This window comes from Mauremys reevesii, linkage group 13 (assembly GCF_016161935.1).
Source record: "Mauremys reevesii isolate NIE-2019 linkage group 13, ASM1616193v1, whole genome shotgun sequence".
NCBI lineage: Eukaryota > Metazoa > Chordata > Testudines > Geoemydidae > Mauremys > Mauremys reevesii.
This window is the reverse complement of record NC_052635.1, coordinates 15,110,151-15,162,639: the sequence shown is the minus strand read 5'-3', so window position 1 is coordinate 15,162,639 and position 52,489 is coordinate 15,110,151. Positions and strand designations below refer to the sequence as shown.

The 52,489-nt window shown below is 43.9% G+C and overlaps 1 protein-coding gene across 1 annotated transcript; it reads right to left on the bottom strand.

The window, feature by feature from the left end:
- Positions 1-15,210: 15,210 nt before the first annotated feature.
- On the bottom strand, positions 15,211-52,049 carry LOC120380092 (cytosolic phospholipase A2 gamma-like). Its single transcript, XM_039497588.1, has 16 exons — positions 51,999-52,049; positions 51,437-51,529; positions 49,535-49,677; positions 47,687-47,882; positions 46,150-46,267; positions 45,340-45,480; positions 41,120-41,173; positions 38,779-38,838; positions 34,579-34,698; positions 34,034-34,159; positions 26,393-26,515; positions 25,874-25,999; positions 22,245-22,340; positions 19,798-19,952; positions 18,604-18,772; positions 15,211-16,127 (listed from the first exon to the last, which is right to left on the bottom strand). Exons 1-16 carry the CDS (start codon positions 52,047-52,049, stop codon positions 15,961-15,963), a joined length of 1,938 nt encoding a protein of 645 aa, XP_039353522.1. The 3' UTR covers positions 15,211-15,960.
- Positions 52,050-52,489: the final 440 nt, after the last annotated feature.

Below are 52,489 nucleotides of genomic sequence, written 5' to 3'. Positions count from 1 at the left end.
CTTTGTTAGATCCCTTTGAAACTCTTCACAGTCTGCTTTGGAATTAACTATCTTAAGTTGTTTTGTATCAGGTGCAAATTTTGCCACCTCACTACTTACCCCTCTTTCCAGATCATTCATAAATATGTTTAATAGTACTGGTCCCAATACAGACCCCTGGAAACAGATTTGTTACCAGGTTGGGAAATCTCCCTCACACCCTCAGCTGTAAAGATGGATGTAAACAAATTATTTAGTTTTTCCGCAATGGCCTAATCCTCCTTGACTGTTCCAAGGTGCTAGCATGGGCCCACTGATTGTTTAGCAGGCTTCTTGCTTCTGATGTATTTAAAAAAAATAACAGAATTATCCTGGGGGAAAATGCGTATAAAAGCCCAGGAAATCTTGGAAAAAGCATGGAAAAATATTTTGGAACAAAGTTGGAGAGACAGTTGTCCAAAAATACTTAACTGAACATTAAGTTATGATTCCTATATGAATCAATCATTCCAAGATACTTGGAAAAGTTCAAGTGCATACATATACCATACTCCAGTGCACCATTGGCCTTTCCAGTATAGCTAATGGGGAGATACAAGAAGTGTATGGGGTAATATATGCAAATATATGGGGAAATAAAACAACTGGAAATAGTGCCATAAGAAAATGGATTGTGGTGGATACCCGGAAAAGGATGAAAACAAATAAGAGAAGTCCAGTTGGATTGGGGACCCTTAATTAAAAAAGAAAATTGGAATTTGAAATGGAAAAAAAAAGTTAAACCATACTATGAATTTACAGTAGAAATAAGGATGGTGGGAATTCCATAAACTAAGTCAAAATGTATGTTGTCATCAGCAAAAAAGGGTAACATAACAATAATCCACCAAACCTGGCTCATGAACCGTGAAATGTGGTGTACACGTGGAGAAATAATTAATTTCCAATATAAACAATACCAGTAGCACCCCCAGATGACTAAAACCTTTACAACTTACTCTAGATAAATAACACCAAATGTACAGGAAATAGAATTGAATGATACTGTGACAAAAATGGCACTCACCACCATGGCGCCTCCTGCTGGACATCCTTGGAATTAATTATTGGCCCTTCATTTCCACCTTCAGCTAGTGGTGTCATGTCTGTCATCACCGCTGTGTCCACTCCCTGGACCTGTGTCGCTCCCTGGACCGCAGCATCCCCTTCTGGGCACCGTCCTCCAACTGTTCCCCCACTCCAGTATTTTCCCTGTTCTGGGGGACCGGCAATTCTTAGTCCCATTACTTGCCTCAGCAGCCAACTGCAATCCGACGTCCAGCCTCTTACCTCAGGGGTGAACTGCAGTCTGGATACCGGCCACTCTCCTCATTGACAGGTGAGGTGCAAGGAGGTAGGGGACGCAGGCCTGCTCGCTACTCTGGTTCCTGACCCAGGGACCTTATATCTGACAGCCACCTTTTGCCCTCCTCCAACGTGCTGCCTATTTTCTCTGGGCCACTTCCCGCAAAGCCATAGGACCTTTCCGCCCTTGTAGCAAGACCCCAGTCTGGCAATGGTCAGCAAGACGCTCACTCTCTGCTACCCCCTGCCCAGCACTGCTCTATCTATGGCACTTTTTCAGGCAGCCAGTCCTCCTCATTGCCCTAGAAGGAGAGACTCCCTTGTGCTCTTAGAGTCACGTTCACAACTCCTCTCTTGGCTTTCTTCCTCTGAGATACCCAGCCTTCAACCAGTATTGTAGCTTCAGCATCTACAAACAGGGAAACCCCTCAGGATTCATAGCTTAACTCTGACATGTGGCAGGAAATACTCTCCACTGTATGCATTTGTTTTCCTAAAAGGGTGTAATTCCTAGAAGGTAGGAATGGGTGACAGAGGATGGATCACTCAATGGCTGCCCTGTTCTGTTCATTCCCTCTGGGGCACCTGGCATTGGCCACTGTCGGAAGACAGGATACTGGGTTAGATAGACCTTTGGTCTGACCCAGTGTGACCATTCTTATGTTCTTAATTGAAGAGCTGATTGGGAAGTTTTTGACAAAATGGTTGGGTTTTTTCAGCCATTTTGCTAAAACTGAAACTGTTCATTGGAAAATGTTAATTTCAATTAGTACACCAACTAAAAAAAAGTTGGAAAAATAATATCAAAATTGTTGAAAAATTCTGTTTTGGCATATTTTAGATAAAAAATATTCTTTTTTTTTCCAGTTCAAAATGACTTTTCATTTTGAAATTGCTCAAAATACAGAACCACACAAGAAAACATAATCAGAGAGAGTGAAAAAGCAGGCTACTTCCTAAGCCATAGTGGTACAACTCACCTACCTTGCTCTAGGCTGGCTCTTTGCAGACTGAATGCTGTAAGACCCACATTGCATGCTTCCCTCAGAGTCCTGTAGCCTGCAAACATGACCAGGAAATACCTTACAAGTAAAGTGATGGCCTGTAATTTTAACACATTTTTAACACTGTTTTTTGCCATGTGGACATACTAGAAGGGATAACTTTTGATATTTTGAAAAGGAAAATACTGGCAAAATGTGGAGTCAAACCCAGATTAGAGATAGGAGAGAGAGAATTCAAACCTGCTGTATTTCAGCTAATATTTTTGTCCTTGTGCTACTGGAAAATGTTATCATTGTAACCTGAATACTGGTTCTTAAATGTTTGTATTGTGGTCTGGGGCTGTGTGAAATGACTGGCAATTCTTATGACATTTTCTGGTGATGTGGAAAGCTCATTACAGAGTGGGCCAGGAGGATCTTCACCATGTACCTTTTCACTAAGTAGTGTATATATTCCTGGATCTCTGTCCCTGACCCTACAGATGTAACTGCTATTATGTTCACAGCGTTCAAACAGATAAATTAGATAAAAAAAAACATGAAATACTCTTGCTAGAAGGTTGCAATGTAATATTACTTTATGTCTTTTAAAATCTAGAACCTTCACACAGAGAAAACAAAAACAGAGTAAAAGCAGGCTGCTCCCTAAGGCAGAGAGGAACAACTCTCCCCACCTTGATCTAGGCTGGCTTTTTGCAGAATCACTGCTGAAAAATCTAGACCACATGCCTCCTTCAGAGCCCCTGTAGCCTACAACTGTGACCAGGAAACTCCTTACAAGTAAAGTGATAGCTAACATGTTTTCATTACAGCACTGCTGCATTCAGGGCCGGCTTTAGCAAGTGTGAGACCTAATTTGAACAATTGCGACGGGGCCCTGGCAGGGATGTCAAAAAAAAAAAAACCACGTAAAAAAACATGTGGGGCTTGTACTCACTGGGCGGGGCTCCTAGTCTTCGGCAGCGTGTCCTTCACTCGCTCCGGGTCTTCAGCAGCACTGAAGGACCTGCCGCCAAAGTGCTGCCAAAGACCCGGAGCGAGTGAAGGACACGCCGCCGAAGTGCCGCCAAAGACCCGGAGCGCCGCTGGGTGAGTAAAAGGAGCCTCTAGCCAGGGAAGGGATTCTCAGCCACTTGTCCCCACTCCCCCCAGCAGCCCTGCCACTGGGTGCGGGGCCCTCTTAGTCGCGGGGCCCGATTTGGGGGAATTGGTGGAATTGGCCTAAAACTGGCCCTGGCCCATTGACAGCTGTGGAATTGCTTCTGATCTGCTCCTGCCTGAGAGGATAATCATATCCAGATTGTCAATGATATAAATTATCCTCATGAGTAATGTTGTCTGTTTGCTGAGTGCGTGCTGAGGACCAAAGCCTCGTGGGAAGCTCATATTTCATTATTAGTATAGGCAACTCTCTGATGGTCACCACCAAAGTATCTGAGAACCTTAAGAAAATTCAGGATGGGAAACTGAGGGTTCAATCAGAAATAAAGTTGGGAAATACAACAGAATCTAAACAAGTAAAAACTGAATTTCAGTGGCATATGAGTGATAACTTCCTTACATAGCCCAGCCAAAGCGACTTCTCAAATGTGACAGAGAAAGCTTTTGTCAAAGCCAGGAACAGAATTAGAATCCTGTCCAAGTAGTCAAGGATGAAATTGCGAGGGGCCATAATAATTCTCATGTCATCAGTTCTTGACAGAATTCTGCTCTGGACAAAGTCATTCTGGACTAGCCCTATTTATGTGTAAAGTTTTTTGTCGTGCCCTTTACGAAAGTTTCTGGACCCCTTCACCAATATCGATTAAACTGTTTTCAGAATGTCCATTTCAACTGTGATAATGTGATTATTCCTGCCTTACAGATGTGGACTGGAGGCACCATGACTGAAAAAAGACCCCAACTAAAAAAAAGTTGGAAAAAAATTTCAAAATTGTTGAAAAATTCTGGTTTGGAGTATTTTAAATAAAAAAAATCATATTTTTTTCAGTTGAAAATGACCTTTCGTTTTTGGAATTCAATGTAATTTATATTAAGGGAAAAGTTTTAAAAGTTCAAAATCAAAATGAAACATTTCAAATGAATTGAAATGAAATGTTTCAATGGATCTGAACTGATTATTGTGGTGAGGTATGTTGATTTGCAAAACATTTTGAGATTTTGACTATTTGTCTCGATTTGAGACAGGAAAATGTTGGAAATCTCCAAAATTCTTGCAAAATGAGAAAACCATTTCCCATGTAGCCTGATTTATATGTGTCTTCTGATGAGTCTGAAGGATGCCTGGCAGACCCATTAAAAAAGATCTGCATTTGATGATGTTACTGCACATTTACATGGAGGTTAGAATCTGGCCTGTTATTTATAATGGTTAGTTTTTTATTACTTGTTAATTTGCAAATAATTTATCTTGTGCTGTGTGTAACAATAACACTTTACAATGTCTTTCCTTCCACTTTGTGGGCCTCAGTGCTAGAAATAGCCCAGCTTTGTTCCACTGGCAGCTGATTGTTCCACAGTAAGTGAGAGTGCAAAGGACTAAATTCACAAAGGGACGTAGGCTATTTCTACACTGAAAATGCTACAGCAGCACAACTCCACTAGAGGCAGCAGCTAGGTCAATAGAAGAATTCTTCCATCTACCTAGCACTGTCTACAGCAGGGGTTAGATCAGCACAGCTACTTCTCTGCTGATATATGTTTTCCACGTAGACCATCACTTCGGTGCTGAGCATCACTGCATCTAAATTTTAGGTGCCTTAAAAATCAGTGGGATCCAAAAAGCCTGAGTTAGGTGCCCAGGCCCCTATGCAATGAATGGGGAGGGATAGACGCCTGAGAATGGGATACATAAAAGCCAGCTCCCACTGGGAGCTGACCCAGGTAGCACATGGAAGATGCCAAGGAGGGGGCAGTGTGCTGTCTCTGCCCCTCTCAGGTCGTTCAGCGCCTGCCTTTGCTTAGGATGCTCAGTTCTGAGCCCTTTCTTTGAGTTCGAAGCTTAGCGTATTTCTAGCAAGAAGCCGGGGTGGGAGGAAGAGGACTGCCCCTGTGCCACAGCTGAGACCACTTCGTGGGAATGCGGGACAACCTCTCTTCAAGTCCCCACTCTGCCTGCGGGGGAGAAGGGATTTCAGCAGCAATTTGCCACCTCTCAGGGGCAGGTCCGGCTCTACCATTTTTGCTGCCCCAAGCAAAAAAAAAAAAAAAAAAGCCGCCCAGATTGTGCCGCCCCAAGAATGGACGGAATGCTGCCCCTTAGCATGTGCTGCCCCAGGCACATGCTTCTTCCGCCGGTGCCTGGAGGACGTGCCAGGGGAGTGCCTGGACCACTGGGCTGTGAGCTATTCGGACATGGAGCTTCCTCAGTTGCTCCTACTCAAGCTGTTCCACTGGGCCTGAATAACAAAAGGTTACTGGGACCTCATTCTGGGCCCCTCCCTTCCTAGCTAAATGCTCTGACCACCAGGCTACTTGATGTCTTTCGTGTGATTAGTTAGAAATCAGTGCACTGTTTGTGAATACATTTATGAATGTTATGGCTATGCAGAAATCTGGAAAAGTTGAACCAAGAGCAACTAAAAAATAGCATCTCCCTGAAGTCTGCAGAGACCCAGAGCCAATCTCCCTGAGAGGGAAGCGTCCCTGAGTCTGATGTAGTAACATCTACCTGAGTCTCCAGAGGGCCTGAAATCACTCTACGATGGAGAAATTTTGTTCTTGGCAAATCCATATTTTTGTGAAAATCCCTTTCTCAGAACTTTTTCAAAAAGTTCTAATTTAGGCATCTTTGAAAATCCATCCCATTTTGTTCCCATTTACTGTGAACTATTAGGAAGCCATGAGACCTACCCAGGAGATTTCTAATGCATTGTAGGCTTTATTTATTGACTGTTCAATGGATGGCATAAAAGAAGGTTGTGCCATGTTATGGGGGGGAGGGATAGTGGTTTGAGCATTGGCCTGCTAAACTCAGGGTTGTGAGTCAAGATCCTTGGGCCCCACTTGGGGGGGGCAAAATTGGTCCTGCTAGTGAAGGCAGGGGGCTGGACTCGATGACCTTTCGAGGTCCCTTCCAGTTCTAGGAGATTGGTATATCTCCACCTATTACAAACCTCCCAGGGCTAGTGATAAAGAAATAAACTAGCAAAAGAAGAGGATCCCCTTACAAATAAGAGGCCAGGATATGAGCTCAGTGAGAAAACAAAGGACCAACTCCCCTCTGCCTGCTGAGGAGAAGGGATTTGAGCAGGGACCTGCCATATCTCAGGTGGCTGTTAGAACCACTAGGCTGTGAGCTATTCAGAGACGGAGCATCCTCAGTTGCTCCTCCTGAAGCTGTTCCACTGGGGCTGAATAACAAAAGGGAAAGGGGGCGGGATATTGGGGCCCTCCCTTCCTAGCTAAGTGCTCTAACCACCAGGCTAGATAGTCGTTCTCATGCCATATCAGGGCAGGTCTACACTACACACTGGCTCATCCATTGGCCTCCAGTGCAGTGAGACTGATTTACACCAGATGGGGGATCTGGCCAATTGACTCCAAAGAAGCCAATGATTTAATCCAGCTGGGGAGCTGAAGTAGGATTCTAGCCTTTGTGGTTGGAGAGAAAAGCTGGAAATGTGACCCCTACATGCTCAGGAGCCAGAAAATGAATAAACCTCCACCCAACATTGTATCTTTTGTTTTGTTTTGTTTATAGCTCATCATTCTTAAGCCATTCTCATCCCTTTTTTCAGACCATCTCATTACGTTTTCTGAGCTTGCCTTTGGGCCAGTTTCCGCTGGGATCACGGGGTGTGATTGCAGCTGGTGTGGCCAGTCCCCAGCGCGCTTTACGTTAGCTACCAAGTGCTGGAGCGTTAAAGCCACAGCAGCACATGCTTCAGCACAGACTTGCCTTGCAAGGAAGATCACAGGGCTCCGAGTGGGCTCCTCCAGCCTACGCTGAAGCAGACAGTGCTGCAGCGCCATTGCTCCGGTACCTGAGCGAACTAGATTAAAGCTGACTCAGGCGTGTGTACACAAGCTGCAGTCACACCCCATGACTGCAGTGCAGACACACCCTTCACTGCAGCGTTAGTTTGAGGCCTAACTTGAGCGTCACTGGAGCTGTGGCTGTTGTCTCTTGAAAAAGATACATGTGTTTATTGTAAAACCCTTCAATTGTGGGGTTTGTAACTGTACCTTGGATTTTTCAATGGCAGAGCAGTATCGCTGGATTATCTTCTTGTATTCTGGGCAATTTGTTTTTGGCAAAACTTAAAAAAACTAAAGTAACACTATTTTAAAAGAACTCCTTTAACCAGTTTGAAAGCTCTAACAGGTCTTCTTACATTTTATTTTAGTATTTTAAAGCCCTACTTTGCATGAGGGTTTTGTCTAATACTGCTATTCCCTGGGGACTTATTTCTTCACAATTCACATTCCTGTAAACTATTTTTACAGGAGGGTTTCTTACTCTGCAAGGCATTCAGGCAAAAAATAAATAAATAATCAATACAATTACTTAAATCTTTCCATACGTTGTATCACAGAGATGATAGTTATTTAGTGATGGAAATTAAGTAAATGGCATTTTTAAAAATGTAAACCATGAAAATGTACATCAGAAATAATCTCCATAAATGAAGGCTGGGTTGCTTCAATGGTCCTTGATCATGTGCAAAGGACAGAAGGGTTTTATTTAGCATCACCTCTTGCATTTGAGGTGCCTCCATGACCATCCCTGACCATCCTGGCTAATGGCCATTGATGGCCTCCATCCTCTGTTACTCTTTCAAGGGTTTCACTGTATTGGGATGGTCTCAAGAATTCCCTGAGGACACGACACCTTTGTCTCATAAGTGACTGACACAAGCAGTTCAAACACACAAAGCCTCTTATTAACACAAAAATCCCTATTGCAGTTAGCTAGAAACACCTCAAACCGCAGTGACATACAATCAGAGGTAATGCTGAATGGGCAGCTTCTGATGGCCAGTCATCTGCAGGTCATCTGGGGAGAATCATTTGTGACCACGGCTCTTGCTAGCAGTTCTCAATCAGTGTCTTCTCTCTCACTCCCTCTCTCTCCTGCTTTGGTTCCCTGGCTCTTGTTTATCTTTATAGTTAAGACTTCGGACACGCACCAACATTGTGGTAACCACGTGCTGCTGCACTCCATGTCGTGACCTGCTGCTTTACCGCTTTTTACTATTTTTCCACAAATTTGTTAATTTTTTTGCTCCGACTGGCCGTCTAAGTGACTTGCACACTTTCAGTTAATGGTGGTAAAGGTTTAAAAAAGCAGTAACATTTGTTTTCCATTATCATCCCCCAACTGATCTCGGGTTTTTTTGCCCAGTTATACTTTTGACCTCCACAACATCCCTGGCAATGAGGTCCACAGGTTACCTGTGTATTGTGTGAAGAAGTACATTTTCTTTGTTTGTTTTAAACCTCCTGCCTATTAATTTAATCATGTGACTCCTAGTTCTTGTGTTATGTGAAGGGTAAGTAACACTTCCTTTTTCACTTTCTCCACACCACTCATGATTTTATAGATCTCTATCATACTCCCTCTTAGTCACCTCTGTTCCAAGCTGAACAGACCGAGTCTTTGTAATCTCTCCTCACAGAAGAATAACTGCGTGATGCAGTCCCTGAAGGACATTGTCCTGTCCTCCGCCAAGAATCCAGCCAGCAACCTGGAGGCAATGACTGAGGTGTAGCAAGTATACAGGAAAGACAAGTTCCCCAGAAAGAAGTACATGGGGGTGTGAAGCTGCTGATCAGTCACAACTAGCACAACAATCAGAAGGTTCCCAGACATGGTCACAATGTAGATCACCAGAAACAGCAGGAAGAGAAGGGTCTGAAGCTCTGGAGTATTCCAGAATCCCAGGAGGATGAATTCTGTGACATAAGTTTTATTTCCCCCTTCTGCATCTGCCATGGGTTTTGTCTAGGGGAAAACCAAACAAACTCTGAAGGATCATTTGGAAAGCAAGGAGTTAAATGTTCATATTTTGACATCACCCTATTCCACACGTGTCCTTCTGGGTACGTTTAAAGGCTGTCTGAAAAAGATCAAATCTTCAAACTGAATTTGATATTTTTTGAGAGTGTGTTGAGCTCTATTTCAGATCAAATCACAAGAAGAAAGAAAGAAACCAGATCTTCTCTCCCCAGACCTCCAGATATGTCCTTGTTCTACCATCCCTTTTAACTTTATTCAGTATTTACTTAAGAAGAGGTTTTAAAAATATTTGTGGCTTTCTCTACACTGCACTGTCATCATTAAAACTTTTGTCACACAGGGGTGTGAACAAAACATCCTCCTGAATGACAAAAGTTTTAATGACGAAAAGTGCCAGTGTGGACAGTGCTTTGTCGGTGGGAGCTACTCTCTCGTTGATGAAGCAACCACCCCTCATGGGAGGGGAGGCTTATTTTGTCACCGAGAGAGAGCTCTGCTGGTGACAAAGAGCAGCTACACTGCTTGCCTTACAATGGTGCGGCTGTAAGGTGTGTAGTGTAGCCATAGCCTTAGTTAGGAATCTAGTGGGATTTCACAACACCTCAGTACCTAAAATTCATTGATTTCAACAGATATTACGTGACAAGATGCTTTTGAAAGTCCCACTTGGCTCGAAATGCCTAAAAAAATCTGGCCCATAATCTCTTTAAGAGCAGTAGTAAATCCAGCTAGGAACTTCTCTGCATCTTTAGGGACCTAAATACCTTTTAAAATCTGACCCTTAATGTATAATACTTTTTTACCTGACCTGATGACATATGACAGTTGTTACAACACTACAGTATATCTGCTAACAAGACTGCAGAACTTCACAGAAGGGCATTTTTTTTACCTCTGTAAAGAGAGAAACATAACAGAGGTGTATGTCAGCAAACCCCAGAGTGACTTACCTATAATTTCTTCAACCACATACCTAGCACATATGGATGAGATTCTCACTCCACTCCCATTGAATTGGCATAATGGGGTCTTAATGGAACTGGTCCAAAACATTTTTTCCATGGAAATTTTTAAGCTTTTAGCCAACAATGGGGTGGGATAGCTCAGTGTTTTGAGCATTAGCGTGCTAAACCCAGGGTGGTGAGTTTAATCCTTGAGGGGGCCATTTAGGGATCTGGGAAAAAAAACAAACCCACAATCTGTCTGGGACAGGACTTGGTCCTGCTAGCAAAGGCAGGGTACCAGATTCAATAATCTTTCCCTGGAAGTAGTCCCTTCCAGTTCTATGAGGTAGGTATATCTCCATATATTATATTACGTGAGCCTGGCTAGCTCAGTTGGTGGAGTATCAGACTTTTAATCTGAGTCCAGGATTCAAGTCCCTGGTCAGGCAGACGGACACGTTCCCCCTATGATATCTGGGGGGAGGGATAGCTCAGAAATTTGAACATTGGTCTGCTAAACCCAGCGTTCTGGGTTCAATCTTGGAAAGGGCCATCTAGGGTGAAAATCTGTCTTGGGGTTAGTCCTGCTTTGAGCAGGCAGCTGGACTAGATGACCTCCTGAGGTCCCTTCCAACCTTGAAATTCTATGAAAAGAGAGATTTTGCCCAAAATTTGGAGTTGCAGTGCCTCCTGGGATATGTAGTTTGTACCTCATGTCTCCATTCTCAAGAAGCTGGGATTCCCCATCTGGATTACGTCTTCCATAACGCAGCAGGAAGAGGGACTCCATATTGCACAGCTACCCCTTACTAAGATGGGAGACCATGATGCATTATGAGGGATGGATGAGGAAGCCCAGCCTGTAGAGGAGAATGGGGACACTTGGAACAAACTACAACTCCCAGGAGGCACTGCAACTCCCATTATTTAGGTACATTCTCCCAGTACCCAGGTGGCATCCTCATTTACCAGCAGGCTCAACCAGGTTCAACTGCTCTTGCAAAATTTCCCATGAGGACCTGTGACCAGGGGTGAACATAGTGTCCCGAACCAGCCTTTTTTAAACCAAGTATCGTTTAATCTCAACAGCAGAAATCAAAGCACAACACAACAATGGGGTTTTGTTCCCAAAGCAAACAGTCAATATCCCTGCAGCCTCTGAGCTCCAATGGCTTGGATTTTCAATCACTCCCAGAGCTCTTTGTTTCAGTTTCCCACCTGTTGGCCCTCCTGTCCACAGTCACCAGCCTGGTGGTGGTGGTAAAACTTAAAAGGCACTGACACCAGGACTGTCCTTATAGTACAAGATATTACTGTCTGCTTTCCAGCCTACGTGGCCTCCATGCCTGCTGAAATTAACTTCCTAGTAACCCTGTAGCAAGCCACACGATGAACAAATAGAACATAGAGTATTCATAAGATAGTACAGGCTTCTCCCATGGCTCTCACAGTCAATCAAATGTCGAGGAGCTGGGACTTGGTTGTCAACTTACAACACCTTTTAGCTGGTGTTGCTATCTAGTTATATGCCTTTTCTCCATTGATTGCTATTGTTTTCTTCCTGATCCTTTTGTGCATTGCTTTGACTCCCTCAGTGAAAAGGAAGACCAACTCCCTCCGCTACCATTTTGAAATATCTGTTGCATAAGCAAAATTAACATGTGAATCTCAAGCGGGTTATTATTCTGGTAAAGCTTTAATGATGAAAAGGCTCTAGAGAGATTCCAGTCTTTCTTTCTTTCTTTCTTTCTTTCTTTCTTTCTTTCTTTCTTTCTTTCTTTCTTTCTTTCTTTCTTTCTTTCTTTCTTTCTTTCTTTCTTTCTTTCCATAAAGAAACAGTCAATGAAAGTGCAAAAAGGTAAATGTGATTTACAAATTGAATATATTTCCAAATACCACATGCTACATGGGGTCTCCAGTATAGAAGCCTGCTCAAACCTAATTCTAAAGCCCTGCCCGAACTTGGTCAAAGCACAGTCAGTCCAAACCAGAGCCCAGCCCATGAGTGTCAAGCTGTTTTCTGACCTGATCTGACCCTAGCTCAGCATTTGTTGTTGGACACTGCTGGGTTCAGGTTGCCTTGAATGGTGCACTGAGGTTTGGGACTGTGGGTGTGCGCTGAGGAATCTGAGGTGCAGAGGGAGCTCAGACACTGGATGTGGAGGAGGTGATGGGGAAGACCGCCCACCTTAGCCTCGGAGACACATGATAGGCTGATGGAGCAGCATGGTCAGGGAAACTGCTCCCCCACCCTGCCCACCCAAACCAGCTGCCTGCCTGGCTCCCTGGTGCCTGTGTGTGCAGCTGCTTTTACACAACCAGTAGCACCTCTTTCCCTGGAGGAGAAACAGCCCTCTTAATCCTACCCAAAATGACATGGCCCTGCCCCGCCACCCAACCCAGCTACAGACACCACCTCCAGGCACCCCTCTCCCCATCAGGTTTGAGTCAGGCACAGGGCTCTACTGCAGTAGAGCTATGGGATTACACAATTTTACAACTTCTCGAAGCAGCCAGGTGAGGCAATGCAAAGGCAGACGATGCTACATAGACATCTGTGGGTGGGGGACAGTAATGAAAGAGGAAAAGACACACGTGAATAGAGAAAGGCGGGAAGGAGATGACCGGGGATGGGGAAGGGAAAAAGAGGAGGGGGCAGGTGGAAGGGAAATCAGGCATTCCTTGAGCCATCTCAACGTTTTTAACCAAATATATCTGGAGGTCCAAATTTCTTCAAATGCATGTCATTGCTTTCTGTGACAATAGGTCATTCTTTCTGTGGCTATTAACTCGGAGAGCAGTGAATTTCACTGCTCTATTCTGGGCACTGGCCTACTCTTGCATTCTTGCAAAATCCTCTGCGTGGTGATCACTGCAGCTCACAAGAACCAAAGTCTTTGTGGTGGGATTAAACCCAGCGTAGCAGGAGAATAACCTAGGATATAAATCTTAACCAGAGATGAGCACTATTTTCTTTTGTGTGTCCACCTCTTTCCACAGCTGCCTGAGTGCTGGACACTTGTTTGTTTGTTACAGTTCCAACAGACATCTGATCCCCTTGCTGTCATTGAGCAGCATGCTGCTCCACACAGAGTGTCATTGAAATGACTTCCGGTGTAAAGTGCAACTCAGTGTGAGCAAGAGAATCCAAAGCTGGCCCTTACTCAGGCAAGTAATTTTTTCTCACAAAGAGGCAAGAGGGGCAGGGCTTAGCACACACAGCCGCCTCCTTGGCATCTCCCATGGACTAGCTTGATCACCTCCCGGCAAGGGCTGGCTTTTATGGATCCCATTCTTAGGCATCCATCCTTCCTCACTCATTGCATACAGGCCTGGGCACCTCACTCAGGCTTTGTGGATCCCAGTGATTTTCTAGGCACCTAAGAGTTAGGAGTGGGGACGCTCAGCTCCTAAGAGCTGGTCTACACTGAAAACTTACATCGGCAGCGCTACGACTCTCAGGTGTAGCCATGCCCAGCTAACCCCTGGTGCAGACAGCACTAGGTCGACAGAAGATTTCCTCCAGTGACCTAGCTACTGCCTTGGGGAGGTGGGGGAATAAATTGCCTACAGAACTCCTCCCATCACTGCAATGTGTCCCCACACTGAAGCCCTACAAATGTGCTGCCGTAGCATTGTAAGTGCTGACATATCCTACGTCCCTTTGTGAATTTAGTCCTTAGTGCTCTTAGCACTTACTGTGGAACAATCAGCCGGTGGTGGAATAAAGCTAGGCTATTTCTAGCACTGATGCACACGAGGTGAAAAATGATGGGCTATTATCGTTTATTTATGTAATATTCATCACACAGAAGGAAAGAGGTTTGTAAAATGTTATTGTCACACACAGCACAAGAAAAAAATATTTGTAAATTAAGAAGCAATAAAAAATTCACCATTATAAATAACAGGCCAGATTCTAGCCTCTGTGTAAATGTGGAGTAACATCATCAGCTTCAGTAAAGTTACTCCACATTTACCAGATATGTAAATGAGATTGTAGCATGGATCACAGCTCGGCACAAAATTCCTTTCTTACTTCCATTCCTTTTTTAAACTAGGAGAACTGACAGAGAAATCTTTCAGACACATTTGCGTGCCAGGCAACTGAAATATTATAATTCTCCATAGTGTAAATTTCTGTGTGACACTAGTGATGGGTGACCAAATAGCAAGTGTGAAAAATTGAAACATTTTTTTTGGTGGGGTGGGGGTATAGTTGTGTATATAAGACAAAACCCCTAATATTGGAACGGTCCCAATAATATTGGGATGTCTGGTCAACCTTCACTGGTGCCATGTGAGCACTGACAAAGACACATTTGTATGTGTCTTACAAATTCTATCTATCTACCTATCTATGTATCATAACCTATTGTATATGAAGCTATCTATCATCACAAACTATTGTATATGAATCTATCTATCTAACTACATCATCATTATTTACTGTATATCTACTTATGTGTCTAATAATCATCACTAACTATGTATCATAACCTATTGTATATTAATCTATCTATCATCACAAACTATTGTGTATGAATCTATCTAGCTACGTCATCATATCTGCCATTGAGTCTAATAATCATCTCTATCTATCTTATCTATCTAATCTATCTATCTATCTAGGAACATTTAACCAAATTCATCATCCTGTAGCTAGGGCTGCATTCACAAAAGGACTTGGCTGCCATATTACACACCAGAAATCCAGCATCAGGCCCCACTAGGAGTCACCAAATCCCCACTTAACTGTTGCTGAATCCTGAAGATGCCTTATCTCAGTCTACACCATGTTTTGGCAGTAAGAGTTCCCTAGGTGCCTCTCGGCATGCACACAGTTGCCCTCCTCTAGGCATACAGATGCCTAAACCCCACAGCAATGCACAAACTGGGGGAAGACAGGTGTTCCTCTGCATAGCTCACCTCTGGGGCCCGCCATTGCGGGTTGTAAGCCGGGGGAATAGAGCCCAGGTCTGTGAACTCAGAGGGGAGTGTTGCAGCCATAATGCTTCTCACCCTTGTTCTGTATCTCTTTCTGGCCAAATTTCCCTTTAATAAGCAGTGGAAAAGTTTCAACAGGAGGATTGAAGCTGACACTCCTGCACTATGACACTATCCCGCTGCCCAGTAACAAGGGCCCTCACCTCAGAGGTAGCAGATGTCTCTTCAAATCCCTTCTCCCTCTGAGGCAGTGAGGGGACTTGACCTGGGGTCTCCTCCATGCTAGCTGAGTACGCTGACTACTGGGCTAACAGTTCTGAGGGAGAACATCTTCCTCCTTCTCGCACCAAGGCTCAGGCTGCACAGGTGAGGTAGGCAGAGGAATAGCTGTCTTTCCCAGGTTGGGAATCACTCTGGGGCTTAGGCATCTGGACACCACGATGGTGGCTTCAGTGCACATGCCCCAGGACTGAAACATAGACACCCAGGGAAATTTTACTGAAACAACTTTGGTGCTGAGGGAGTTTAGGTGCTACAGGGTTCTGCATCAGCTGAGCAAGAGTTTTGTGAATCCCAGTGGTGTCTAACTCTGGGACTCAGGCACCTACAGGGAAGTTAGAGTCACAAAGGAATTTAGGCACCTAACACAGGGAAACTAACCCCTCCCTGCTGCACTTAAGTTCTAATTGGTCACAGTGAACAGCCTTGCTGGAAATGTGCAAGGCAGAGCCAGGCAAGGTTTTCTGCCCTTCATGAGTATGAGCCAAACAGTCATGTGGTTTTAAAACTCCTTGGTGGAGGAGGACACAATCTGCTGGATCTCCTCTCGAATCCTCTCCTTGTTGCTGGATACATTCATCTTCGCTTTACTGAGGAGTTCTTTGATATCTTCCTCATGGTAGAACAATTTAAAGGTGTAAAACTTTTTTCTGAAGTGCTCTATTTTACCTAGAAATAAAAGGGGTGAGTAAGTGCCAAAGAGAGGAAAACAATGGTTCTGCTTTTACACTTTTACTGATCTCAGAAGCATAAAATCCAGGTACCTAAAGAGGCAGAGGAATAACATGGCCAACGCCTGAGGTTTTCATTGAATCACAGAAATGTGCGGCTCAAAGGGACCTCAACACGTCACTAAGTCCAACTTCCTGTGCTGAGGTAGTATCAAGTGAACCTAGACCAACCATGACATGTGTTTGTCCAAGCTGTTCCTAAAATCTTCAGATGAGGATTCCACTAAGTACCTTGGAAACCTATTCCAGAGTGTAACTACCCTGAGAGTTAGAAAGTTTTTTCCCAGTTTTTCCCCTCACAAAAAATTAACATGTGACCTGATGACTAGCAACATAGACAAAGTGGAAGGGGTGCAGATCTGGATAAGTAAAGAACACATCACAGATTTTCTGAACGATTTGAATGAATTCAAATCAGCAGGGCCTGATGCTATTCACCTGACATTACTCAAGGAATTAGCTGAAGAAATCTCGGAGCCACTGGCAATAATATTTATGAACTCATGGATGACAGGAGAGGTCCTGGAAGGCTGAAGATGAGCTCATCTTTAAAAAGGGGGGAAAGAGAGAGCCGGGAACTTGGGAAGCTACTAGGACAATGTCTAAAACATTAAATTTGCAAATAACTGGAGGACAAAGAGGTGATCACTAACAGCCTGCATGGATTTACCTTGACTAAATCATGCCAAACCAGCTTGATTTCCTTCTTGGACAGCGTAACTGATTTGCTGGATAGGGGGAATGCAGTGGGCATAATATAGCTTCAGCAAGGGTTTTGACACAGTCTCATATGGCATTCTCATAAGTAAGCTGGAGAAATGCGGACTTGGTAGGACAACCACTAAGTGGATATATAATTGGTTAAACAACCTCAAAGAAAGAGTAACTATTAATGGAATGATGTCAGATTGGAGGGAGGTCTCAAGTGGGGTTCCACAGGGATCTGCTCTGTGTTCAACATCTTTATTAATGACCTGGATGTAGGAATAGAGAATATACTGATCAAGTTTGCAGATAACACAAAGCTAGAGTGGTTGCCAAGACTTTGGAATATAGAGCTAAAATTCAAAGGGATCTTCATAAATTGGAGCACTGGGCTATAGACAACAAAATGAAATTCAACAAAGACAAATGTAAAGTTCTGCACTTAGGGAAGAAAAACCAAATGCACAAATACAGAATGGGGGGTAACTGGCTTGGCAGCAGCACTTCTGAGAAGAATCTGGGAGTTGTGGTGGATCATGACCCCAATACGAGTCAGCAATGAGATGCCTTTGCAAAGAAAGCAAATGCAATTTTATGCTGCATTAACAAAGGCATAGTATGCAAGTCACGGCGCCTAATTTTAGACCCCTAGAAAATCACTGGGATTCACACAGGCTGAGTTAGGCACCCAGGCTCCTGTGCAATGAAGGAAGAGAGACAGGCTCCTGGGAAAGTGATCCACAAATGCCAGCACACTAGGCTGGTAAACACCTAAGCTAGCCCATGGGAGATGCCCAGGAGAGGGGTCTGCGCTAAGCACTGAGGGAGTTCATCACCCAAGTCCAGGCTGGAAGGATGCACTTGTCTCTGCTTGGGGTTCTCAGCTGTGACGACAGACACTCTATAGCCTGGTGGTTATAGCACTTACACAGGTTGTTGGGGGCCCAGCATCCAGTCCCCCTGCTCCGCTGACTCTCCAATTATTTATCCAAAGTGGAACAGCTACAACAGGGGATACTGAGGGATTCCCACATCACAATATCCCCTTGCCCAGTGGTTTTGGCATTCTCCTGAGAGACGGCACATCCCTCTTCAAATCCCTTCTCCTGCTCAGGCAGAGGGAGACCTTGACCAGCCGCCCCATCCCAGGTGAGTAACATACAGGGCCGATCCAGGAACCAGCTTAGCAAGCAGATGCTTGGGGTGTCCACTCTGGGGGGGGGAGGGTGGCACGGCCAGCTATTTGGTGGCAATTCGGAGTAGGGTCCCTCACTCCTGCTCGGAGTTGAATGGAGTTGAATGCTGGGCTGAATGGCCGCAGATCGCGATCTTGGCTTTTTTTTTTTTTTTTTTTTGCCTGCTTGGGGCGGCAAAACCCCTGGAGCCGGCCCTGGTGCCATAACCTCTGGGCTAAAAATGATGAGGGAGGGCACTTGGGAGGCCTGATCCTGTAGGCCACACCTCAGCACATCTGCCACAGCCAAGTGAGGCAGATGCTCAGAGACAGAAACACAGACACTGAGAGAACTTTTCCGCAAATCCCTGAGCAACTGTAGGTTCCTAGAGTCTGGTGGCAGCTGAGCAGGGGTTTTGTGATTCTCAGTGAGGCCTGATTCTAACATTTTATTGGCTAAACCGGCAATGAGGCACGAAAGTCCCTTTGTGAATCTAGCCCACAGAGTTTTAGAAAAGGTGTACAATTAAGTTACCTGGACAATTTTTGTTGTTGAAGAGAGGGAAGTGCATGACGGTAGGAACATCTTTTCCTTTGAAGATGTAGCAGTCAGATGGGTTATGAATGTCCTTAGTCTCTTCTGGGTTTATCTCAGGAAATGGGATGTTATTTGTCTCACAATACTTGGCAGTTTTCTTGATGGTCTGGGAAGGAGGGAAAAGTGATTTTAAAATAAATAAATAAATAAATAAAATGATCATTCCCACTAATAAAACGTGATGTCACTAATATGGCCAGGATAGAGTTTTAAAAATACCTCTAAGGAACTGACTAATCAAGGGCCTCCATGGAAACCAGACATGACCCTGTTTCTATATCTGTGTAGCCAGAATCTTCGTATAACAATGCATATACTGTGGCTGAGGTTTTCAAAAGCTCCTAAGGGATGTGGATGCCCAGTTCCCATTAAAATTAATCCCTTAGATGGCTTTGAAAACCTCAGCCCATGGTAATGAACAGAAATCAAAACCCAGAGCTTCAGCTCCAAAAGCACAAGTTTGATTTTTGTTTTGTTTGGTTTTTTTTTACAAATTCACCTACAGGAAAACTCTTGCTCCATGTAAACAAAGTAGCAAAGTGGTATATTAGCTGCAGCCACTAGAGGGAGACAATATCACCTACGGAGCACTGGTGATATGTCAGGCTGAGGTTAGTGAGTTTGCAGAGTTCTAACTGAGTTATTGGAACTTAGTTCACATTTCTACTGACCCCGTCTCCTCCTACTAGAGCGCTCTTGGCTCTTTGGTGCTAACAGAAATAAAAATTGGTCAAACCTAATGACTGTCATTTAGCACATCAGCTAGGACTGTGAAACACACAGGGGCGTATCTGTGGAGTAAGCAGTTGCCATTTTTACAGAGTAAAACTGAACTTCAAGGAATTTCCTCTTCTTCCATGATATCCAAAGGGAAAGAAAGGTCATGACTGGTCACACGCCCTTACCCCAAACCCAAGTAACCTTGCAGGGAAAAAGGTAAATATTCCCAGTGGATCCTATGTGCCCACACATCTCAAATTGTGATCCCCACAGTAACTTCTGGGAATCCAAATGACTGCTGCTAACAACAGTGTAACATCACTGGGTCACGGGCCAAGTCCTGGGTATTTGTGCAGTGCTTCATCAATGATTGGGGCGTTCAGAGATATCACAATAAATAATAAAAGTTACTTCGAAAGGATCCCCGGAGCTGAAGTCGAAGGAGAGGATCAGTTTCACTTTCCTCTCTGGGCGCAGAACGAGCGGGTAGGCGGAATTTATGGCAAGGCCGGCATCGATCAAATAGATGAATTCTTTGTTGGTCAGTCCAGTGGATTGGGCTTTTCCTGCAAAAGTGCATCCACATATTGTTTTAGGCTGTGATTTTTCCAAGGGGTCACAATAAGTGAGATGCCCAAATCCCCCTGAATGCCATGTGCATTTTCAAAGTTGCCTCACCTGGCAGATAAACTCCTAGTGGGATTTCCTACAGCACCAAAGCAGGTTAGACCCTGTCAGGAGTAAGGACCCAGAGCTAGCCTGCTTACATGCTAGCTTAACGCCCCCCTCTCCCTCAGCAGTCTAACCAGCACAACTGGGGCCCTGCTGAGCCACCTGATCAGCCCAAACACCTGACTGGCTGTGGGGATCTGCAAACTTGCTCTTATGACCAGTGGTAGGGTGCTGGCAGCTCAAAGCATTCACCCCTGGCTGGGAGAGCTCCTGCTCCTGCCCTGTGCCCAGCCTTGCTCCCACCTTGTCTTGCTCCCAGTAACTGTCTCCGATTCCTGGCCTCTGACTCTGCATTTGACTCTGGCACTGACCATCAACTCCAATTCCTGGCCACTGATGCCTGCTGTCACCACTTGGCATGACTCCTGCTCTAACCAGTAGGCATGACGACCCCCATCCTAGTCACCCTGCTTGCATGCTTCTGTAATTACCATAAGGGGACAGACTTGCAAAGGTGATTTGGTGCCTAAAGATACAAAGAAAGGCCCAGTGGGTATTCAGAAGTGCCCAGTGCCCACATTGATAAAGGTGTTTAGACACTTCTGCCCATAGCACCTAACAGATTTTGGAGCATAATATCAAATTTTCAAAGGGATTTAGGCACTTAGGAACCAAAATCCCATTGGCCGTCTATAGTCCTAAATCAGTTTGGTGTTGCAATGCTGACCACATTGATGCCTAAATACCTTTAACAATCTGGGTCTCCGTGTCTGAATCCCATTAACCGCAGATATTTATCAATATGTTTAGGCACCAAAACCTTGCCCTGAGCCTCCTTGAAAAACCTCAGCTCTACTTTTGTGAAATTAGTATCTAAACCAGCTCAGTGACACATGGGCATCATCAACAAACACATATTTGAGCCAGCGTTTGGTAAGTCTCCATTTTAGGAGAATCCCGGCTGCCTTATAAAGAAGTTCTGTTTCAGGGCAAACTCCGAATCATATTAATACCCAGCACTTCTACTGTTTGCTTTGACAGTAGCTCACAACAGAGTGGGGGCAAACACAGCAACAACGCACTGACAATCACCTGTCCAAACAAAACCCTTCAGGTTTCATGTGAAATCCCTTTTATTTACTTCCCATGAACACTCAAAAAGACAAAAAATGAAAAATATCTGCCTCCCCTCCACAAAAAGAGAGTTGAAATTTCAAAATTGTTTCATTCCACAGGGATGGAAGCTGACTCATTTTCTGTTTTTCATGAACAACAACAGAGATTTTAATCCAATAATTTCCCTGTGGTTTTTTTTCTGTGAAAAAGTTGATTTTAGAAAATGGCTATTTTCCACTCAGAATAAAAAATATCACTTGATAAATGATGACTGTAAAGAAAACCTCTTGTCTTAATGATGATTGGGGATGCCTTGCAATCTGATTGTCATAAAACCTTGTAAAATACATTGCCACACTGGCTCTCAAACAGTGGTCAGTGGATAATGCAAAACAAACCAAAACAAATATTCAGAAAAGTTTGTTGGTGCAAAAAGCAGAAATTCTATTTTTACTGCTGCTTTTAGTCTCTCCTGTGCACAGGAATTTTCATAGGTTTGTGATAATTCTAATAGTCCTCAACATCCTCCCTCTGGGGCCTTGAGAAAGTCATTTCTCATTTTTGCACCTGAGGTCTCCATCGGTTACATGGGAATAACAACAGTTCTCTGCCTTGCAGGAAATTCTCAGCTATCACCAGACACTCAGGTAATATGGTAACGTGGAGGCTGATAGGTTACTAGATACAGAATTTGTGATAATTTTCATGACACTATCTTTAAAGCTCTTTGTGGGCTATAAGATAGCTGCTCCTCCCCAATCCCTTCCCCACTGCTACCCCTTTCCCACCCCCACCCTCTGCTGCCCCTAGTGCCCATTATACAGTATAACCGCCCCTTCCCTGCCCCTCACCACCTGCTGTCCCTAGCACCCATTATACATTATAGCAGCCCCACACAGTCTCTCACCCTTTGCTGAGTTTTTTGCCCATTATACAACATGGCTGCCTTTTTCTCATTACTTTGTATTTAATCTATTCTCTGTCAAAACAGAACCTGGAAAAACAAGGAAATTCATGCCATGGATGTAGAAACAAATGTGGAAAATGCAATTCAAATGGATTTTGCTTACTATCTTTGTACAGAAAGTTGTTGGTGTACCCCCATGTCCAGTGGTAGATACAGGTCACGGTTTTCCATAAGAATTTCCATACAGGGCGTACATATCCTATTAGGCAAGAAAAATTGGAATAAAAATCAAAGCTGAAAATAAGTACAAAGAAATAGCTAGGGGAAGTCTGCAGACTGAATTCCTTTCTTCCTATCAGTTGCTAGGTGTGAGTAGGGGCAGAGACAGATATTTGTTGATCAAAAGGCACTCAGGTAGCCTAGTGTCCTTTGAAGAGCAATTGCAATAAACACAGAGGTTATTCTGCTTCGGGGCTGCTGGACTCAGCCTGTCTGATTTTCTAGCTCCCAGACCCACTGACAGACACTGTGCTGCCAGGATGCAGGGACTCCCACTTGCTGGGCTGTTAGGAGTGGGTGCAGCCCCCACTGACAATGGATGTTTCTTTGCATTTTCACAGGCATAACTGAGGACCAGTTTTGCTATGACAGGACTTGGAATGGGGCTGGGGTTTGAGGAGAGAGCGGTGGGTCGGGAGTGAATGGGCTGGCCAGAAGACTGCATGGGATCCGGGGGAACCCACAACTCCAGGGTCTTTTCACAGAGAAACTTAAAATGTTGGGATTTGTTCTGAATCAAGAACAAAATGGATTAACTGATGGAAAATATTCTCTTTTAGAAATAACTCTATCCCTTGGTTGAATTACCAAATCTAGAACACCTGACGTTGTGCTTATAATAAATAAATAAATAAATAAATAAATTGTACTGTCAACAATTCTGTTGATTGTTAATACAAAGTTAATACTGTAACTAAATTAACTTTCTCCAAAGGTACGATTAACCTTGGTTTACTCAAAGACAACTAAGGCTGCTAGATACTTAACGGCCACACTCCTTCAATATTGTATGACTTCAGGATAAGTTCTAAATGCCTTTGTGTTCTCTTAAATTACAGCAAAGTCCCTCAGGGCCAAAAATAATAGTTCCATATTTTTAAGCACCTAGTGGGATTTTTAAATCAGTAGGAGTTAGGTGCCTAGATGCTTTCAAAAATCCCACTCCCGGCTTAAATCTTTTAAAAATATGGCCCTGAAACTGACAAACACTCTTATTCAGCATCTCTATTTCTTTTGTGGGATTTGTTATTTCTTAACTATTATTATACTTGGAAGGATGAGATTTTTATCAGTAAATATCAATTTCATAGGCAGAGCAGGTGTTTTTTTGCCACCCCAAGCAAAAAGATTTTTGGCTGCCCCCAACCCCAGCCCTGGACTCTTACCCTCCATCACCGCTATTGCCATCCCCCACCTGCACCCCCTGCCACCCCAGCACTGGGCTCCCCCCTACCAGTGCTGGCTCTGCCTGCAATCCCCTCTCCTCCAGCTGGTCCGGCGCTAGCAGGGTCTGGGTAAACCCTCTGCCCAGGGTCCTTCCAGACAGGGCTCCAGTCTCCAGGACCATCTGGGACCCGGAAGGGCAGAGCTGGGGGACCGTCCCGGCAGGGGGCTGAGGAGCTGGAGCAGGGCAGCCCCGGAGGGAGCGGAGTCCTGGAGAGCAGGACAGGCCCCCGCACAGCAGCGCCCTGCTCTCTATGGCCCCGCTGCTGCTGCTGCTTCTGGCCACCCTGCCACAGTCCCTGGGCGGCAAGGGCTGCTTCACCCAGCCCCGGCTGCTGCGCTGGGGGGTGGCCACCCTGTGGCACCTGCAGGCGGCTCCATGTGCCCCGTGGGGTGGCCCCCAGCCCGAGTGTCCCCCGCTCGGAGCCTGCCTGGCCCAGCCACAAGGTGTGGGCACTGCTTCCCCTCGGCGCGAACCGCAGCAGCCCCAGGGCACCCCCGGCACAGGATGTGCTGCTGCTGTCAGGGCTGGCTCTAGGCTTTTGTGGCCCGAAGCAAAAAAAAAAGATGGCCAGAATGCTGCCCCTGAAAATGTGCCGCCCCAAGCACGTGCTTGGTTTGCTGGTGCCTAGAGCCGGCCCTGTTCATAGGACATTCAAATGGATAAAAAAAAATATCCCATCTATGATAACAGAAATTTACAGAGGCAAAACATGAAAAATGCTGCTTGAGAACTCATTTGGGTTTGATTTAAGTATATTTACTTTATATATTTTGACATGTGATGTTGTTGATTTGTGTTTTAATGGTTATAAAGCTTGAACTTTTTGAATGTCAGTGTTAGGAGACACATCCTCATAGACTTTCAATAGGATTTTGGTGGCAAAGGACCTTTTTAAAAATTTTTTTTTTTTTGAGAGAGAGAGCCTTACATAAGAACATATGAATGGCCAGAGGGAATGAACAGAACAGGGCAATTTTCTGACTGATCTATCCCCTGTCATGCAGTCCCAACTTCTAGTAGTCTGAGCTTTAGGGACACCCAGATCATTGGGTTGTATTCCTGACCATCTTGTCTAATAGCCATTGATGGACCTAGCCTCCATGAACTGTTCTAATTCTTTTTTGAACCTGATTACACTTTTGGCCTTCAAAACATCCCCTGGCAATGAGTTCCACAGGTTGAATGTGCATTGTGTCAGAAAATATTTTCTTGTGTTGGTTTTAAACGTATTGCGTATTAATTTCAATGGGTGCCCAAAGTCCATGTGCTATGTGAAATGGTAAATAACACTCCCCTATTCTTTTCTCCCACACAATTTACAATTTTATAACGTCTGTAATATCTCCCCTCAGTCATCTCTTTTTCAAGTGGAACAGTCCCCATCTTTTTAATCTCTCTTCATACGGAAGCTGTTCCATACCCCTAATAATTTCTGCTGCCCTTTTCTGAACCTTTTTCAGTTCTAATATGCATTTTTGAGATGGGGTGTCCACATCTGCACACACTATTCAAGATGTGGGCGTACCATGGATTTATATAGAGTCAATATGACATTTTCTGTCTTATTATCTATCCTTTTCCTAATGATTCCCAATATTGTGTTCACTTTTTTGACTGCCACTGCACACTGAGTGGATGGTTAGCTTTCAGACAACTACCCACAATGACTCCAAGATCTCTTTCTTCAGTGGTAACAGCTAATTTAGACCCCATCATTTAGTATCTATAGAGTTGGGATATTGTTTTCCAATTTGCATTACTTTGCATTTATCAACATTGGATTTCATCTGTAATTTTCTTGTCTTGTCACTCGGTTTTGTGAGGTCCCTTCCTAACTCTTCCTAGTCTTATTTGGGCTTAACTATCTTGAGTATTGTATCATCTGCCAGTTTTGCCATTGCACATTTTTCCCCTTACTCCAGATCATTTATGAATATGTTCCACAGCCCTGGTCCCAGCACAGATCCTTGGGGGACTGCACGATCTACCTCTCTCCATTGTGAAAAGTGTCTATTTATTCCTAGTCTTTGTTTCTCTAACCTTGAACCAGATACTGGTTAACTTTTTATTTTTTCCTCTTAGTGTGAGGGGGGAAATAGTAGAAGAAAGAGCTGATACACTTGAAATGATGAATTATGGAGGGAAATGTGTAAATGAATTTTTTCTTCCTTTTAGGGCACATCTGGTTCTTTGCTCCCACATCTGGAGGGATAATTTGGAAAGTCAGTGGGCTGGATGACTTTGAAAATCCCCATCTAAGTGACAAAAGTTTCTATAGGACTTGCCTCCAAGTTCCTTTGCAAAAGTCCAGATGAGTTTAGCGAACCCCAGCATTCTCTCTTTGAAGCTCTTCAAATCCCAGGACACATTCACCTCACAGCACTTCAGATTGGAATACTTGCTATTCTCCTCTGCATTAATAAAGGATAAAATGAGGTTAGATTTGGGACAAGCTCATTAAATATGTTCAGGGGCACAGGGACGTTCAAGGGGGACTAAGGCAGTTTCAGTGCCCAGGTCCCATTGAAAATAAATAGGATTTGGGGTACTAATTCCCTCAGGCTCTTTTGAAAATGTCAGCCTGTGTGTGTTGGAACAGCCCTGGGGATTTGTGAAAATATTGGCAAATACACGGATGTTGTCTTGTAAGCCAGCATGCAGAAATTCATTCATTCATTCACAGCAATTCATGATATCTGGCATTACCTAAGGGACCAAAGGAAGTAGACTTTGGACTCCATTTGAAAATCCCATTCTAAATAATTAGGGAGAGGTGGTAAATTTAGTCCTGCTGGTCCACTTGCCTTTCAACACTTCCTTCAGCTGCCTGAAGATTCCCTCGCAGTTTTTCCCAGCTGAGGCATGAACGTGGAGCTCCAGAAGGAGGAGGAGAACACCCCAATGGTGTGCACTAGTGCAATCAGTACCTGGGGAGGAAAGAGAATATAATGTGACCAGCAGGCAGCTGTTTTGTCCTGTGAGCCCCTGGGAATGAAGAGAGGAAAGACTCATGTCCCCAGTGCCCAAAGACTCTCGAGAGCAACAGCCAGTGTAGGGTCAGACACCTGGCTGCAGAATCTGTCTGTACCTGGTGTCCTAGAATGTCAGGCCCCACGTCAGTGGAAGGAGGAGGGCAGTGGTTAGAACTCACCTCCCAATGACACCTGGCTTACGTGTGAGCTACCTGGGGCTGATGTGGGCTTCTCACAATTTAATTTATTTATTTAATGAAAAATGGTTGTTCAACCAAATTGGCAACCAGTTTGGGGTTTGAGCTACTTGGGCCAACTAAGATCTGAGGAGGTCATTTGGGCCTCCTGGGACAAATGCACCCACCACTAATAAGCATCATCTCATCTGGTCCTGGACCTACAGCTCTAAAGAAAAGTTCAGCTCCATCTGTCAGGCCATGGAGGTAGAGAAGTAATTACAGCCATGCTGCCAAACCTGCAGTCATTGGACTTTCCAGGGGTAGAAGCAGGGAAGGCTAGAGGGAGATTCCCCAAACATGCTCAAGTGTTAGCTGGTTTGGGCTACAGATACTGATCTATGAGAGAACCTTCCCTTTTAACCCATGACTCCTTACTTTGCTTCAGAGCCTCTGGTAAGGCATCTTGTCAATGGCTTTCTAAAATAAATGGGTTTTGTGTTCCTAAATTACTTTGGAAAATCCCACTGTAAAATACTTAGGCTCAGGTGTCTAAAGTGGGTTGGGCACTACTATGCTCAGTGTTGCAAGGTCGTGAGACTTAGGCTCCTAAGGATGTGATTCATGAAGATATGAAGCATTTACTTCCATTGAAATCAATGGGAGTTAGGCCACTAAATAAAAATCTGGGTCTAAGTCACTCTCACTCTTTAAAGTGGGACTTAGCCATCTAAATCACATGTTAGATGGTCAAATCTACTCAGATGCCTAAAAGTGCAGATAGACACCTAGTGGCATTTTCAAAAGTGCCTAAGTTAGTTAGCACCTACCTTTCAATGGGAGCCAGGCATCTTATCTGCTTAGGTACTTTTGAAAATGCCACTAAATTCTTATCAGCATCATTAGCCATCTAAATCTGGCCTTTAGGCCTTGGAACACTGATCAGAGCAAGGCATAAATACCTCTACAAATGTGAGCTTTTTATACCCCTTTTGCCTCGGACAGGGATGTGGGCAGTCAGGCCTAGTGGTCCAGATTAGAAAACATGCCTCACAGTGACAGACTCAACCAGCCCAATCTATTTACCGTAAGAAAGAGAAAGTTAATTGGTGACTTGATCTCAGTCTGTAAGTACCTACATGAGGACCAAATATTTAATAATGCATTTTTCAAGCCAGGACAGAAAGATGTAATATGATCTAACAGCTGGAAGTTGAAGCAAGAAAAATTCAGCCTGGAAATAAGGTGTCTATTTTGAACGGTGAGAGTAATTAACCATTCAAATAATTTACAAAGGATAGTGCTGGATTTTCCATCACTGGCAATTTTTAAATCAGGATTGGATGTTTCTCTCAAAGATAATAGGCAGCACATGTAAAACAAACAAAAGGAAGTATTTCTTCACACAGTGGCACAGTTAACCTGTGGAACTCTTTGCCAGAGGATGTTGTGAAGGCCAAGACTATAACAGAGTTGAAAAAAGAACTTGATAAGTTCATGGAGCATATGTCCATCGATGGCTATTAGCCAAGATGGGCAGGGATGGTGTCTCTAGACTCTGTTTGCCAGAAGCTGGAATGGATGACAGGGGATGGATCGCTTGATGATTGCCTGTTCTGTTCATTCTTTCTGGGGCACCTGGTATGGGCCACTTTTGGAAGACAGGATACTGGGCTAGATGGACCATTGGTCTGACCCAGGATGGTCGTTCTTATGTTCTTAAAGATATGCTGTAGGAATTATTTTGGAGGAAGTTCTTTGGACTGTGTTATACAGGAGGTCAAATGAGATGACCACAATAGTCCCTTCTGGCATTGGTACCCTTTCCCACAATGGAAAACAAACAACAGAGGGGCCACCCAATTAAATTAGTAAACAGCAGGTTTAATACAAACAAAAGGAAATCTTTTTTTGCATACACTGCACAGTTAACTTGTGGAACTCATTGCCACGGGTTGTTGTGATGGCCAAAAGGACAACTGGTTCAAAAAAGAACTAGATACGTTCATGAAGGATAGGTCAAGATTGTCAGGGATGTAAACAGACAGTAAAGGGTTAAGAAATTCACCTAGCCTAGCTGACACCTGACCAGATATTTCAAGAGGAAGGAGGGAAGTTTTTCCTTTGTTCTATTCAGAAAAGTTTGTGCTGGAGTGAAGGATTCAGGAATCAGCAATCTAACATTTCTTAAAAGTAGTAAGTGTTTAGAGATGGAAAGTATTAGATTATGTTTATTTTCTTTTGTGACTCCATTTTGCAAAAGAGGGAGAATCAAATTGGGTGTCTTTGTGTAACTAAGGTTTTTACCCAGAGGGACATCCTCTGTGTTTTTGAATCTGTTGTCTGTGAGAGTAGCTTGCATGCTAATCTCACAGAAGTATTCCTTTCAGCCTTTTCCTTTAATTAAAAGTCTTCTTCTAAAGAACCTGATTGATTTTTCCTTGTTTTAAGATCCAAGGAGTTGTTGGATCTGGGCTCACCAGGAATTGGTGGGAGGTGAATCAGTCTCAATCCTGCCTGGAAAGGGGGGATAAAGACTCGGGAAATATTTGGGGGGAAGACAGAGTTTCCAAATGACTCTCCCATAAATTTCTTTAAATCATTTGGTGGTGGCAGCATACTGAGCAAAGCTGGTAATTAAGTTTAGGGGTCCTCATGCAGGTCCCCACATCTGTACCCTAAAGTTCACAGTAGAGGTGAAATATATGACGGGCCATTCTTGGGGCAACCGTAAACCTCTAACTGCCAGAACCCAGGAGGGGAAGTCAGGGGTTGATCTCTCCAAAATTGCCCTAACCTGTACAATCTCCTGAAGGTCTGGTACTGGTCACTGTCATAGACAGGAGAGTGGGCTAGATGAACCATCGATCTGATCTAGGAGAGCAGTTCTTTTGTTCTTATTTGAAATCTAAGGACCTAGGTGAAGGGTTTTAATAGTATTTAGGCACCTAAAGATGGATATAGGTGCCTGGTGGGATTTTCAAATGTACATAGGCCTACCTTTTACAGAATATAATGGGAGTTGGGTACTTAAGTGGCTTAAACATTTTTTAAAATACCATTAGGTGCCTACCTGCAGCCTTATGCCCCTAAATGCCTTCGAAATTTGCCCCTTAATAGAATGACCTAAGGAGGCAGAGTGGCCTAATAGATAGAGCACTAAAGTAGGACTCAAATGCTCTGGGTTATATACCCCCCAATCTCACACTTGGCATGTTACTTCACTGTCCTATATGTCTGCTTCTCCTGATGTGCTACGGAAATAATGAAATACTTCATATAAAGTGCTTTGATTTCTGATTAAAACTGCTACATCAGAGAAAGGTATCGTTATTATTAATAATAATATTTAGGCTTGGCAGAATTTGATAGGTTTTTTTTTTAGATTTATATCTATTTAAATTTTCACAGCTCTAAAAAAATGTGGAGAGAGAGACAACTATTTAATTGCAGCAGTTGTGGAGAGTCAGCAAGTTAAAGCTTTATAAACCATTAAAATGCAAACTGTCAAAATATACAAAGTAAATATCCTTAAATCCACAAATCACACCTGTTTTTACTACTCAATTGCGACTCCATTTATTGTACCCAAGCCTAATTCAAAAGTCTAAATCACTAGATCTTGACTCAAATAAGTTTTCAAGAAGCATTTTTCTTATGCTTCCTATCTGCAAATTTTGATTATCATCGATGGAAATATTTTTCATTGGTTTTGAGTGTATTGTGAAATCAGTGTTTACCAATAAAAATCTAATCCTATCAAACCTTGCTGCTACCTGGTCTTCTCATAGCAACTATCTCCATCTCTTTTCCAACTACACCAGGATAGGTGGTTATGATCCATTCCATTGGATGTCCCCATTGCAAATCTAGACCTTGCTATTGGGTTATTGGAATGCACTCTCCACGGGGTTACATATTAAATCCACCCAGAAATTGAAAGTGATGTAGAATTCAGCAACCTCTTTGTTACGTTGGAAAATCCAATTTCAGCACATTGCATGAGGATTCTGGGATGTCCACTGACTGTCTAGGGATTTCTAGGGCAGGATTTGAGGCACTGGTTTCGAGAGCTAAGGACAAAAATGCAATAAGATGTAGCTGAGAAAGTACTGCTCTATGAAATACTGACACAGTTGTGCTCGTTGGAGGAACTTATGATGTAACTTCTCAATGAAGAAGGAGATGTTTAGAAAGATTTATCAAATAGATAGATAGATAGATAGATAGATAGATAGATAGATAGATAGATAGATAGAAAGTCCACAAAGGGCCATGTCTAGTCTGACTTTCTGCACAACACAGGCCAGTGAATTATACAGAGTAACTCCTGCATCTGTCACATAAATCCGGGTTGAAGTAGAAAAGATCTTTGCAAAAGTGACCTCTAATCTATATTTAAAAACTTTAGCTGATGGAGAATCCATCACACACCTAGGTACATTCGCAAGCGCTGAATCCCCCCTCTGTTTAAATTTCACACCATACCTCTAACCTGCATTTATCTAGCTTCAGCTTCCAGCCACTGGAGCTGGCTCTGCCATTATCTGCTAAATAAAAGATCTATCTGCTCTGAGAAATCTCTCCAGGCAGATACTTATGCACTGTAGTCAAGAAGCCTTTTGCCTTCTCTTTAGCCTGGTCTACACTACAAGTTTATCTCAAATTTAGCAGCGTTAAACCAAATTAACCTTGCACCCATCCACACAATGAAGCCCTTTATTTCAATATAAAGGGCTCTTCAATGGATATCCGTACTCCACCCTGAAGGGAAGTAGCATTGAAATTGGTATTGCCATTTCGAATTAGAGTTAGTGTGGCCGCAATTCGACAGTACTGGCCTCCGGGAGATATCCCACAGTGCACCATTGTGACGACTCTGGACAGCAATCTGAACTCGGATGCACTGGCCAGGTAGACAGGAAAAGCTCCATGAACTTTTGAATTTCATTTCCTGTTTGCCCAGCATGGAGCACTGATCAGCACAGGTGACCATGCAGTCCCAGAATCAAAAAAGATCTCCAGCATGACCGTATGGGAGGTCTCTGTATGGGGAGATGAATCTGTTCTATCAGAACTCTGTTCCAATAGACGAAATGCCAAAACATTTTGAAAAAATCTCCAAGGCTATGATGGACAGAGGTCACAACAGGGACTCAACACAGTGCTGCATGAAACGTAAGGAGCTGAGACAAGCGTACCAGAAAGCCAAAGAATCAAATGGACGCTCACGGAGGGAGGGGCGACTGATGACTGTAGCTATCCCACAGTTCCCGCACTCTCCGAAAACCATTTGAATTCTTGGCTGAGTTCCCAAAACCTGAAGGGTCAAAAACATTGTTGCGGGTGGTTCAGGGTATATGTCATCACCCCCACCCCTCCGTGAAAGCAAAGGGGAAAAAAATCCTTTCTCGCCTTTTTTCAATGTCACCGTATGTCTACTGGATGCTGCTGGCAGATGTGGTGACGCAGAACTACACAGCAGCATCCCATTTCCTTCCTTGGCCTTGCAGACGGCAGATGGTACAGTAGGACTGATAGCTGTTATCATCATCCGTGAGTGCTCCTGGCTGGCCTCGGTGAGGTCAGCCAGGGGCGCCTGGGCAAAAATGAGAATGAATCCAGGTCATTCTCTTCATTAAGCTTGGTCTAATGGAGATTCACTCCTGCCTGGAATATCATAGCAGCTGGAGGCTGCCCTCCCCTCCCACCTTTGATCTCTGCTTGCAGAGGCAATAAAGTCAGTGTTATTTCTTATTCATGCATTCTTTATTACTTCATCACACAAATGGAGGGATAACTGCCACGGTAGCCCAGGAGGGGTTGAGGAGGAGGGAAGCAACAGGTGGCATTGTTGCAGAGGCACCCCCTAAAATGGCATGCAGCTCATCATTTCTGCGGGATGTCTGGGCTCTGACTCAGAGTGGCTGTTTGCCTCTCTGGTTCTTTAGTAGGTTTGCCTGATATTCTAGGCAGGACTGACTCTCCATTAGACAAAACTTAAAGAAGAGAATGACCTTGGGAGACATTCCCATTTTTGTCCATGAGCCCCTGACCGACTCACCGAGGCTGGCCAGAAGCACCCATGACAGCAGCAGATCGTACAGTGTGACTGGTAACTATCATTGTCAACTTGCAAAGCAGCAGACGGTACAGTAGGGCTGGTAACCATCTTTGCTAACTTGCAAAAGGGAAGGGGATGCTGCTCTGTAGCGTTGCAGTGCCACGTCTGTTAGCAACATCCAGTAGACATACGGTGACAGTGAAAAAAGGCTGAACGGGCTCCATGATTGCCGTGCTATGGCATCTGCCTGGGCATTCCAGGGAAAAGGGTGCAAAATGATTGTCTGCTGTTGCTTTCATGGAGTTGATTGACAACATTTACCCAGAATCACCCACAACACTATTTTTGCCCCATCATGCATTGGGATCTCAACCCAGAATTCCAATGGGCGGGGGAGACTGCGGGAACTATGGGATAGCTACCCACGGTGCAACGCTCCGGAAATTGACGCTAGCCTCGGTACATGGACGCACACTGCCAAATTAATGTGCTTAGTGTGGCCTCATGCACTCGACGTTATACAAGTTGTTTCCAAAAAACATTTTCTGTAAAATCAGAATAATTCCATAGTGTAGACATACCCTTTCTTAAGCTAAATTGACTGAACATCCTTAGTCTCTCTTTAAGTGGCTAATTTTTTTCAAGGTCTTGGGTAATTCTTGTAGCTCTTTTCTGAACTCTTTTGAATTTTTCAGCATCCTTTTGGGGTGTCTTTGAGGTTTAGCACCCAACTGTGCCCATAGCTAGACTATAGTGGGACCTTCTTCAAAGCTCATTATTGCAAAGCAGTTAGCAATGGCATGTTGCATGAGTCACTATGTATTGTTATATATTTGGAATGATTGTCAATGGTTCTCAGACTTTTCTTTGTTCTAACAGAAACCAAAATAAAAAATAAATACATTTTAAAAACTTATTAAGAGAAGATGCAAAATTATTTACTTTCCTAGCATTCTTCTTCTGCATGGATTGGCACTATATTCAAATGCAGTCATTTTAACATAAGAATTATCATAATTTTTTGTTTTCCCTTTTAAGATGAGGGGGGAAATAGTAGAAGATAGAACTGAAACACTTGAAATGATGAATTATGCAGGGAAATAGTTACATTTTCTTCCTTTTAGAACAAATCTGTTTCTTTGCTCCCACATCTGGAGCAATAATTTGGAAAACTGATGGGCTGGATGGCTTTGAAAAGCCCATCTAACTGAGAAAAGTTTCTATAAGACTTGCCTCCAAGTTCATTTTCAAAAATCCTGATGAGGTGAGCGAACTCTGTAATCCTTTCTTCCAAGGTCTTCAAATGCCAGGTCTCACTCACTTCACAGCACTTCAGGTAGGAATTCTTGCTATTCTCCTCTGCATAAATAATGGGTGAAATGATGTTAGATTTGGGACAAGGAATGGAAGACTCATTAGATATGTTATGGGATACAGGAATGTTCAATGGGGGCTAAGGCAAATTTGGTGCCCATGTCCCCTTGAAAAACAATAGGATTTGGGGTCCTAATTAACTCAGGCCCTTTTGAAAACCTCAGCCTGTGTCTGTTGGAACAGCTCTGGGGATTTGGGAAAATATTGGCAAATACATGGATGTTGTCATAGAAATGAGCATGCCACAATTCATTCATTCATTTATTCATTCTTTCATTCACAGCAATTCATGATATCTGGCATTACCTAAGACACCAAAGGAATTGGACTTTGGACTCCATTTGAAAATCCCATTCTAAATAATTAAGGAGAGGTGGTAAATTTAGTCCTGCTGGTCCACTTGCCTTTCAACACTTCCTTCAGCTGCCTGAAGACTCCTTCACAGTCTTTCCCTGCTGAGGCATGAACATGAAGTTCCAAGAGGTGGTGGACACCCTGACAATGTGCACAAGTGCAATCAGTACCTGGGGAGGAAAGAGAACATAATGTGGCCAGCAGGCAGTTGTTTGTCCTGTGAGCCCCTGGAGGTGAAGAGAGGTGAGACTCATGTCCCCAGTGCCCAAAGTCTCTCGAGAGTAGGGATGCCATAGCTAGTGTAGGGTCAGACACTTGGCTGCTGAATCTGTCTGTACCTGGTGTCCTAGAATGTCAATGGTTAGAACTCACCTCCCAATGAGACCTGGCTTATGGTGTGAGCTACCTGGGGCTGATGTGGGCGTCTCACAATTTTTTTAATTTATTGAATGAAAAATGGTTGTTCAACTAAATTGGCAACTGGTTTGGGGTTTCAGCTGCCTGGTGCTGACTAAGCTCTGAGGAGGTCATTTGGGCCTCCTGGGACAAATGCACCCACCAGTACTAAGCATCATCCCGTCTGGTCCTGGACCTACAGCTCTAAAGAAAAGTTCAGCTCCATCTGTCAGGCTGTGGAGGTGGGGAAGTAACTACAGCCACACTTCCAAACCTGCAGTCAGTGGATTCTCCAGAGGTACAAGCAGAGAAGGCTAGGGGGAAATTCCCCCATGCTCAAGTGTTAGCTGGTTTGGAGTTTCATGCTGACTAAGCTTTGAGGAGGCAATTTGTGCCTACTGGGATAAGTCCACCTACCGCTGAAAGGCACAGAACCTGGTGGTCCTTGTAGACCTCCTATAAAAGGCAAACAAACAGCCTGTAGCAGGGTGAACCCTTGCTCCTGTCCTGAGGTGTTTAAAATTGGCCTGGCAGGGCTTGAGAGCTACTGCTTTAAAAGCTGGACTGATTGAGGGAGTGGCTGCAGGTGAGGCCACGCCCCAAACTGAGCCACAGGCCTTATAAAAAAGGCCAGAGAGGCCAGAAGCTCAAACAGTCTGGGCTGGCAGAGAGGGCCCCCAAACTGAGCCAGCCACCTTATAAAAAAAGGCCAGAGAGGCCAGAAGCTCAAACAGTCTTCCTCTGCCTGAAGAGGGAGATGGGCCTGGCTGAGAGAAAGACAGAGTAAGGTACCTAGGTGAGGCAGGGGGGCTGGAAGGCTGCTGAGAGGGGAGCTCCAGCAGCCCCCCCCAGGCTGCGGCAGCAGTGTGGGCCAACAGGTACTGGGGGTTGCAGAGGCAGCCCAGGGTAGGCCAAAGCAGTAGGTCCAAACCCCTTGCCTGTGATGAGTGTGTTGGCTGAGCTGATACTGCAGTCTGTGAGGAGTGGAGCAATGAGTGGAGAGTGGCAGCCATACACTGAGCAAGGTGGGGGGGGGGGGGGGGGTCCCAAGGAGAGGAGAGAGAAAGGGGGAGAGGGTGCAGGGGGCAGCACCCCATATAAAAGGGCACTGGATCCAGGGAGCGACACGGGGGCCTGAGGACAGGCGGATCACCAGCCTGCAGTGGGCGCTCCAGCGCTGGAACGAGCTAATTCCCGGAGTCACCAGCAGGAGGCGCTGCAGGGGTGAGTCCGACCCGTTACACAGCCCATTAGTATTGTTGAATTCCCATCTCCCTGTCTACCACCTCACACACCTTCCGACCCATCAAAAATGCAGGCATCCTCACCTGTCCACCTGAATAGTTCAGCACCCCTGTTTGGCCCCTCCCCTTAGCTTTCCCTTGCATCAAGTTTGCATTTCTTTTCCTCACTCATAACACCACCCTGGCCAACTCCTAGAAGAGGTTCAGGATCCCAGTTTCAGAAACTCCACGTGGAGTTGGGTGGATCTTGCTAGTGAATGGTTATTCTGTTCTGGACACTTGGTGCATCTAAGGAAATGTCTTCCATTGGATACAGCAAGCGGTTTGCAGGGTAGAAGTTAATAAATTGAACTTTGGGATTAGGTCTGGTCATGAGGGCTGGGAAGGAAGCCTGTACTTCATGACTTCACAGTAGACCTGGTTTTAAATTTCCTAACAGCACATTCTGCATCAGAAATGGCCATTTATTCAAATTTCAACTTTTCATGGGAACATGTTGATTTTGACAAACTGGAACATATCAATTTTGGTTGAAATTTGGAACATACTGCTTTTGATGACATTTCTTTTTGTTGAAAAGAGAATTGAAACAAAGTGTTTTGATAGGTTGAAAGGTACCTTATCAGAATGAAATGTTTCAATTTTAGCCCCTAACATGTATTTTATATAGAATATAAAGTCACATTTTAAAAAGTCTAAATCAGAAAAGAGGGAAAGCTTTGATTGACCTGTAAAGAATTTTTTTTTCAAACATTTTGAAATTGTTTGGTTTCATGCTCATTAAATTTTGAAAAGTCAGAATTTTCCTTCTGCAGAACATTCAACCATGGATTTCACAGGGACACCTTTGAAATGCCTTCTGCTTGCAAACCTCCCACCACAGGGAGATCAGAAAAACATCTGGGCTCTTTTCCTGGCTCCTCACTGATTCCCTGTCTGGCCTTGGGGTAATCAGTCTGACCCAGATTTTCATTGATATTTAGGCACCTAGTGATATTTTCAGAAGTACCTAACTGCCTCAAAATCATTGATTTCAGTGAGAGATAATCACCTAGGTGCTTCTGAAAATCCCATTTGGTGCCTAAATATCTTTAAAAATATGGACCGTAGGCTGAGATTTAGAACAAATGCTAAGGGAGTTAGGTACCCATGGAGGTCAGTGGCATTTGGGCACCTAATTCTTGATCTTCTTTGAAAATCACAGCCAAATGACTTAAGAGTGAAGACTTTCAAAGGCACCAATGGGAACTGGACACTTGACCAGGATTTTTAAGGTACTAATATGTCTAAATTTCAGAACAGTGTGATTTTAAAATATATCCATTTGGGATCATCTAGTCTGATCTCCCATATAATACAGGCCATAAGAGAACTTCTGGACTCATCTGGGATTTGCTCCCAATGTAGTTACTTATAGATATTTATAACAGTATAACAAGATCCAATGGCTTGACATAAAAGCTAGACAAATTCACATTGGAAATAAAGAATACTTTTTTTTTAACCGTGAGAGTAATTAACTACTGGGAAATCTTACCAAGGATCATGGTGGATTCACCATCTCTGGCAATTTTTAAATCAAGATTGGATTTTTATTTCTAAAAAGAGCTGCTCTAGTGATTATTTTGGGGGAGCTCTTTGGCCTTTGTTATTCTGGAGGTCAGACTACATGGTCTCAGTGTTCCCTTCCGGTCTTGTAGACTATGACTCTCTTGTGGAGAGTTAGTTCTGCCTTTTTTGGTTTAGCATATATCTCACTGGAAATGGTTTAAGCTAATGTGAGAAAGCCATGCTTACACCAGAACAAGAGTGTCCACATGAGGGGTATTCTGGTATACCTATAGCTGGGTAACTTGTACAATTCCCCATGTAGAGAAGATCACATATGAGGTTTCAGGGTAATTTTCTTCCTTGCAAGCATTTGTCAAACAGAGACTATGAGTGTTAACATTCATTGAGATCCATGAAAATCACATATGTCATTAATGGAAAAGGATTGATTCCTCTCTGGCTTGATCTATGGCCTGGTCTACACTAGGGGGCGGGGTCGATGTAAGATACGCAACTTCAACTACGGGAATAGCGTAGCTGAAATCGAAGTATCTTATTTCGACTTACCTCCCATCCTCACGGAGCGGGATTGATGGCCGCGGCTCCCCCTGTCGACTCCGCTACCACCGCTCACCCTGGTGGAGTTCCGGAGTCGACGGGAGCGCGTTCGGGGAGTTAGATGAGACGCGATATATCAATCCCCCATAAACCGATTGCTACTCGCTGATCCGGAGGGTAGTGTAGACATACCCTATGCTTATAAGGCATACCTGCATTGGTCACAGGAGTGAAAAAAACACGCACATTGCTATGCCAAATCCACTCCTGTCCCTGCTCAAAAACTCAGTGTAGACGTAGCTATGAAGATGGAAGAATTCTGTCGACATAGCTAATGTTGTTGAGGGAACTACTCATCATATAACACCAGAAAAACTCTTTCTGTCACTGTATGCTGTGTTTACACTGGGTGGGGTTGTAGTGCAATGGAGTCATGTGAAGATAAACCCAGGGTGAGTTTTTAAAAAAACGGTCCAAGGTTCCAGAAATACAATGACCCACCTGCTTTACCTACTTCATTGCAATCTTCTCTTCGTTTTTGGAATTTTTCCTTAAGACAGTCTTAGCAACAGAAAACAGAACACATGTTATAAATCTTTTCTCACAGCTAAGAATGCTAACCATAGGAAATCACATTTGGGTTACAAAATGTAAAGCTGATTTTGATATGATTTGAACTGGTGTAACTCAGAAGGAGAGTGGATAAGAAAACAGAATTTCTAACCTGTGGGATTTGTTTTCATCTCAAATTGGTTCAGAAAAGACAAAACATCAAAATATATTGGAGAACTGAAACTGAAATATTTCAATTCAGAATTATCAAAATGACCCTACTAAAATGTTTTCTTTCAATATCAGTGAAGCATTATAAGGTAATTGAAAATTATATAAATATATAATACAAAATATAAGGTAATATGTGATATTTTTAGCTACCTAGTTAAAAAAATAAATAAAAGTTAAAACCAAATGAAAAGCTAAAGTTGAATAAAATGATAAAGTCAGAACAAAATACTCTATTTTGGTTTTTGAAGCATTTTGAATATTTTCCATCAAAAATAATATCACAATTGACATACTCCCACAAAACTCTTCTTTTATGATTTTCTGGTAAAAAACTGTTTAGTCAAAATGTTTGATGTGGCTCTATTCAGAAGTAACTCCACTGACTTCACTGGCAGAATTTGCCCCAAAGCTAAATCTTTGCAAAATCAGATGGAAGACTGAAATCAGGATTTGATCTAAACTGAGAGAATCAAAGATGCCTAAAGGAGTTGAATTTCATAATTTCATGGATTCGTATAGTTTGAGATCAAGAGGCCATGAAATTTCACAAAGAAATTTCAGTTAAAGTTAGACAATGCTCAGGAGACTGAGACTGAGCTGTTGTGTGCCACAGGTAGAGAACAGGAAAGACTGAGGCGCACCTGAGGCAGAGGTCCTGGCAATGGTAGGGAATTACTAGGTGAGACATGCTCATATAACCTCAGCAGGCGACCCACACCCCATGTTGCTGAGAAATGTTAAGAAAACCCAATGGGTGCTGCCAGTGTAACCTGGGGGGAAATTCTTTCCTGGCCCCAAATCTGGTGATCAATTGGACTCTGAACATGACTCACCAACCAGGCATCTAAAAGGAGGATTCTCAGTATCACATCAGAACATTGACCTACCCCAGCTGTATCCCATCTTTAGTGGTGGGAAAAATAAACAAACAAACAAATAAATAAATAAATAATAAAACTGATTACAATTGTGCATAAGGGAAGAAATTCCTTCCTGATTGCTGCCAGTGACTGACTGAAGCTCTGAAGCATGAGATTAGATGATGTCCAACTCTTATCAACATTAATGGAAATTAGGATCCAAATCCCCTCATCAGTTAAGAAAATCTCAGCCCTAGCTATAATAATCTGGAAATTATCTGGAATGCTGGAGATTATGAAAGGCAAAAATGAGAGTTGGGTGCTCGGTTTCCTTTGGCATCCTTGAAAATCCAACCCATCCACAACTGGCAGACAAGTGGAAATGCTGAATAACAGTGTGCAGTGTGAAGGGGTTTTGGGTTGGCATTTGGCATTTTGGGTTAGCAGAGCAGATCATTCGGGATGTCATCATACCCCCTCTACTCAGCTCCTTGAGGCCTCATTTTCTGTTGGTGTCCAGTTTTTTGGGCCCCACACTACAAGAGGGATGGGTGGAGAGAGAGAGTCGGAGGGCAACAAACATGATTAGGGGGGGCTGGAGCACATGACATGATGAGGGAGGCTGAGCTGACTGGGATGTTTTTTTAGTCTGAGAAAGAGAAGATGGGGGGGATTTGCTTTTGACTACCTGAAGGGGGGAAAGGGGAGGAGATGGATCTAGTTCTTTCTAGTGTAGAAGTAGAACAGAACAAGAACAAGTAAGAGGCAGAGGGAGTAGAGGAGGAGGTGAAAAACCTTTTTTTCACTAGTAGGGTGGTGAAGAACTGGAATGGGTTCCCTAGGGAGGTAGTGGGAATCTCCTTCCTTAGAGGTTTTTTTTTCAGGCTTGTTGACAAGCCCTGGCTGGGATGATTTAGTTGTTTTGGGTCCCTGCTGAGGGGGGGGGGTGGACTAGATGACCTTCTGAGGTCCCTTCCAACCATGAGATTCTATGATTCTATGATTCTATGACAACCATGGGCTACTTTATGCTACTGCTTATACAGTGACTGTTTGACACATGACAGTATCACTGTGATAAAGAGTCGGGCATTGGAATCATTGCTTCAGAATAGTGCGGTGATGCCTCCATTGGGGACCTGTTCCGATTCCACTGATGACCCGACCCTGCCTTCAACACACAAAAATGTCAGTACCTATTAAATATTTCTTGTTTGCAGCTCTGTTTCCAAGGGCGCTTCCCCATAAGCCTGAAAACAAGAATGAAAAGATCTTATTTACCATAGTGCAGCTAAGAAAGCATCAAGGCCTTTCCCTTTAAAATAACGCAAGGAGTTGCCTGGATAGGAGCCTCATTAGCAGAAAAGTCAAGGAGGCACTCGCAGGCCAGTCTCTCATAGGTTATGTGTTTTTGCAACTTTGTTCACACATTGATCCATAACTGAAAAAAAAATTTATGTGAGAGAGGGGGAAAAAAAAATCAAAAAAAATATTTCTTGCATCAGCAAACACTGTTTTGTCAAAATTTGAACTTTCCCTGGGATTTGTTGATTTTTAACAACATTTCATTTTAAAAATACATGTGAAATGAAGTAGGTTGACCTTATCAGAACAGAACATTTCAATGTTTCATTTTGAAATAACCTTTCATTTCCAAATTGATTGGCTTGTATAATACAATGTAAATGAAACTATAACAGACAACATTTAAAGAGTAGAAATAGGAAGGCAACATTTTGATTGCTTTTAACAACATGGAACATTTCGATTGACCTGAAATGGAAATCACTTGTGTTTTAGTCCTGACTCGGAATAGAAACTAATGTTCAGATTTCCTGCGTAATGGTAATACCAACTTTTGACCAATCCTAATAATGAGTATTGGTATGTGCAGTATCACAGTGCCTAGGTGACCCAGCCATGAAGCAGGACCCCATTGTGCTAGGCACTGGACAGACACAAGGCAGAAAGACAGTCCCTGCCCAGAGTGTTTGATAATTTTTGGAGCATTCCTGCCCAGTAGTGAGTTGAGAGCTAGGTGAGACAGGGCAGCCTCAGGAGGCAGTGGTGGTCTTGACAGTGGGTGTGTTAAATCCTGCTGGGCTTACTGTTATTTCAGGATCATAGAAATGTATGGCTGGAAGGAACCTTGAGCTGTCATCTAGCCCATCCTCCCTCACTGAGGCATGACCGAATAAATCTGGACTATCCCTAACAGATGTTTGTCCAACTTCTTTAAAACCTCCAGTGACAGGGGCGCCACAAACTCCCTTGGTAACCTGTTCCAGAGCTGCACTACCCTCAGAGTTAGAATGTTTGTTGTTTGTTTGTTTGTTTCTAAGACCCCCTGATTGAACTAACCTCCTCATCTAAGCTGCTTTCTTGCTTGCATATAGCTGGCCTGCCCCCTAAATTTCCACCACTTTATTCCGAAGAAGGGGTATTCACCCCACAAAGCTCATGCTGCAAAAAGTCTGTTGATCTATAAAGACAGGATTCTTTTTTGCTTTTACAGATAATTAATTGCTGGATTTCTCTTCCATTAGGAGATGCATTTTGAAGTACTGTCAAAGATACCCAGAGTCTAGGATGGGCTGTGTTTGATTGGTATAGTACAAATTTGTATGAATGAATGAATGAATGAATGAAGCTGGAATTTAAAAAGTGAATAAGGGAGGGGATTTCAAAAGTTCCTAGCTGACTTCGGAGCACACATCACACATTGACTTCAAATGATCCTTATACTCCTAAAGCACTTACCTCCTTTCAGCAAATCACAAATTCAAAGCCCATGGAATTTGTCTGGGAGTTGGGTACATAACTATCCTTTGTCCCTTTGAAAATTCCCCCTCCCCGCCGACACAATTGCCTAACCCTTTAAAACCCTTTGGAAATTCCCAATCCAAATAAATAAATATAAAAGTCCAAGACATGCAAACACTGGATATTAACTAATAGGAATGTGAATGTTCCTCATTGGGATTTTCAAAGGAAACTATGGGAGTAGCTTAAGTAGAGTAGAAAAAGAAAAGGCACCTGTATAAGAGAACTTTAGTTTTTGCAGCATTAGCTTGAGTGATACCCACTTCACCATTCAAGAGCAAGAAAGAGTGGGAAACTCTCACTGCTAAAAACATCTGTCTCTATATATGCCACAGGACTCTTTGCTGCTTCTATGGGAGTTAGGTGTCCAAATCCCACTGGAATTCAATGCAAGTTGGGCTTCCTAATTTTCCTAGGTATCTTAGAAAATCCCAGCTCTAGTGACAGTGCAGTAGCTTAGACATAGGAGACCTGACTTCTATTCCTTTACCTTCCATTCCCAACCTTTATGACCTTAGAAAAGCCATCTCCTCTCTCTCTGTAAAAGGGGTATGTTGATGCTCACCAAATTTTTGAAAAGCGTGTTTAGATCTGTGGATGGGATGCGTTATCTATACAGAAGCTAACCATGTTTCAGGAGGAGCAAATTGGGTTAAAGAAAAGATGAGATGATGGCTAAGGGTGAGCAAAGACGGTTACATGTGAGTGAATGTCATGAGTGAGGTGGAAATAGGGGTGAGGGTACAGAAAGAAGATGGGGGGGAAGAAAAGCTGGGTAGATACAAGCAGCTGGGAAGAGAGCTCTGAGACTGGGATGAGACCTACAGCGTTGAAACATTCCAAGCAGGTCTATAATATGCTGCATTCGAATAACAGGGTGGACCTGCAATATCTATCTATCTATCTATCAGCAAGGTCTGAATGAGCTCTCCTCTGGCAGCTTATGATAAGCTGGAGGGAAAAGGTTCCAGGACATAAACACACCTAATCTGCCAAGGTAACCTGCCCAAGTGATCAATTCTGTCTGGTATTGGGTTACAAATCACTTCAGTATTGAATGCAGGTGTCATGAAATGCTGTTGTCGTGATTGTATGAGTAAAGGGCAGCAGAACTGTGCTTAGCCTGCCCTTATTGCGGGGGTTAAGCCCAAATGAACTGAACTGCACTCGCTAAGCAGGGGTTCCAATGCCAAATCCCAGTGGGGAAAGAGTGGGGGAGGGGGACAGGTGGTTCTGCTTAGAGGGGTGGGCTCTGTCTAAGAGTCCTAGGCAACATTTGACCTGCCCCTCTCCCCTGTTTAAATGTAGAGCCGATTAGGCTCAGTTGAGAGTGTTTTGTTTTGGTAAGTGATCACTAGAGCTAAACCACTGAGAATCAGGTCAAATGCTCAGCCTTAGGGCTGCTAGGGGACAGTGTTTGGGGGAAGAGACGGCCCAGTCTGCACTAGCAGGGAGGTTCCCCCACTAGCTGCTGAAGTCACTGGGAGCCGGGTGGAACCCCAAGAGACCAACTCGCAGAGGTCACAGCCAGGGGCGTTTTGGCCCAAGCAGTCATGCCGCGCGGGCGCCCGGAGGGCAGTGGAGACCGTGCGGCGCGGCGACCGCGGGCTGGGGATGTGGTCGTGGGGTGCGCTGGGCCTCCCTGACGGGCGGACGGTTGCCGCCGGTCCGGCGCAGGCAGCTGCTGCTGCCGCGCGCTGCCCGCGGCGGAGGAGCCGCAGAGCGCGCCCCGCCGCCCCTCCGCAGCCTGCTGCGGCAGGTCCGTCGGTCGGGGCTCTGGGACCTGGACCGCCGCAGGCATGAGGCGGCACCGCCCGCAGCCCCGCCCGCCGCGGAAAGGGCCGCCCCACGCGCGTGCTTGCCGCGCTGGGGTCTAGAGCCGGCCCTGGTCACAGCAGGGAGGCAGAAGGTGAGGGCGCAGAGCCATCGGGGACAGAGTAGACAATGGCAGAGGTGCAGTGAACTGTGGCATGAGAAATGACAGCAGGGACACACTGTGAAGGGCAGCAACTGTGAGCCAGTTGCAGAGACAGCAGCAGCTGAGGTATTGCTCCACATTCCCCACCCTGCTTTCTCCCCGGCTGGGAGGTGAACTCATGTGAACACACCTCTGAAGTCTGGGTCTCCAAGGACCAAGGGCAGCAGCTGTGAGTGGGGTTCAGTGGAGGGAGAGGGCAGTGGTGTGTTAAAGGAACATCAGTTTGTTGTTCACGGCAAGGTGAGAAACAGAGGCTCAGGACACTGCCCAACTTACTCTGGAGCGGGAGTTTATCTTATGGTCAGATGTGTTCGAATCACGGTGGTGGTGTTTTCCCAAATTAATGCCGGGCTCCTTTCCCCTTTTACTAATAGTTCTCTGCTATATACAGGCTCAGTGCCAGCAGGAGGGGATGTTTTGCCTCTTTAGGAGCACCCAGCAGTGGTGTGTAATTTTACCAGATTGCTGGGTGGGACTTGAGCCAGTTTCTGTGTTATATTGTTAAGAGCAACTCCCGGATATTGAACCCAGCCCTTGCTACTGCCAACTCCACCTGGCAGAAGAGTTACATATATAGCTATCGATCGGCTAAGAATAAGCGGCTTCAATGCTTACCTTGCAGGTAGCAGATATTTTTCTCATCCCTCTTTTCTTTCAGATTCCCATCCTTGAATTTGCTTCCCAAGTCTTCAGTGCACACAAAAGCCCCCAGACCGGGAAAGCCAGATTCATGGGGGGTGAATTCAAACCAGGTCCCTGTGAAATATAGATAGAGCCAGTTCCTTGTTGTCCCCTTCTTGGCTGATAGCAATAATTTCTCAATTCTCACCCCCTCAATTTGTTCACTTCACCAGTGAATCCCATCTAATTTTTCAGTCTGTTCCTTCACCCACAGTCATTTTCATGCCATTTTCTATAGTGACTTCCTCTATCTGGTGTTTCCCTCCTAAGTCAGCATGTGCTGTCCTTGGATATCCCAGAATTCCTCTTGTGGCAACCACAGCCCCTCTCCACCCACCCTCCAACCACCCATCTCTAACTTGTACCATAGGTATAAAGAAAAAATGAGTTAAATCTAAAAGTAATAAATTTAACTGTAGAGCTAATCAAAAAGGCAAACAATTTCACAACATTTTCTGAAGTTTTCCAAGTTCTTTTCATTTTCAAAACTGATCCTTTTTAACATGTATTGAACAATCTATCACAAATTTATATGATAGACATTTGTATTGAAAACATTTTCAAAGTCACTACTGAAACAATTATGGGAATTTTTCATTTATTGACCAACCTGGGTTTTTCTGGAAAATGAAGAACATCAATAACCATTTTGGTAAAGTCATTGATAAAAAAAAGATTGAAAATTAGAGAGAGAGAGAGAGAGAGTTGACAGGTTTATGCAAAACATATATATATATTTTTTACCTGGGCTGTTTTCACCTGCTTTGCCCCATTGGTCTGCTTCTATTGCTGCATAGATAGGGTAAGGATTTTTGCCATTTCTGGAGGCATCATCATGTTGAGATAATTTGGTCTCCTCATACTGGAAAGGTAAGAATTGATTAGCACAGAAAGACACAAGTTTTGGTAATGTTCCCAGCAATTCATCCCTGACTAATTAGTTCAGGCTAGGAATTACAAACACCCTTTTCGTTGAGACCATCATCATCTTCCCTCATTCTAATGTGCTCTGTATGGACAAACAACAGAGTATATACAGTCCATGGTGGAGACTTTCAAATGGGCCTAAGGGAATTAGGTGCAGGTTTTAAAAAATATTTAGACACCTAAAAATGCAGATTGGCACATAATGGGCTTTTCGAAAGCACCTAAGCAAGATCACTACCTTAGAATACATCTATCCTGTGGAAGGAAGGTCTGATTACCAGCTTGAGGAGACATAGCCATATTAGCACGGTAGGGGCTAAGCCTGCTGGTCTCCATTAAGCCTAGGGTCTCCATTAGAACTCACATGGGTGTGTCTCCTCCAGCTGGGAATTACACTTCAAGCTCCAGTGGAGACAGCCTCAGTTCCATCAAAATTAATAGCAATTAGCGAGCAGTAAAGCCAGGCAATTTTCTTTCTGTGAACAGTACATTCAATTAAAAATTTATTTTCAGAGCATTGAAATTATTTGTGAATTCAAGTCAAATTTGGTGAATTCTTTCATCTGAGAAAAAACTTGTGAAAAAGTTTAAATTGTTTATTTCAGCTACATTGAAATGAAACATTTCAACTTTTTTTTTGCTTTGAAATGATATTTCATTTGAAAATTTAGCTAAATTTTAAAAAAGTTAAAAAAAAAGGACCTAAGACCTACCAAAAATAGTTTGGGATTGAATAATCTTTTAGAAAAACATCCAATAATTATTTTAAAATTGTCAGCAATGAAGAATCTACTGCAAGCCTTGGTAAGTTGTTCCAATAGTTAATTACTTTCACTGTCAAAAATGTACACCTTCTTTTCAGTCTGAATTTCTCTAACTTCACCTTCCAGCCACTGGATCGTGTTAGATGTTTCTCTGCTAGATTGAAGAGCCCATTATTAAAAATTCAAGGCCAGGATTGAGATGTTCATGCCTTCTAGCTCTCTGTTCAGCAATTCATATTCTGGAAAGGTCAGGATTTGGGGGTCAGATGCTAGGTTGAGATTTTCAAAACAACCTAAGGGATTTAGAGGCCAAATTCCCACTAGTTTTAATGGGAAAGAGTATCCAAATCCCCTAAACCTGCTTTAGAAAAGTTCAGATACGACAGTGATGATTGAGAGCTCATGGTAAGAGGCTGAGATTTAAAAAGTTGCCTAAGGGTTTAGATAGCTTTAAAATATTACCAGGAGTTAATATCAAGTACAGCAGAGAGAGCGAGTGAGAGAGAGAGAGAGAGAACAACAAAGGAATATATTAAGTAAATCCAGTGATTTTTTTAGTGGAACCACTCTGGAGTTAAACAGCAACCTACCTGCTTCAATGCAGAATAGACAAAGAAAGATGCCCAGACATCAGTCAGAGAGAAGAGTTCATCTTCAGCTGCCTTTATCGCAATAGTAAACTCCTTTTCAATAGGAACTGAATTGTGAAGTGTATCACACAGGCTTTTTTCCAAGACCTGCACTTTCTCTGTCCAGTCTTTGTCTTTGTAGAGGTTGGACATGCACCTTTCAATGAACAAGCACAGCTATGGCTGAGACCAAGAGGATAGGATGGGGACTTCCCCCTCCCCTTTTTAATCTTCATACCCTTTATTTTTCATGCAAGAGATTCTAATTATCATCCTGGCATTGTAACAAATCTGTGATTTAACAAGGACTTCATCCATGGCTGTCTGTCACCATGTCCACTGGGAAATTTATGGCAATAACAGGGATAGAGCTAAGATCATCTGCTGAAAGCCAAGGCCCCTGCCACTCTGAGCTATGGAGAAACTCTACTATCCGCTCCTGTAGGACCTATGATGCATGGTAAGTAATTCTGACCTACCCAACAGAGAGCAGTGGTGGGCACACTAATCCGGTCATTATAAGTATGACCAGACCCGGCCCTTCTTGAGCCAATGGGGAAACTACTTTGCCAATACAGGGTGTATGACATGGGGAGGATCAATTAAGATCTCACCCAGTAGAGGGCAATAGTAACACACACACACACACACACACACACACACACACACACACACTGCCCATTTCACTAGGCCACTCTCGCTCACCCATCTCATTTTCTGCCCCCCTCACTTGCCCCGATTGAGTGACTCTCAGAGTGAGGTGCTACGCAGCAGGCACAGAAACTGATTCTGGCCCTGGCTGATCAGCTAGAAGCATCTGAAGATTTTCCTTTCCCATCTCTTTCTCCGTGGACAACTCCACTCTTCTTCCTTTCTCCCAAGACCCAATACTGGGGCCCCATTTGAATCTTCCCTGTCCTTCCCTCTGTGTATTCTCCATCTCTTGGTAAACCCCAATGAACCGCAAACCCTTAACAAGCCCCTCAGATTGCCCTTTTCTCACTGTTCCCAGTGCTGGAAGCCTGTCCTCTGCCACCTTGGTTGCTGTAAACGTCGCTTCTCTAGTCTCCACTGAGCTTCTCCAGCTCTTGAGTCTGCCCAGAATGTCCCTGCATCTTCTAACCATGTCACCCAGCACCTTGAGGCCCCAGCAACAGATCTCCATGCCTAGCCAGGAGGCAGATACCCAGTGAGCAGGCACTGGGTTAAGGCTCAAGACACCTGCGTTCTAGCCCCAGCTCTGCCACTGACCTGCTGTGTGACCTTGCATGTGACCTTCACCTCTGTTTCATTTCTCACCCATTTCCTGCCTACTTAAAGGTGGGATTTCCAAAAGTGACTTACGAACACAAATCTCATTGCAAGTCAAAGGGTGAGTCATTGAGAGTGTGTCTGCGCTGCACTCAGAGGCGTGACAGCAGCATGTGTAGACAGACCTATGTTAGCTTTCATCAAGCCAGCTTGAGTGCCAATTGCAGCGAAGCTGCAGCAGCATGGATGTCACTGTGGGTGAGCTGCGTGGGTACGGACTCAGGGTTTAATGCAGTCTGGTACAGCCCATGCTGTAGCACCAGAGCTTCACTGCTATTGGTTCCCCAGCTAGCAAGGTTAAAGCTAGCTCAGGTATGTCTATGCCTGTTACATCATAGCCCCTGATTGCAATGTAGGCATACACCTAGGTGCTTCTGCAAATCTCACTCATAATGCCTTGAAAATGTACAGAGCTAATTAATAATAAGAATGCCCCAGTGATCACCAACTTTGTACAGGAAAACTGGCTCATTCTCCCTTCTACTGACATGCACCTACCAGGTGGAACCCGATACCCCACACAGATACATGACAGCGTCCAACAGGCCCTGATTCTTCAGCTCCACCAAGGTTCCCAGAAAGGCTATCATGGCCCGCAGACCTCCGCCTGATCCTAGGACAGCGATATTGGGCATGTTATCCTGGGGGAGGAAAGAGGAAATGACAAATGAACTAGGAATGCTGAGTGATCGCTGCTTTTCAGCTATTGGTACAGATCCTTTCAAGAAATTCACAGAGAAAGCCTCGAGTTCCAAGACTGTTTTGCCTGATGTTAGGAAGCCTCCTTATCGGGTACCCAGTGACCTGTGTCCCATCCTGAGCCAAGAGCAAATGCATCTTATCTGCATTTTCAGCCATAATCACATAGTGGTAGCCCAGTAGCCCTTAGAGCTCTTTGAACCTCTGGGCCTTTGTGCTTAAAATCCTATGCACCAACATACAGACCAGGACCAGAATTTTCAAAGGGATGCAGGCAAGGGCCTAGGGGGCATTTCAAAAGCACCTAAGCAATTTAGGTGTCTAACTCCCTTAGATTTCCATTGGACTTGAAATAGGGCTCAAACTTACTAGTGCTCTGTACTGTGCTCCGTGTTCATGCCCCTTACTCTCTATGATTAACGGGAGTGAGTTTGTTCATCTGAACAAATGTGTGTAATGTAGGAGGACTAGTCTTTGTGTCCAAAAAATAACGTACGAAATGCAGCTGCTCAAGAAATGATTTTTATTCCTATACAAATCTGCTTTCTTTTTTTGGAAGGACCAAATTGTTCATCAAAAATGTAAGGGGTGGGTGCTGTCCAAAACATGAAACCCCACAAAATGATCACCTCATCACCTGTCTACTCCCCGGTAGATTTTTAGGTGCTCTTTATTTCAAAAACATTTGATTTTTTTTGTTAAAAATGGACATTTCTGTGTTCACAAAATAACAATTTTTCATTAAAATGTGTTGAATGCAAAGTCACCCCGCTGTAGTACTAATGCACTAACAAGATTAGTGATGAGTGAGTCACCAGTGGAGACTGAACCTTGAGCACCAAAACACCCAGGTCAGTCTCCCTAGTGCTGAAGGAAGAATATTGTGAGGAGGAAGCAGTGGAAGCCTCAGAGGCTGACATTTGCAAAACCTCAGAGGGAAGATGTTCCCAAATATGTCAAGTCCACAGGAGCTCACATCCCTCCAAGGACCATCACCTTTCAGTGATGAGTTATGATCCGGGGATGTTCCTCACATTTCTCTACCATGCTAGCTAACAGAGTAACCATAGAAGGTGGGCAGCAGTGGCTGGCTTTTACCGTCTGTGTGGTTTACTATCAGAGGGGGCTACGATACATGTAGAAAGTATGTTATATAATCTCTATTCATTACTGATATTACTAATAAGTCAAAAAAGTATCAATAGCTCACCCAATGCTAGCTATGCACCACACTGAGAGCTCTAATGTCCCCTTCCTGTCTGTTCTCTGCTTCAGGCCCTGGCTGGCTTCAAAACCACAGTGCTGTATACACACACTGGAAAGGGTCTTTAGTAAGCACTGATTGAATTCACATGAGCATGGAGCCATCTAGAGGTTAGCCCCAGAAAACCCCTTACTGCCTTCTAAGGGTGTTACTCTTTCAGCTGAAGGGATATGGGCCTGTGGTTTTAGCACTGAAGGTTCCCCAAGTTTGAGCCCTGCCAAAGGACGTAAGGTTTGTATGTCTGTGTCCGTTGGTTGCCCCCTGGTGCTTTGGGAATGTTGTATTTCAAGGGGAACATCTCCATGGGGCAGGATTTTGGAGGCATTTCCTCCCACTGTATCAGGCACCTCAATCACCATCCGCATGGCTAATATGCTAGATTATTCTCCTTAGTGCTCTGGGGCATGATTGCCCCTCCTCCCCACCCCCCCACACACCTCATCACAGGCATCATTACAGAGACTCTCAAGGCACTTCAGGACTTTTGCTTTTCTGTTCCTAGTGGCTTCTTTCTCACCCTCCGAGAGCTTCTGGGAAACATCATCCTGCCAAAAAATAAAAGGCCAATAAAATATCTCATCTCTCCAAAGACTGTGAGGGAGTGGATGTGGTGTCTGGATGCAGATCTCACAAGTGCCTCAAAGATTCACTCTTTACATTTGTATCATGGCTGTAGCTAGAAACTTCAGCCAAGGTCGGGGAGACAGCTGGGCGTATGACTGATTTTTCAGTTCACGGGAATTTCTGAGAAATTGGGCGGGAGCTAGAATCAGTTTGGGTTGATCAAATCCAAAAATTGCAAAAAGCTTTGTCAAACTGAAAGAAATCTATTCTGGGTTGAACAAGACAAGTTTCTGTATGACAAATAATTTACTGTTCTCAGAAATCTCTCCATAGCTTCTTCCATATTTCCCCGTAGAGCTCTTGGTGTTGTGGAGTTCTTCCTTTAGTGGCAAATGGACTCTTCAGGGAGCGCCTAGATGGGAGCACCAAGGCAACCTCTGACAGCCGTTTTCTTCTTTCTGTGGTTGTTTCAGAGATAAGGAACATTTAGTATAGTAGCTTTGAAAGATTGAGTGGGAATTGTAAAGGAGTCTAAGGGAGTTAGGAGCCCAAATCCTACTGAATCTCAGCCTGGAAATGTAAAAGAAAATAAGCTAACATCAAGCTTGTTTAGTTTAGAAGTTCCACTTTCTAAACATAAATAAGAAGAGAGAAAAATGGTTGGTGTTGCATTAGGTTCAGATTTAAAAGAAAACCCTAGTAATAATATTTCTCCCTTACTATCACAGAAAGGGATGATGGCTCAGATTCCCAAGCCTAATCTTCCGATAAAGTTAGTTATAACCAAATAAATGGAACTAACTGTTCTTTCCCGTTCAAATATAGTTTCCCCTGTATTTATAGTGTTTCATTCAGTAATAAATATTTCTGTTTGCCTGGGTTTGGAATAAAAATCTAGTTATGGAACCTTAATTCATTTTGGTTAA

Excerpts from the sequence above, each read along its gene's own strand:
- LOC120380092 (XM_039497588.1), bottom strand. The coding sequence starts at position 52,049 with ATGTTCCTTATCTCTGAAACAACCACAGAAAGAAGAAAACGGCTGTCA. Across the intron at positions 41,174-45,339 it reads AAATATCTGCTACCTGCAAG|GCTTATGGGGAAGCGCCCTT; the intron begins GTAAGCATTGAA and ends TCTTGTTTTCAG. Across the intron at positions 26,000-26,392 it reads GCTGAAGGAAGTGTTGAAAG|AGGAGAATAGCAAGTATTCC; the intron begins GCAAGTGGACCA and ends TTATTAATGCAG.